Source organism: Musa acuminata, chromosome BXJ3-3 (genome assembly GCF_036884655.1).
Source record: "Musa acuminata AAA Group cultivar baxijiao chromosome BXJ3-3, Cavendish_Baxijiao_AAA, whole genome shotgun sequence".
Lineage (NCBI taxonomy): Eukaryota > Viridiplantae > Streptophyta > Magnoliopsida > Zingiberales > Musaceae > Musa > Musa acuminata.
This window is the reverse complement of record NC_088351.1, coordinates 24,817,056-24,878,869: the sequence shown is the minus strand read 5'-3', so window position 1 is coordinate 24,878,869 and position 61,814 is coordinate 24,817,056. Positions and strand designations below refer to the sequence as shown.

At 44.3% G+C, this 61,814-nt stretch overlaps 6 protein-coding genes across 10 annotated transcripts; 2 read left to right on the top strand and 4 right to left on the bottom strand.

Annotated features, from left to right (window-relative positions):
* Nucleotides 1-6,317: 6,317 nt before the first annotated feature.
* On the bottom strand, nucleotides 6,318-10,521 carry LOC135632925 (E3 ubiquitin-protein ligase DIS1-like). 4 transcript variants are annotated; one of them, XM_065141803.1, is made up of 6 exons: nucleotides 10,362-10,511; nucleotides 8,919-9,179; nucleotides 8,682-8,778; nucleotides 7,970-8,318; nucleotides 7,077-7,463; nucleotides 6,318-6,819 (listed from the first exon to the last, which is right to left on the bottom strand). In XM_065141803.1, exons 4-6 carry the CDS (start codon nucleotides 8,219-8,221, stop codon nucleotides 6,499-6,501), a joined length of 960 nt encoding a protein of 319 aa, XP_064997875.1. In that variant the 5' UTR covers nucleotides 8,222-8,318; nucleotides 8,682-8,778; nucleotides 8,919-9,179; nucleotides 10,362-10,511; the 3' UTR covers nucleotides 6,318-6,498. The 4 variants fall into 4 exon arrangements, with proteins under 4 accessions (XP_064997875.1, XP_064997873.1, XP_064997876.1 ...); XM_065141801.1 differs by lacking the exons at nucleotides 8,682-8,778; nucleotides 8,919-9,179 and having other exon boundaries at nucleotides 10,362-10,521; XM_065141804.1 differs by lacking the exons at nucleotides 8,682-8,778; nucleotides 8,919-9,179 and having other exon boundaries at nucleotides 7,970-8,312; nucleotides 10,362-10,514.
* Nucleotides 10,522-12,904: 2,383 nt separating this feature from the next.
* LOC135633808 (protein YABBY 2-like) lies at nucleotides 12,905-16,530 on the bottom strand. Its single transcript, XM_065143743.1, has 6 exons — nucleotides 16,338-16,530; nucleotides 15,387-15,506; nucleotides 14,580-14,697; nucleotides 14,390-14,438; nucleotides 14,239-14,314; nucleotides 12,905-13,078 (listed from the first exon to the last, which is right to left on the bottom strand). Exons 1-6 carry the CDS (start codon nucleotides 16,407-16,409, stop codon nucleotides 13,019-13,021), a joined length of 495 nt encoding a protein of 164 aa, XP_064999815.1. The 5' UTR covers nucleotides 16,410-16,530; the 3' UTR covers nucleotides 12,905-13,018.
* A 2,271-nt stretch (nucleotides 16,531-18,801) lies between these two features.
* LOC135633807 (ubiquitin carboxyl-terminal hydrolase 8-like) lies at nucleotides 18,802-30,205 on the bottom strand. 2 transcript variants are annotated; one of them, XM_065143742.1, is made up of 13 exons: nucleotides 29,983-30,205; nucleotides 29,663-29,899; nucleotides 29,252-29,393; nucleotides 28,154-28,213; nucleotides 27,973-28,068; nucleotides 26,515-26,856; nucleotides 25,544-25,684; nucleotides 25,253-25,423; nucleotides 22,038-22,295; nucleotides 21,775-21,923; nucleotides 20,587-21,123; nucleotides 19,873-20,143; nucleotides 18,802-19,489 (listed from the first exon to the last, which is right to left on the bottom strand). In XM_065143742.1, exons 1-13 carry the CDS (start codon nucleotides 30,012-30,014, stop codon nucleotides 19,427-19,429), a joined length of 2,499 nt encoding a protein of 832 aa, XP_064999814.1. In that variant the 5' UTR covers nucleotides 30,015-30,205; the 3' UTR covers nucleotides 18,802-19,426. The 2 variants fall into 2 exon arrangements, with proteins under 2 accessions (XP_064999814.1, XP_064999813.1); XM_065143741.1 differs by having other exon boundaries at nucleotides 18,802-19,496; nucleotides 29,983-30,203.
* A 2,462-nt stretch (nucleotides 30,206-32,667) lies between these two features.
* Nucleotides 32,668-33,237, top strand: LOC135632504 (uncharacterized). Its single transcript, XM_065141111.1, has one exon. The coding sequence runs from the start codon at nucleotides 32,668-32,670 to the stop codon at nucleotides 33,235-33,237; it is 570 nt and encodes a 189-aa protein (XP_064997183.1).
* Nucleotides 33,238-34,179: 942 nt separating this feature from the next.
* On the top strand, nucleotides 34,180-36,936 carry LOC135632503 (uncharacterized). Its single transcript, XM_065141110.1, has 3 exons — nucleotides 34,180-35,031; nucleotides 35,083-36,213; nucleotides 36,313-36,936. The coding sequence occupies exons 1-3, from the start codon at nucleotides 34,180-34,182 to the stop codon at nucleotides 36,934-36,936; spliced, it is 2,607 nt and encodes an 868-aa protein (XP_064997182.1).
* Nucleotides 36,937-43,625: 6,689 nt separating this feature from the next.
* LOC103978337 (ervatamin-B-like) lies at nucleotides 43,626-44,865 on the bottom strand. The gene is made up of 3 exons (XM_065141108.1): nucleotides 44,536-44,865; nucleotides 44,341-44,482; nucleotides 43,626-44,263 (listed from the first exon to the last, which is right to left on the bottom strand). Exons 1-3 carry the CDS (start codon nucleotides 44,863-44,865, stop codon nucleotides 43,674-43,676), a joined length of 1,062 nt encoding a protein of 353 aa, XP_064997180.1. The 3' UTR covers nucleotides 43,626-43,673.
* Nucleotides 44,866-61,814: the final 16,949 nt, after the last annotated feature.

Genomic DNA, 61,814 nt, shown 5'->3' with positions numbered 1-61,814 from the left:
ATTCCAAAAAGATGGCATTAAGATGATATCAATAGCCCTCTTGCCTTTTGCTTCTTTTGCTCATTTGCTTGTCACCCATTTCTCAGAGGTAAACATATTTCTCAGAGTATGTTTTTGACGATGCACGCTCTGTAATGTCAAGAATGAAGTAACAAATCGGGTAACACTATATCTCACTAATTCTTTATTCCCTGTAAATTCTCTCATCATATTCAAAGCCTCAATTTGATTATAAAGAAATCCAACAACAAAAATTGTCCTTTCTAAGGTTTTCTTGATTTCTAAGATCTTTCCAATATCCTCCAACATTAAATCAATACAATGTGCTGCACATGGAGTCCAATACAAGTGTTGTCTTTTTTATTCAAGCAATTTACTTGAGACAAAGGATAACAAAAATGATAAGACTTAAGAGTTTAACACACTTAATTGAAGATAAAATAATTAACAAAATCAAAAGATGAATATTACCAACTAAAACATAGTTGCTTCCATTGTCGATTATGATTTGAACGATATTTTGTTCTCCAATTTCTTCCACGAAGTTGTAAGTAAATCATATATCTTGTCTCCAGATTTTACAAAAGATGAAGAATCTATTGACTTCACAAACATAGTCCCTAAAGAATAATTAACCATAAAATTAATTATACTCCTACGCCTCCTGTCAGTCCAAACATCTGACATAATAGAGCAACCATGTGTTGCCCATGATTCTTTATGACCAAGTCATTTGTATAATTCAACTCTTTTTGCAGCAATGGAACTCACATCTCATAATAACTTGGAGGTTTTAATCCTGCGCCATATCTTCCAATAGCTTCAATCATATCCTTAAAACTATCTAAACGAGTTGTACTAAGGGGAAGACCAGCCTGATAGAAGAAGCGAGCAATGTGCTGAATTGTTCTTCCTCTTATTTCTTTATCACAAGCATCACTTATATTTGTTTGTCTAAATTTTGAGCCTCCTGCTTGCCCTTGTTATTTCTGGAATCCTAGAAGCATATATAGATCCATCGGTCCTTTTTTACCTTTCTTAGTACTCATAACTTCTTTTCCCTTTTTGTCGTATACTCTTTTTTCACTTGGGTTAATACTCATAGAATAATCTTCTTTTTCATCCCTGAGATGTTCAACATTGTCTTCTGGTAAATTCCCGTAAGATTCATTCTTTTGTGTCTTTTTTTCATTCATATAACTCAACAACTCTTCTTTTACCTCAGGTGGACATTTTTTGCAAGCTGCTGCATTCTTGAAATTTCCTACTAGATATTGTTTTGCATGAAAAATACCACATCTAGTAGTCTTATCACAAAATATGCAAGTCACTGCATTATGATCTTTCGGATCCTTCAAATAATTATACTTCCATGCAAGATCTTTTTTTTATACCATTGGAGACTCTATTGAGTTGCTCTCTACACTTCCATTTATATTGAAACCTAGCAATAATTTCAAATAAATAAAAATTAACAACATTAAAATTAAAATAATATATTATTAATCTATTAACAGTATTGAAAATTAATCATTTCAAAATTCAAATAAACTTAATATTAAGAGTATACTGTATACTGAGCCTGACGGAGAAACGAAGAAGCAGCGGCGAGCGGCGGTAGGAAAGGGAAAGGGAGCGGGAGGTGCGAGTAGCGGGAGGGCTCGCGGGAGTCGCGAGCAGAGGGAAGGCTCGCAAGAGGGCTCGCGGGAGGCGCGAGCAGCGAGAGGGCGGGCGGGAGTCGCGAGCAGCGGGAGGGCTCGCAGGAGGTGCGAGCAGCTTGAGGGCTCGTGGGAGGCGCGAGCAGCGGGAGTCGCGAGTAGAGGGAGGGCTCGCGGGAGTCGCGAGCAGCGGGAGGGCTCATGGGAGGCGCGAGCAGCTGGAGGGCTCGCGGGAGGCGTGAGCAGTGACAACGACGAGCAGCGGCAACGAGAGCAGGAGCGACGAGCAGTGAGATCGGGAGCAGCAACGGCAGCGGGTTAGGGTTGGGTAAGGGTTATATCGGTTTAGTTGGTTCGATTGAACCAACTAACAACCGAACCAGGACCGAGCCAAACCTAAAATCCTGGTTCGGTCACTTGGTTTACCCAGGCGCTCGCCCGAAGCACCCGGCGCCTGGGCTCGGGCGAGCGCCCAAGTGGCGCTTGTTTGAAGCGCGTCGCCTGGGACATTAGCGAGGCATAGACGATTGGGGCATATCTCTAAGGAAAGAATTGAAAGATTAGTGAAGGATAATATTTTGAAACATTTAGACTTCACTAATATTGATGTTTGTGTAGATTGTATTAAGGGAAAGCAAACTAAACATATAAAAAAAAATGCCACAAGAAGTAAAGAACTTCTTGAGATTATTCATACTGATATACCACTCCATATTCCTTATTTTAGTGGCGAAAAATATTTCATCACATTTATAGATGTCTTGTCCAGATATAGTTATGTTTATCTAATATATGAAAAGTCTCAAGTCATTGATACTCTTGAAGTGTACATAAATGGGGTTAAGAGACAATTAGATAGAAAAGTTAAAATTATCAGACAGGGGTGGTGAATTTTATGATAGATATGATGGATTTGGTCAAAATATTGGTCCTTTTGCTAAATTCCTAGAATAGCGGGGTATTTGTGATCAATATGCATTACCACGTGTGCCACAGCAAAATGGTGTTGCTGAAAGGTGAAATCGTACTCTTATGGATATAGTTAGGAGCATGATGAGTTATTCCTCTGTACTTGAGTCGATGTGGGGAGAAACTCTTAGGACAGCTATGTACATCTTAAACATGGTTTCTAGTAAGTTAGTTCCATCAACTCCATTTGAGTTATGGACTGGTAGGAAGCCTAGTTTGAGACATTTACATATTTGGGGATGTCCTGCAGAGACAAGAGTATTTAATCCACATGAAAAGAAATTGGATCTAAGAACTATTTTAGGATATTTTTTTGGTTATCCAAAAAATTTCAAGGGATACAGATTTTATTGTCCTAATCATAGTATGAGAATAATAGAATCTGGTAATGCAAAATTCCTAGAAAATGGCAAAATCGTGTGGGAGTGAAAAATCTCGGAGGATTAATTTTGATATTAAGGAGATTCGGATTAATTCTCCCATATCATTTCCTATTCAAGAAATTATTGTTCCTCAAATCAATGAGAGTATTGATGAAGGTGAACAACAAAATAATATCGAAGAACTCTCACATGATATTGATATCGTCACTAATGATCTTGTAGAACAATCACAATTGGCAGATTTGAAAAGATCTCAAAGGAAAAGAAAATATGCTATTTCTGATGATTATAGGAATAAAAAGATACCCCTTATCATTTTCACAAGCCATAGAAAGTAACGATTCTGAAAAATGGTATGATGCAATGAAAGAAGAGTTAAAATCAATGGTCTAGAATGGTGTCTAGGAACTCATTGAATTTTCCAATAATTGTAAAAGAGTCGGTTGTAAATGGGTCTTTAAGACAAAATACGACTCAACGGGCAATATCAAATGATATAAAACCAGACTTGTGGCCAAAGGTTTTTCTCAGAAAGAAGGCATTGACTATAACGAGACTTTTTCTCTAGTTTCTAGAAAGGACTCGTTGAGAATCGTCATGGCATTAGTAGCTCATTATGATCTTGAGTTACATCAGATGGATGTGAAAACTGTATTTCTGAATGGGGATCTGGATGAGAAAATCTATATGGAACAACCTGAAGGATTCATAGAAAAGGGAAAAGAATGTTGGGCTTGTAAACTTAAGAAATCCATTTATGACCTCAAACAAGCTTATAGACAATGGTATATAAAGTTTCATAATATCATTACTTCCTTCGGATTTAAGGAAAACATTGTTGATCAATGTATATATCTGAAGGTAAGTAGGACAAAGTTTATTATATTGGTCTTATATGTGGATGATATTTTACTTGTCAGTAGTGATCTTGGTTTATTGCAGGAAATTAAGATGTTTCTCAATAAGAACTTTAAGATAGTTGATATGAATGAGGCAGCATATGTTATTAGTATTGAGATATTCATGGATAGATTTCAAGGACTATTAGGATTATCTCAGAAAGGATATATTAATCGTATCTTAGAGAGACTTAATATGCAGCTTTGCTCAGTCAATGATATACCTATTACTAGAGGTGAAAAATTCAACCAAAACCAGTGCTCCTAAAATAACTTAGAAAAGAATCAAATGAAGAATATTTCTTATGGGTGCGCAGTTGGAAGTCTTTTATATGCTCAAACCTATACAAGACCATATATCAATTTTGCAATTGCAATATTGGGAAGATACCAAAGCAACTCAGGAATGGAACATTGGAAAGCTGCAATGAAAGTAATGAGATATCTGCAAGGGATAAAAGATTATATGCTCACATATAAGAGAACAAATCAGCTTGAAATGATAGGATATTCAGATGCTGATTTTGCAAATTACCTCGACAGTAGGAAGTCCACTTCAGGATTTATATTCATGTTAGCTAGTGAGGCAATTTCTTGGAAAAATGTAAAGCAATCGCTTATTGCATCATCAACAATGGAAGCTGAATTTATGGCATGCTTTGAGGCCACAAAGCAAGTTTTATGGCCGTGAAATTTCATTTCAAGACTTGGTGTGGTCGACTCAATTGCCAGGCTGTTGAAGATATTTTGTGATAACACCATAGCAGTTTTCTTCTCTAAGAATGACAAATACTCTAGTGGTTCCAAGCATATTAAGATAAAGTACTTTGTGGTTAGATAAAGAATCCAGAAACAACAAGTGTCAATTGAGAATCTGAGCACCACTACGAGATTGTTGATTCATTGACAAAAGTCTTACAATGTAAAATATTTAAAAAACATGTTCTTAGAATGGGGCTTATAAGCAAGTCATAAAAGATATAGTGATGCATATTTATGTGGATGCTATTATTGACATTCTTCTTGCTTAATTAAAGTTATTTGTTTCTGCTATCCTATTTATATTTATATTTATGCATATTATGGTTGAATGTAATTACAAAATAAGATTGACTTGACAAGACAAATTACTATGGTCATTATGGACTATATTAGGAAAGACTAACAATATTGTAGTACATAGAAGAGAGTATGACATTGATGAAATACAACCGCTATGACTCACATTGATAGTTAAACTTTATATAGTATTATTATATTTATTGGACTTATTGGCTTGTTTTAAAATTCATGGTCATGTATAAAATACTTTTCAAAATTCTTTGGAATCCAAATTAGGTAAAATTGTTTTCAAACAATTTTTGTTTTGTTTATTTTGATTTTGAATATCTCTTTTATATCTTATCAATTAATGGTGCAAGAGAGAATATTAGATTTTGTGGTCCTTATAATTGGATAAGATATATATAATATAGCTAATTGGATTTTGATGAAATATTTTAGCCAATAGAATAGAAGTCCATTTAAAGTAGATTTTTTAGGAGATAACCTTGATGGGAAGAAATTTCTTAATATCTTATCCTAGACTATATTATATATAGATAGACAGCACCTCACTTATATATATATAACTAATTGCTCTTACTTATAAATAGACAGGACCTCTAGGGAATGAACGTATGCATGTCTCACAATGATTTTCCCCTCATCTCTCTTCCTAAACCATCAATCTAAGTGGTCCTATGAAAGGATAGAAAGAGAGGAGAAAGGATTAGTTTCTCTTTGCAGATTGACAGCGATCTTGGATTAAAGATAGTGCCTTACAGATCAAACAAAGATCTCTGAACAGATAGCATCAAAGAGTATGCGTCGTTAAACCAGATCTAAGTATTTGATTTCAATCCTAGTATAAAAGATTATTTCTATATTTAATATAGCATATTTTAATTTTTTATGCTTATAGTACCAACATAGATGCAAAGCGATATCGACGGAGGAAAAGACGTAAAGCAGTGTGATGCCAACGCAAATGCCTTACCTACCTCCTCTTCCTCCTTCTGTGCGTCGATGTTTGGATCGATATTAGCAATGCCAACCATCGTGTCATTGTCATTGACCATCACCATAATAGTCACTCACGATACCATCATTCGTCATCACAATTAAAATTATTTTTTTGCTCATCATATTTTTTGTCATTCATGTAATGCAACCGACGATAATAGAATAATTGAAGTTAAATATTTCACTTTCATAATTATAAAATTTTTAATATAAATTTTTTAAATCTAACTATAAAATATAATGTAATTAGCCCCACGTGTTTCCGTTTTCGTTTGATGAATTTATCTTTTGGATGATGATCCATCCAAGATGGCCATGATACATTTTATTTGAAATCACATCCAAAACTGAACTAATAATATTTAATGTGATAAATGAGATTAACCAAATCAAATAGCAAAATGCCTGAAGCAGAGAATTGTGTTATATTTCTGCAAATTACATCAGTCGGCGGGAGACGAAGAAAAAGCTCACAGAAAAAGAAAAATCTTTACAAAATGACGAGATTTCCTAGGCCTTTCTTTCTCACATCTCCCTCCAAATCCTGCCAGAAACTCTAAGCTTCAACTCCTTCTGGTCGCCACCTGAGAAGTATAGGGCCAGGCTCCGGTGAACTATGAGGCCATCATGACTGTCGCGGACCATCCTGTGGTGAGTCCTGATGCTTCGCGGCACACCCTGCCATCTCAGCTTTCGCCCGTGGCCTCCAACTTCAAGGCAATAGTTGTACCTCCTTGCTTCCGACTCCTCGCCCATGAAACGGAGGAATGCCATGTACACCGGTTCACATCCAAGCAGGAAGGCTTCAAAATGGAGACAGAAGTACTGGCCGAAGCAATTGAAAAGCTACCAACCAAAAGCACCAAGGGTAGACATCACAATCAATCAGCACACCAAGACAATGATGACAACAAAGAGCCATAAATCCCAACTAAGAAGTTAGAAACAAATAAGCCAACTAAGAAGTTATAAACTAAGCAGCATGCCACGAAACCGATGCACACTTTCAACTGATATGCGTATCAGTGTATCAAGCAGTCACATCTCTGTAAATCTGAAGGATAGGTAAAATTGATTTGTACTGAACAAAAAGCTGAGCTTACCGTTAGTGTCCATGAACAACTGTCAACTGAACATGGATCCTGTTTCACGTAACGGTGGTTGAAAGTGCATCCTGCTTGAAGGTCCACTTTGTGGCGTTCCCTCAAATGTGATAGAAGAGCAAGACTATCGCTGGTAAAGGGACAATCAGAGCCTGGATGCGGGCATGTGTAAGGCCGGTAAATACACCGTGTTTCATGCTGCAACTTGCTGTAATAGGGAAACATTTCTTCACAGCCCAGATGATGGTATGCACAGGGGAGGTGGAGGGATACAGCAAGCTTTTCCAGTGCCAAGCACCGTATGTTGCCGATTTCCTTTCGGCAAATTGGGCATTTGTTGTTCACTTTGTTTTTGCAGGAGAAGCACAGTGTGTGCCCACTCGGACACTGAAAGAAATAAACAAAAAGAATAAGATTGATCCAAAAAAATGCATCTGCAAGCAGACTTGAATCCTGAAGAAGCACAGGAAAGAAAAGCATGAAATAATGGTTCACGACACAACAGAAGGCCAAATGAGTAACACAACTGAGCCTGATTCCCCCATACATAGCCCCCCTATAACCCTTTAACGTAATAAAATTTACACTTACCAGAGAAACCTAAGGTATGAATAACATATGAGATCCTGTAAAAAACCAACATTTTCTCAAGCTGCATAATGTATGCATGCTAGACAGAAAATGTGTACTCACATATGAAGAGCAAATATCTGATGGTTATACTTGTGGCAAAAATGTGCAAATAACGATATGCCATCTCTTCAATATAATAAGAAAGAATGCCCAAGTGATAGAATTTTGTTGGAGGGAAAACAAATAGATTAATGATGAGAAAATCAGACAAGGGAGCCTTTTATGCATTAGTATATATGCAAGCCAATACTCAAACAAACCTGCTGAATAGGTGGAAACATTGCATTGCTGCAGACAGGACACTCCAGTAGTTCATCTATGTCACTGTTTGGAAGTATAAGAGAAGATTTTCCATGTGGCAATTTTTCTTTAGACGGAGGTTGAACCTGTTTCTTTGGATTGAAAGACTTGGAATCCATAGGTAAAGAAGGTGATTCGTCCATCCTTTCCGACTGAAAACCAGAAGATGAACTTGCATGAATTTGTTTCTTTCCCAGCTTAAAGTTGGTCATCTTGTATGTCTCAGAAAAGAAAATCCTCCTTTATCAAAACTTGTACTTGTGAGAACAGAAAAAGGCACAGTAAATTTCATCATCCTAAGACCTGCAACTGAATGCAAAACAATGCCATGTAAATTTAAGATAACTCTTAACTAGTAAGTCTTCAATCTATAAAGAAAACATGGCACTTAATAGTTATATGCAATTGATGGCAACTTCAGTGAATTTGAGGAAAACATATAAAAAAGCAATAAATCAACCTTAAATATGGCACTTTTCCACTGTTAAAAAGGTCTACATTAATAGTTGATGGAAAACCTAATAGTAGCAAAAAAAGGCTAACAGAATGCCCTTCCAAAAGAAATTCATGTACCACTTTTACACCTTTGAATAAATTGAGCAGCGTAAACAACATGAATAACTCAAGTCATTCTTTTGAAACTTTAGTGTTGTAATGGTAAACCAGTTCAACCTGCTACCAGGAAAGCATCCGCAAGTAGGGCGAGATCTGACTCCAATAACCCCCATGTCCACATTAATATTCAGTAAAACACCATCATCCTAAGCAGCTGAATCATTGAAGAATCATGGAGAAAATGTTTCAAATGTTTACTGTCCACATGGCCAATAACACCTATCTGATTATTAAGCGAGGAGGAAAGAAAAAAGAATATTTCTAAATTTTGATAAAGTAAGAAATTAGGATTACATGATTCCCACAGAAGGCATTTGGTTATAACTTCTTCTTTTTTTCTCATAACAATCCACTTTCTCATCTTTGTTAAATGCGTTAATCCACAATTCGTTTGCAAAGCAGAGATATTTGCTTGTCTAGATTATAGATTGGCAGAGAAAAGATCAAGCCCTGCCACTGCTTCTAATACAGTCTCTCTTTACTAATTGTAGAAGCAATTCACTAAACATTGATGCCATAGACAATTTGGCTGGAACTACCTCATCAAAAGAGAATCTGAAAAGAGGACAAAGCACATTAAGTCCATTAAAAAAGAGAAGAATAAAGATATGCTACTAAATTTACTGTGAGGTCTTATCACTTGTAGAAAACACTTCTCAACATTACAAAAGCCTCCTGTGAAGCACTGATACAAAATAAGTAAGGTCCTTTGGAATCCCAAACAAGCAGCAGCAAAAATCTAGTTATTTACACCATCAATAGGGTGGCTATATAAATTCATACTCCATCGACAACATGTTGGAGTAGATGGACTAGCAATTCATTCCTGGAATCAAGTCTCTACCAACTTCCTATAAAGTCCTGCCTACCTATCATTTCTGGTTTGGCAAATGCCACGCTATAGTATTTTAATATGATATACCAATTCAGTGTCAACATGACCCAGAAAGAAAAAGGAGTGATATATCATGATCAACGTCTTTATTCCAATTACCTTCAAACATGATAAGATGAAGTAATTGACTATGGTTCAAGCATGAAACTCCAATGATTGAATACCATGGATATATTAATACATAGTCATGCTACACATCTTGGTAGAACTTGCACAAGAGTAGTCGTATTGGTATCGTTAACATGGGTAAAAGATGAATAAAATAACACCAAAAGGTCGAATCAGAATTTTAACCAAACAAAACCTTGTAATCAGTGTTACTGTTCAAATTGCATATTCGAAGAAGGGCACAAACAAAAAAAATAACATCAGAATCATAACAATCTTTTGCAAGGTATCTACATCAAGAATTTCCAAGGCTACAGCATAAAATGCTACCAATAAATCAAGTTTGGTTGCAGCGTCCACTTTCATCATAAGATTTGAATCTAACCATCTTTCTTTCATGGCATAATAAGGGGAAGAAAGAAGAGAGAAAGAAGCTCCACATGAATCAAAGAACAAGATTCCACAACAATGATATCGCAGGTATCACTCCAATCTACCATCCCCGCAAATTAGAAACCCTACGAACCCTCAAAACCAAGAAACGGATACCCCATTTCCAGAACAAGACAGACGAATGCGTCTCGACTCGAGTATCTAAACTACCGTATCCCAAGGTCAAGAAGATTTAGACGACAAGAAAGAAACCCTAAAGAATCGATTCTAGGGCTTCACGATGCGCAGAGAGGACCGAATAAAAACTGCATCAGAAAGGGCAGATATTTGAGAGGGCCAACCGAAGGGTTCAAAAGGAATCCGACGCGAAATGGCATCAATCATCCATCCCTTTTTCTCTTCTCCTCCTATCTTATCAATCTTCTTTCTCGTCTTCGATCTCCCTCTCTTAGCCAATCTTGTTCGCTTTTTTTGGGAGGAGAGAGAGAGAGAGAGAGAGAGAGAGAGAGATAAACGGCACGGTGCAATAAAGACGAGGAAACGGAACGGAGGAGGCGAACTTGAATCCGATTCTTAAGTGACGATAATGCCCCTAATGGTCCCCTGTTTTTGCCCCAAAAACGGAACAAATAACGAAACAAAATGGCCGTAAGGTTGGACGAAATCGGAAACGAGGAAAACGGTGGTTGTCGCTCCACATCGGTTCCGAGTATTACGGAAATGCCTCCAGAGATCGGGGAGATTAATAGTTAAGACTAATAATCTTCGATACAAATCCCTCTTATTTTTTTTCTTTTTTTCTTTTCTCATACCCCCTCCTCCTCTATCACCGCTAACATAGTTTACTGGACAAATTTACAAAGGTCTAAAATATAACATATTTTTATGTTAATATAATTAACCTAAAAAATAATTTTTAAATATAATTTTAAAAAATATTAGAAATTATTTCTCATTTTCTCTTCCTTAATTTGTATTCTTTTCGTTTCATCATCTATCATTTTGCATCATCATCTTCGAGAGGAGGTGGAGAAAATAAAATTAAAAATAAAAAAAGACAGATAATAAATAAAATAATTATTAAAATTAAATTATAAATTGGGGATATATATATATATATATATATATATATATATATCCCAAGATAACTTAAGAATATTTAAAATTCTTAATATTAGTTGGTAAATAATAAGAATGGAATTATAAATTGTAATCTCCATCCTCAATTAGTACTAACGTAAAGTTGTCGAATGACCAAAAAGATCCTTCGCCACACAGAAATTACTAGGGTGCCCAAATATTCCTACGTGGCATGAAATTTGACCATTCCAAGAAAATCACAAAATATGTTTGATCTCAAAATTACTACGTGGCATGAAAATTGACTAATTCCAAAGAAATCACACGATATGTTGGATCTCAAAAATTACTTATGGAATCTGGATTATGAGCTGGCAACTGTGTGATCTCATTCCTAACGCATCGTTGCCTCCATTCCCGAGACAGACAGACAGAGAGAGAGAGAGAGGGGTCTGCAGGTGAGAGATGACATGTGTATATATATATATATATATAGAGAGAGAGAGAGAGAGAGAGAGAGAGAGAAAAGAGAAGATGATTGATGGAATGTGTGTTTGGAATAGGCAGTATTTTATGTAGCCAAAGAGGTATACGATGCACGTGTCACGTAGGTATCCATGTGAGGCGGAAAGTAGGTCGCCTTCGACATTGGCATGCAGTGGCGGCCACCACGAATCAACTGGAGATCAAAGCTAACCTTGCAGCAACATGCGGATGGCAATGGCGGACGAACTGTCGTCCGCCACACGCACTCATTGCAGGGGTTGAAGTGGCTCTGCCTCCTCTCGTCCTCAGCCGTCCTCGACGAGAAGTGTGCATGGCAGATAGATGCGCACTAGACGTGGATCAGTTGTTGTTGTGCACCTGGTCAAACCATGCACTCATGCACGAGCAATGTGGCAGCTTGTGAGAGCTTCCTTTTGTTGGTAGTGCTGTTCTATTTCTGGGCAAGCTCAATACCGTCTCTTTTGATGCGAAACAAGAGACAGTTTGTCATCGAGTCGAAATGGTTGTGTGGTAGCAGTCGTTTCGACGATGATCATCAGTTTACTCATGATCAGCCACATGAGCCTTGAGACGATCATGAGTCCGTCCCCTTCATTGCTTGTTTACTTCGATCTGAGGGCTGATGAGAGGCAGACAAACTGTGATGCAGAGCACAGCCCCAACTCAGACTCGTTCTTGAGCCCAAGTAATTATTTGGGAAGGGATAGATTCTCTCGTGATTTTGGCTGCTGGAAGCTGTCTGAAGTGACAGTTCGTTGGACTAACAACAACAACAACGACGTCTCTCTCATTGGATTCTCCTTTTCGTGTTGTCAGCGTCCGACACGGATTGATATCTAAACACTTGTCTTCCTTGTTCTTCTTAGCGGTTTGTTTCTACTCAACTGTGCACTCCACAGGGCAAGGATGGCAGTTCTCGACCAGACCTGCAATATTCCTGCCTAATTATGTCTCTTTCCTCTCCCAACTCTTTCCACCATTGATTGCAATGTTAGCGCATCCTTCCTTTTGCTTCTTACCTGTGTTTAAGCAAGAAGGAAAAGCTTCTGTTCTGTTTGATCATGGAAATCTTTCCGAGGTAAATGTTCTCTCGGTCAGTGACCAGGGTCCAGGAGATGCCCACCTTCATCCCTGTATCTTGAACTTCCTCCTGACATCTAAGCGTATGATTAGTACAGTGAGACGTATCAGCAATGTTTTGCACATGGAAACATGAAGGCCGAGCATGCTAATTAAAGAGAAAGGGTGATTTAAATGACACAACATCTCTTAGTACTCTGATTCATGGTGGAACAAACAATCCATTTAGACCAAACCATACGAGAGACATACACCGTTCAAGAACAGACATGAGAACCATCGTGACTCGGTTGGGCAGGCAGGCAGGCAGGCAGCGTTATCGACCTTGAAGCTAAACTTGCTTGTTCCCCTTGATGGATAGCCCGAAATGGATCTCGGGGAAGTGTGCCCACTGCAAGTTGACAGAAAGCTGCATGAATCACAATCGTTGAAGATGTAGAACAGTTATGGCTAAGGAACTTGAAGACACCGATGCCTGGTCTCATGATGTGGAAGAGCTCGTTGCATCAAGAGATAAAAGGCTATCTATCACGAACTGGTCCTGTCTATCCAGTCATCCTCTATTTGACAATGTAGGTGAAATTTTGGAGACCAACCATCAAGATTAATCAAGACCTAAATAGCAAGCAAGTCGGTATGCTACGCACTCGAGGAATAGATCCTTCCTCAACTACAATCCTCTGATAAATATGCGTTAGCGATCCGGGCACCGTGTATTCATGTCCTATATTTGCAATAGTTCACCGAATGAATCATTGTAGATTGTGAGATTAGCTCTGCAGCTTCATTCATTCACATATCGCCTTGATGATTCAACCATGTCGTCTTCGGTCAATGCCTACCGGAAATATGGATTCTACTGATTTGTTCGAGGATGGATGAGTATTCGGCGTGCAAAAACAGGAGGAAGAGGAAGCATTGCGGTGATGGTGATGGCTTCCATCTGTTCCAACCTGTTCCATCTGTTCCAACCTACTCACGTGCAAAAAGAGGAGGAATAGGAAGCATTGCGGTGATGGTGATGGCTGAGTGGAGGCAGCGGATCGAGGAGGACTTTAATCCTGGAAACGTAAAGTGGGCAACTATGATGGAGGAGAAGGAAAGATGATGATGGAAGCGGAGGCGATGGTGGAGTAGATCGTGATGGAGGAGGTGGAGGATGAGATCGAACGGGGCGAGACACGAGGCAGATGGGATCAAAGTGATGGCAATGATGAAGATGAAGAGAGGTCGAATGGATGACGAAGTCGAAGTGACCCATCCAATTAAAGCCTTCTTGGTCGGAAAACATACTCTAATCGTTGATTCCTTCAAGCCCAAGTGCTCAGCTCGCAGCTTCCATTCTGCACTCTCTCTGATATAATCCTCTCATGTCTGATAAGCAACACTTTGCAGCAAATTTAAAGTGAAAAATGGCTGTAAATTTAAGCTAAGGGTTTATCTTATCATTTTCATTTAGAGGACCAATTCGTCTAGCATATATCTTTACTTTCTGCTAATTAAATCTTCACCATTTGTGGCTTAATTCTCAGCAACACTAGTAATGCTTACATTTTTTGCTGCCGTGCTGAAAGCTTCCTTGTGGCTAATGTTGGGATTTTTCGCCTTCAGCCGCCGAATCTCCTCCCTGCGTAAGAAAAGTTCTCGATATCACTGATGATAGCAATACGTAATCCAACATTATTTAGGTCGAGGAACTTACTTGATGAATCTGTTATAGGCAGAAGGAGCACGTCGCTTCTCGGTGGACGCTTCCAGGAAGATGAAAAGAATCAGACACGAATGGTTGTTTCAAGAATCAGACATGAAGAAGAAGAAGAAGAAGAAGAAGAATTGAATTTATGAACTTTTGCGTGTGTATGCATAGAATGTGGTGTCGCAGAAAGGCTTACGATGGATCAGCTGCATTTGTTGTTGAACGAAATCCATCGAGCTCATCACTGATAGCCTGGTGCGGGTGGAAGAAGATCCGGAATCCATGTGAAGGTGTTGAGATCCAAGGTTATGACTCTGCACTTTGTTTTCAGTGAATTAAGAGTAAAAAATAAAAAGTTCATCATCACCATATACATATGGGAGATGTTATCTTTGTGCTGACATTTGAGATGAAATAATTCTTGGGTGCTACTTGATGAGAAGAGAAAACATTGTTCATGTCCAAGGAGCATCACAGACGAATTGTCTAGACTGCAGGTTTTCTTGATGAGAAGAGAAAAACATTGTTCATGTCCATTGTTCATGTCCAAGGAGATCAATCCATTTTCTCCAAGTGTTTGCATATCTACCCCTATTTCAATTGATGTTGAGCTATAAACAGTTAAATCTTGCAACAAGTTATCATCTCAAGCTTTCGATGAACCGATTGCAGTCGAAACACAATATGTCATCAGTGAATCTTCATTGATCCAACATTTGCCGCACGTCATGAGTTTTTCTAGCACTCCTTCCTTTATCAGCCTTGAAGTGGCCAACTTAAGGTTTTTGGATGAATCGCAGCGTCGAAAAAAAGGCTAAATCACAAAGATCTATAAACATAATAAGCAAAAAAAAAGTTGCTTTTGCATACACTAAATAATTAACGTATGCAATTCTGCACAGATCTATAAACAAGTAAATAAGAACAAATTGTGGGTGCAAAAGAACACGAAGTACTGTGCAAATCATGAAGAAATCATAAGCCAAAGTAGGGGTGTGTTAACCTGAAGATTCTGAAGTGGGAGTTTTCCAAGCAAGGCTTCAAGATTCACATACAGGATATTAGCACAAAGGCCACATCTTACCGTGACAATGTTGAATGAGTTGTCGTGAGGGACATTAACCTGAAGTAAGAAGAGAAGGAATACATGAGATGAACAATAAGCACACTTTTCTCTTTGGCTTTGGGACAACAAAGGACTAATTATGTTACAATCATGCATTACTTTTCTCTGAACAAAATGCACAAGACACGAGATAGCAATCGGTACTCGGTGCTGGTTCTGAAGAACACTCGCTGTAAGAAATGAAGAGAGAAGCAGAAGCAAAGAGAGAACTAGGGTTTCGGATCCAGCTTCTCCTTGGAGTCGTGGCAAAGCCAGCCCAAGCAACCATGCTAGTTTTGGGAGCTTTGCAGCGAACTAGGGTTTCAGATGGCTTAGAGATTTAGGATCAAAGAATCTGATGAAGAAGAGTATCAAGTTTCATGGCTAAATGATGGGCTCAATTGGTTTCATGCTTACTGCAACATCTCCCAGGGTGAAGGACATGTAACATGCGCATGCATGGAGTCACCTGCACTATGAGATCTCGCAGAAGAGCTCTTCTCAGAGATTAGGGTGTAGAAAGGTTTGGCTGCACCGGAGACCCCACATGTTCATGTCGAATATATTCCTTCTGGCAGGGCTAAAAAAGGACAAGAACAAACTCTTGATCGTTTATACCCTAAAACTTGGGTCCTCCGATCATGATGACCATCCTGAAAGTTTACTGCATCTGGTTGTAATTTAGTCGATAAATCTCCCTTAAAGATGAAGCAAAGTTGATACATACATAGACATACACTGATATCTCTCATCTCAGTAGAGCTGCTTTGGGTAGGTAATAATGATGATGGGTGAGAAGGTAAAGAAAAGCGAAGAGAGCGAGAGGGAGGGAGGCTGTGCAGAATATACCACTAGAACAGTGTTGCAGAAGCTGCAACCGACGTAGCAAACTTGATCGGGCAAGACATGGCCGGACGACATCTCCGACGACAGAGGGAATTGAGAAGTCGGGGATATGTAGGCTAAGGGTGGAAGAGAGATGATGGAAAGAGCGGAAGAGAGAAGAGGATGAGAAGTAGAACAGATAAGAGCGATGGCATCATATTAATTGCAAGATGGAAAGTCACGGGTAAAGGAGGGGGGGATGAATAAAAGGGAGGAGGAGTTGTACGGGAACGTAAGCCCAGCCAAACATTTCTCAGGTTGAATGGGATGTGCCATGGGAATGTGGAAAACAAGGTAGAAGAAGTACAATCAATGTAATGATTGACTGAAATGAGTGAATGGGAGTGTGTTCTTTTCTCTCTCTCTCTCTCTCTCTTAGTTTTAACATTTCAGAAGATTAATCTTGACTTTACTATATTATTTTACCACATTTATTTTCTGAATTATTTTTTGAACGGTGGATGAAGAAGTTGTCACAAATCGTGAGTCCTACAAATCGTGAGTCCTACGAAAAGATTGGATACATATATTAATACAACAATATCTGAAAATTGAAAAACCCTTAATTATATGCAATAGTTTTTCCGAAGATAATTTTACATTTCTCATTTGATGCTCATATTTCTTTAATAACCTAAATGTTTCTCGTTTTCGTCGTATCACGAAAGCCTCCTTCTCTTTGCGATGCCTATTGTTTTCTTGCTTTTGTCTTGATGATAAAACAAAGATGATGACATTTAGGGTATTAGAGCGAAAAGAGGCACCAAACAAGAAAACGAAAGGATCACCCATAATTTTTTTTTATAAAAGATTATATATGACACCAACACCTTCAATAACAAAAATTAAAAGTTCTTTAAGGATTTGTAGAAACTCTTTCTAGGAGTATTATGCTCAAAAAAGAAACAGAACATGCTATAAGATGGAACATGGGATGGGATGAAAAGTAATCCATTTAGAGGAGGAGAATTGGATTCAATGTCTGAGACTTCATAAGCAGTACACCCTCAGCATGAGAATGCACCCAAGTCGAGGAAACGAAGAAGAAAGGAGATAGAAATCAACAATAACCTTGTATCGTTCACACGAATACGCTTCAACCCATGATATGTCGTATCAGATTGGAGGGTTTGGCTCCACAAGCTTGTCGCAATCATTGAGAAAAATAGGTGCAGCAGTTCACTGACCTTGTTCTTTACGCTTCAAATCAATAACCATTTTGCTTCCTTCTCCGGATCAATTAATTGTTGGGTTGACATTGTTCCTATGCATGAAGAACATAATAATTATTCACAGTCAGAAAAAAAAAAAATTTGAAAAAAAAGAAAAGTTCGCTTAATTAATTTGTTGTAATCTTTCACTGGTAAGTAAGTTGCACCTGAATCATCTTAAACCACTTTATGCTACTAAAAATCAGAATAGACAAAATTTATTTGGCGTACCTTGCAGTCTCTGGACGCACTTCAACATAACTCCAGTACGGTATAGTTAGCAGTGAGGAGTGCGAGATTCCAATGCTGGAAAGCTACTTTCTTGTTCTTTAATAAGAAGACTCTACAATGACATGACCTCAGAGATGGTACACGTTAGATTGCGGACACAGTTCTTGTCCCTTTCTCAAAGATAGGGCCGAGATGAAGCCAACCTTTTATCTCATCTCCTGGTTTCTTCTCTGCTGCTTCATGCCACTGGGAGATATTACTGCAATTAAAACCAAAATTAAAATTAATAATAATAATTCCTTCCATTCAAACACTCAATCACTACAATATCTGTCTCATTACCGAGAGAATCGGGTGAGCACAAACTCCAACATGTGTTGCTGTGGATGGGGCAGAGACAAACTGAGGGACAGCAGAATCATCATGCCACTTTGTATCTTCGTTTTTCTAGCCTTACTGGGACTTCAGGTGTTCCCACGAAAGAGAGCTCAATGCACCATCTGATTTCGAGGAATCAGATGCCTTGTTTGGCCTCAAGAAGAAAGGGCGATGTGTGTTGCAGCAACCGATGGATGGGTACATTGGGCGTGGAACCATCACTGTCGGAGCAGATATCTGAGTAAAAGGACATGCTACGAACACAGACACAGGAGGGTGACGAAGACAACTAGAGTCATACAATGCAATGTAAATATTATCCCTGAATTCAACCATCAAGATTAATTTTCCAGAGACCACTACGAATAACAAGTGTGCACCAGCTTCCTTTATTCGATGCTTTAACAGAGAAAAACCGATTACAAACATAATCTAAAAGCATGGCAAGAGCTCACTATTTCATGGCCGCGGAAGGATTCGGCGTTCCAGGCTTGGAGTTACTGTCCGAGACCCAGAGCACTGGAGCAGGAAATCAAGTGCCTACCAAAATACTCCCCCCGTTAGTACAATTGAACCAAAATTGCAGCAATTTAAATAAGCATGCCTCATCATTGGAATGATAGCTATTATTACTTCAGCAGGCCAAAGCCCTTAAAACATTACTAACATTAGATATCTTCCTTTTCTTTTTCATGAGCACAAGAATCTAGCTTTACAATGATACGATAAAATCCAAACAGAATTTGCCAAAAGCCTGAATACACTGGCATCTTTGAAACCATATTTAAGGGAATCAAATCAGGAATAACCAAAACTCCATTTGATATGCATCAGGAAAAGTACAAAATGAGCCTTCCCCTGAAATATGTGGGATGAAGGATATTTTTCTCAAACTGGCGGTGAATGATGGCAGCAATATGTGCACTTCGAATTACTTGCAAACCACATGACGCTTTACAGAATATTGCTGCCCTTCATATCATATATCTTGCTATTGAGGCTTTACCAGTCCCTTTCTCCAAGCATGTTCCTTCAGCTTCCCTGATGATGGACCTGAGTAGGCATGCCAACAAAAGACATGCTTCTTGTGTGGGATATGCCTCGTCTGGTTTCACAATGTCCATTCTCCAGAGCAGCCAACTCAAGGCCAGTAAAATTACGCAAATATAGCTTAGGCATCTGAGCTGCTGGTTTGGACCCTCTGGTAGAAGAGCACATATGCAGCAGATGACTTTATGATGTCCTCAGATATAGGAAGAACATGCTGATCATCAAAATCGTACCAACACCTCTCACCTTCATGCTACAGAAGAAACTCAGTATCAACAAAATTATTAAATTTGCATCTTTAATGTTTAAAACGAAAGTAGAGTTTTTTTTAGATGCAATGAGATCTGGGAAGTTCTCACACAAGACTGCAGAAAACCAAATATAATGAAATTGAAAAGTCATAGGTGCTTATCCACACAAGTGATGTGTTTCAACTTTTTTGTTATTTTGACAAAAACAGACAACATATTGTTCAATGTGAAATGCACATTTTCATCTTGTCTCATCTATTTTTCTACATAATATTTCTTGATCAATTGTCAAACAATGTTTCATTTCAGTAAATGTCATCACAGAATTAAATCAAACACAAGAACTTTAACTGCCAAGAGAATAAACATGTAACTTACATAAATATATGCAGTGTAGTGACCACCTCCCATGTTGCCATAGTGGTTGCTGACTGCATATAATCGATAAACGGATGACCCTCTGGACTTGCAGGCAATATAGCTTGATAAATCCAGGTCACAGATTGGGAAGTCTACAAACATCTCCAGCTTGTTATTAATGAACCTACTATATGAAAATCTCTTTAGATGAATAATGAGAACCTCTGGCAGCCTCCAAAGGTCCAACTTCTTACAAGCTTGCTGATGTTTTTTGCAACTTGGACAATACCTGCAATGAAGTGGTCAAATACCATGGATTTATCTACCAGAATAAAAAGATAAATTCTAGAACTATGATGATGTTCAAAATTTTCAGATATCATGTATCCTTAGCAAGTTCCACTCCAAACAACTTAAGATTGACATGCCATCAGTCTTTTTTTTTTCTTCATTAATTCGTGTAACATGTATTTATATCCAATGAGTTGCAAGACACTGATAACCATACCTAATTTTGAACATATAAAATATTCTCTCCCTGACTTTAGAAACTACAGCCTACTTCAACTTAGTTGTGACCGAACAAACTTCAAGGGTTTTTTAGCAGTCATATACTGATATATTAAGCATTTCTTAAGATCTTTGCTCGATGCAGAAGATCTACTGGTAAGTTCTACCTACTTGATATGGAGTGATTTGCAAAAAAAAAAAGATACTGAGAAATATACTGACCACATATCTTCTGGTCCGAGTGGTTCCTCCTTCAGAAATGCTTCAAGACACGAATAGAGGGAGACAGACTCCTGAGGCCGCTTAGCAAAAAGTCCAAACTTATAAACCTCAGTTAAGGTATTCAGAAGGTCTATATCATACTGTCCCATTGTTTTCTCATGCCAACAGACAAGCACATACAGCTTTCGCGGATAACCTGTGAGGGAAATTGAATCATCCATTTCTATCTTTGAAAGCATCGCCTGACAGTTCTCATCCGTGAGATAAAACTGAAATCCATCATGGAAGTGTTTTCCTTCTTCTGTCCTTTCAAAATCCAGGAGATGGGAGTCCTCGTCTATCTTAGCAATCTCATTAATAGAATTACTGCTATCTTGCTCAATGTCGAAAGAAGATTCTTTTGGAATGAGAAATGGATTAAGGAGCTTCAAGAACAGGTCAAGGATAGTGGATCCTGTGCTAGCATTTGGTAGCCTAGCGATAAGGGGGACGCCAAATGACTTCCAACGTTTATCTGTCGAGCTATTGAAATATTGCCTGGAAAAGAAGTTTATCACAAAACAGCAATAAAAATTATTATCCTAAAGTAAGTCTATAATAGTTAACTGGACACACATTTAACTGGACACAGCTTAAAGAACTACACAGAGAATAAAGCATGCCGAAGACCTAAAGTGCCATACAGTATCAGATACACCAAAACGTGTGTATTGACTGTGCAATTTGAAGGGATGCATGATTGTTGGCATATAAACCATTTCCCATGCTCCTTGCAGCATAAAATTGACATTAGTCAAATTGCCTGTGCTGTCTTAAGATTGTTGTTACAACAAAAGAACTGATGTAGTACAACCAGCACTACTTGCCTCATAACAGCCTTACTGGCCATTCTAGCTCAGTAATCCAGTGAAGTGATAACTTATGTGTCAATTAAATATCTCATAAGCTAAGCCCAATCAAAAAAAAAAAATCTCATAATCAGCAATGAATTTGAAGTTTAAGCAACAACTAGATCCAAACAATAAATCCAATGTTTTGGACATGTTCCATAGGCATCAGATTATTAAAAGACCTGGGACTTCACCAATATGAAGAATTTAGACTGATATTCAACTTCAGGGTTACGGAAATTGAAGTAATGAAAGTGGCTTTTCACCATCATTAAAAATTGTGATACGTCAATCTTACTCATCCATGCTTTGATGCATAAACACAATCAGTGGAAGATCTTCAGGATCTTTTGAAAGCCTGTATGCTGCAAGCTGATCTCCATCTCTAATCAAGGAAAGTGAATCAGAAGGGTCCTCAAGGAATCGAATAACTTGATTGCAGAAAACCTGCAAAATGTTTCTATTGGCAGATAAGTCAAACAGAAATATCAGATAACTCTTAGCCAAGGCATCATTTCTGTTGCCAAAGCAGTAGAGTCAGTAAAATGTTAAATAACATACCTCAGCAACTAACAAGCTCTCATCATGCTTCAGTGAACAAGCAATGCTTAAAGCTTGAACTAAATCCTTGCAGTTACCGGATTTTGGCACATTTACAGTATATGAAGATGGCCTGCTGAGACCATCAGTACTGAAGACAGTAACAGTCATTGTCCGCACTGTTGTAGACGGAAGGGGCAAAGATAAATACATGAATGGGTCAAATGTAACTGATGATTTATTGCAAACTGGACATACCAAAGTTGATCTGTACTGACCCTGTAAAACATCAACCATTCCAAATGTAATAAAAGTAACTGAAAGAAAGCATAATGATGATGCAAGACAGTCCAAATGCCTTACATGAACATATAGTGGTCTAAATCATGCAACCTAATTATGCTTAAGTTTCACAAAACATTTTCATAGTTCATACAGAAAAATAAACAGGCAGCAAAATTCAACTTATTTAAATGTTCTCCTCCTTAGTTTATAACATCAACCATTCTCCTACATTTCTTCCATGCAGCTTACATACCTCCTTCCTGGACACAAACCTTCCTCACATTTATTCCTAAATTAAAAACCCTCCCTATGTAAATAACTTCCACCCTATATCACTCCCAAATGTCAATTATAGAATCCTAGCCAAGGTCTTAACAAACAGATTGAAACCTCTCCTTCAGAAATTAATTAGTCCTGAGCAGTCTTTCCTCCATGGTAAAAATATTCATGATAATATTTTGATTGCTCAAGAAGCTGCTCACACTATGCATTCCTCTGAAGGCAAGAACCCTCTTATTCTTGTTAAATTAGATCTTGAAAAAACTTTCGACAGATTATCTTGGACTGCTATTATCAATGTCCTTTCTTCCATGAATTTCCCTTCTTTATTTATCAAATGGATAACAGCTTGTATATAAATGGTGAAATTTCTGAGACTTTTATCAGTCATTGTGGGGTCAGACAAGGTGATCCATTGTCACCTTATATATACATTTTAGTTGCTCAGATTCTAACTCAGCTGTTAAATCAAGCAACTAGAAACCGAAGTATTACTCCCCTTAGTTTCAATTATGATTGTAAAATAATTCATATTATGTTTGTTGGTGACATTTTACTCTGTTTTAGGGCTAATCCTAAGTCTTGCACTACTATTAAACGAGTCATCAAAATTTATGAGGAAATTACCAATAAAAAAATCAGTCATTCTAAATCTGCGATTTATTTTCCTAAATCTACTCCAAGATCCAGTTAAAACCAGATCTGTTCTAACCTTGGATTTAAAGAAGGTTCATTTCCTTTTAAGCATATAGGTGCAACTATTGCTCCTAGAAGAATTCCTCAATCGACTCATGTGGAAACTCTTAATAAAATCAAAGCTAAACTTGCAATTTGGAAATGTAATCATCTTTCACAAGCTGGCAGATTGGTCTTAGTTAAATCTGTTTCGACTTCTATTCCTTTACACACTCTCAGTGTTACTTGGCTGCAAGATAGTTTCCTCCATAAGATTCAAACACTAATAAATAATCTTCTTTGGCAAAATAATCCTCAAACCAAAGGCCTCCATCTTATTAATTGGAACACTGTCACCTCACATAAAGACCAAGGTGGTCTTAACATTCAGGACATCACTTTTTTCAGAATTACTTTACAAGCTACCAGAATCCACCGATATCTTAATGACGATGGTAGCTTATGGAGTACTATTCTTTACACTAAATATGGTAATGTACACCTTTGGAACATTCCTAAATATCATCAATCCAGTTGGAGTTTGAAACAGTTCACCCGAGCCATGAATGACCTTAAAGAATTTTTTTTATACAAATAGGTAATGAACATTCTACATGTTTTCTTACATGTCCTTGGCATTTTAATATACCTTTGAATTGTATTCCTACTTAACTCAATATTATACTAAGATTAATGTGCTACTCCAATCTAATAGCTGGAATACCCAGTTGCTATTGGATATGTGCACACCTAATTTAATTTCTGTCATTAAGGCTATAGAGATTGCTCAGTTCCCTTGTGAGGATAAATGAATTCGAAAGGATCATCAATTAGGGAAAGCAACAGCAACAAGTGCATATCATTTCTTGCACCCCAAACCTGAATCATACTGGTATGGTTGGCTCAGTCTTTGGCAGCTCCCAGTTATTACTAGAGTTCATACTTTTTGCTGGAAACTATTGCATCAACGTTTACGTATTACTTACTGTTTTCTTCATTTGCATTTTATTGTTCAATATTTGTTTGTTCCCTTTGCCTTTCTCACCCAAAAACCATTGATCATCTATTTTTTCAATGCCATTTTTCCACCAGAATTTGGAATTTTTGGGAAACAAACCTCAAACTCTCATTCCAATATAAACCTACCTGGAACATTGGTGAATGATTAAAGGAAGGCACTATTCTAGGAATGGGAAAGCTGCAATAGCAAACCAGCCTTGGTTCATTTGGAATTTGTGGAATGATGCACACTTTAACAGGAAAAAGACTTACATTATGTGAGCCAGGGCTCAAGCTTTGGCTCATTCTATCTATTATGCTAGAAGCACTTTATCTGAAGGGAAGAGACTGCCTAACTCTATAAGTCTCAAATGGCAAAAACCAAATGCAGGTTGGCAGAAGCTCAACACTAACGGTGTGTCCCTTTTGCAGGATGGGGGCATGGGGTTCATCATCAGAAATCATCTTGGAGACTGCCAGGCAGAAGGACAACAATATATTCAAGGCAAATCTGACGACCATGCAATTAAAATAGCTCTTAAGGTAGCAATTTCCAGAAAAATTACTCATCTAACACTTGAAAGTGACTCTTCTTCCATTGTCGATCTGCTGAACAAAGATAAAACTGTTCCTTAGGTTATTACTCACACCATCAATGATATTAAATAACTGCTGCATCAGCTAACACTCATACACCATTAGCCACTGTTTTTGGGAATGCAAACAAGCAGCAGAATGGGCCGCTAAATGTGCTAGAGTTAATAAAATCCGTTGTCTATGGACTGATTCATTGTCTCTTCCACTGGAGCTCTCCTCCATTCTGTATAAAGACCTTCATGGGTCTTATTGTAGAACTAATGACAAGTTCATAAATTTTCGTTTTATTGCCAAAGAAAAGCTATTGGTTGTATGGTAGAATTGAGGAGAAAAGATGTTCAGTTTTTCAGAATCATCAAATATGTAAAGAATTTTAAATCACCAAAATAATGGATACTAACATGACAAAGGTCCACTATAATGGAGTCATTACGAGCAAAATGATTACTCCAGTACTCATCTGCTACTTCTTCATCCGGACGTCCAGATGCATCCTTAATTTCAAAATAAGGTTTGTTTTTTATACGGTTCAGATCTTCGTGAAGCCCATCTAACAGAAAGGCTAGAAGTTCCTGCAGAGAAATCATGGATGTCAACAAATGAATTATCCCTTTCCAATCAGTTCCAATTTTTGGAATAAAAGTTAGAGACTAATTCTAGCACACACATAACAGATGAAAAACATTACTCACTTGACAATCATGTTGGCTAAATCCATAGAATTGTGGGGCAAAAGAAGCAAGCTTTGCTTTGAAAACATGTGGAGCAATCGGTGTGTTTTCTGGAGCCCACAGCTTCCTCAGCAGTTGTCCAAATGCTGAAGCAAGCTCACCCTGGAAAATGAGAGGCAATACTTGTGACTCTCAAACAAATGCTCTTTTAATGCTGAAAATGTGAAAGAAACTAGAAAAATATTTTAAAATAGAAATAGAAAAAAGTGAGGATTTTTCAGTTTCTTGTTCATACATAAAATACGAGTGAAAAACAATAGGTACATAATTTTTATTCAAAATCAACACCTTTTTGAGGAAATATAATTGGATGGTCAGAAGTTCCAGTACAGAATTAGTATTAGATTTTCTTATCTAATGCATCCTTGTATGTGTATAACCTCATATGGATGCCCTGAACAAGTGTATGAGGCCTCAAAATGAAGTATTATTATATATGTGAAATCTGTTGCACATATGTGATCTGCATAAGTATGATATGATCACATATGTAGTTAACTACTCTGTATTTTCTTCTTATAAGTATTACTTCAAGCAAAACAAGTTTCGTGATTCTATTATCTATGGTACATTACTATGATACATTTCATAGACCTTCCTTCATTTCTTATTAGCAATCATATATGCTATGTTGCCCTGCATATGCACCATGTGATATCTTCACCCACATATTATACAATCACTTCCAAGACATTTACCCTTCTCCCTTTTCTTGAAGAACCAAACAGGAGAAAAGAATATCCATCCCTATCATACTTTTATTTCTTTTCATTTACTTGTGAACCAAAACAGTCCTAACTGGTTTTTGGACTATATACATAATATCCTACTTGCACCAAGGCCAACAACTTCATAAGAAAGGATATTTTTTTCACAAGCTCATGAAGATACTAAAATATTAAAAGAAAATAGCCATCAGAGTGTCAACCTACATGCAGCCCTAGTGGGTTGTGATGATTTATTTCTTTACTGTAGTCTCCAAGGAAATAGTGAACAAGCTTTGGTGTGTGAGCTAAGCACTGGATAGCACTGTTCATAAAGCATGTATTCCCAAGATTGTCCAATCCTGTCAGACCTGTAGAATTTGATCTGATGGAGCTTCCACTTAACTGAACATCAAAGTCCATACTTTCTAGGCTTCCATTGCTCATAAATAAAACACCATGAGAAGATCCTATCATCTTTGAATTTTGAACAGTTGGCCTATCCTTTTTGCTTTCATGATTATGAGCCACAGATCCCGATGAGGCATATATTTGAATCTCTAGAAGAATCTGCAACAGAGCAAGAGGAAAGATATTAAGAAATATTTTCGTGTGCATAATTTTGACATTTTGTGCATATTATATAAGATTGCTTACCACATGCTATTAGATATTTATTTATACTGTGATATACAAAAAATACCATCTACTTGTTGTGGTAACCATTAATTATATATCATGTCAAATCATCAGGAGAAAAGCACCTTAGTTTAAGACTTAAAGGTAAACCCCATGTACGCATGACAAAAGTGTAATTGACTAAAAGCTAATAACTCCAGAGAACATGCATTTTTCATCTGTCATTATAACACATAATCGAAACATTTCATGAATAAATAAGCACATTTTTGTCCACCTTGAATCACGTTTATAATTTTGGCATAACTACTTTTCACAAATGATGACACCCTATTAGTCCACATATTTGTCAAGCACTGAAGTGATTTTTTTTTTGTTGTTGTATAAAGAGCAGATTGACCAGTATGGTAGTAATAGCTAAGAATAAGTAGATTTACCAGTTAAGACATTTTTCATTGAGTGACTTCACATATTACATTACAGTTCTACTAAGAAGTCTTAACTACTTTTGGCATAACTACTTTTCACAAATGATGACACCCTAATCCCTATTACTCCACATATTTGTATAACACTGAAGTGATTTTTTTTTGTTGCACAAAGAGCAGATTGACCAATATGGTAATAATAGATAAGAATAAGTAGATTCATTTTTAACTGAGTGACTTCACATATTACATTACAGTTCTACTAAGAAGTCAATTTGGGCATCAACAATTTATCATCCCCAAAAATTTGCTGTTATAGACACAAAAAAAGTTGTTTCCTTCTAATTTGCACTACACACAAATTTAGAGGTTGCCCAGAAATGAAGTTGTGTCTGGCCTTTGACATGTTTGAAGCAAATGGAAAACTACTTAGAGCAGTTTCTTGACTTCTTGTTTTAGGCAAAAAAGATGAGCATTAAATAGTAAGTTAAGAAGTTAACACAAACTAGTATATAACCAACAGGATTTCTATGTAAAAGTATGTTACAAGTGCATAAATACAGTTTGTCAAGAAACTCTCCATTTTTAAAACTGAAGCAGAAAAACATGTCCTACTTACCTCATTTTCTAATTGGTGTCGTCCATCCTGAAGCATCCCATTCCACCCATTCATTATGATAAAATTTATTTGTCCAGAAAAATCCCAAATATAGACCTAGTCCAGACAGAAGTTGAAGTGAACAAGGCAACTATACGCGATTACAAGATTTTCTACTGGCAGAGTACTATCAGTAACTTACCACTTCAGAATCAACAGGGAACAGCTTGCACGCCGTGTTGTAATTCTCATTATTGTTGTCCTGAATGACAAATATGTATTAGAGCTTGCACAAATTAGATCAGTTACCTATACAATAAAAAACCAGCAATAAGTATCTTTCCAACTATAGAGACCAAACTAGATGTAATCATCCTGGAATAAAGCTAAGACCTCAATTAGTACAAGGGCCATTATGCTTTAATTATTTTCACCAAGTACATTTCCTTTCTCTCTTTCGATATCTCTAGTTTTAAAGGTCTTCCTTGGAACATATAAAAAGCAACATATCTAAATCAATTGCTCAAAATCTTTTAGGTCTAACTAACCCACTTGAATAGTTTAGTCATAGCATCCCTTCTTCCAATTTGAGGACTAATAATCAACAGATTAGCTGATGAATCAACATTGGTAAAGTAATGTATTCAAGCAAACTAGAATTCTTTTATAACAAGAAAAGGATGGAAACAGTAATGCATAAAGAGGTCAATAGAGCATAAAAATGTCACTGAAAGGCATGGAAAAAAATACAGATTATCGATTAGCAACTTTTTTAAACTTCATTTTAGTGTTTAGCGCTAGTAACATTACTCCGGCCTTGGACAAGCAACGCATGTTGCTTTTAGGTCTAGCGATACAATGAAGGATATTGCTTGTTGATAATGACGATGATGAGTGTATAAGACATGTAGTAAAACGTTAAAAACAAATGTCTCTCGTTCGCATGTCTTGATACTTTCGTTTTTGACAAAATAAGACCTCACATTTCTGCCTCTCTAGTCTTTCACCTCAGTGATCTTATTTTGTGAAACAAATGGTGATAGGTGCAGAGAGCTGCAATATTTTATCTGATAAGCATCACACAGGACCAGACATTTTGCAGTTGTGTTACCAGAAATCTTGAAATTCTTAGATATATTGGGCAACATTTCTTGCCAAATTTGGAAATCTAACAAAGACCATTTTTATCAGAAACAGAGTTCTCTCGGCGTAAAACTAGTTTCATCTACAAACAATTGAAATGTTGCCATACACAAACATGCCAGGATGGTCAAGAAAAAATGGGGATATCAAGACAGACCTTCGTGCAGATCTTTACAGTCAAAACATTTGTTCCCTGGACAGCAGAAATCCTGAGCATCACAGGATAGACATCATCTGCAGCATCTTCTGACAAGGACGAGGTTCCACTGTTCTCCATTTTCGAGCTGGGTTCATTGTGCCTAGAGAGGAAACACGGGGGATGGAGAGTAAGAGGCAAAGCCCGAAACAACATAATACGCCTAGATCAACTTTATCTAATCTACCCCAACAACTCGTAGCCCTTTTTGTTCCGCCTTTAACAGCGTAAAGAAACGATAACGACACATCAACAATCGTTGAGGAGGAAGGAAATTAGGGAAATCAAATGAAGCAGCACCGCATTCGATCGAGCATCAAGAAAAGACACAGGATACCCTGCTTCCGTTCAAACCGAGCCTTGCAATCTCACCATCGGATGGCCAACGACCACATATCGCCCCGGATCAAAGCGTAGCAGCGGCCGGAACCCCCCTCGCCCTCCGCAACACCCCGGTTCAACTCGACGTCGTCGCGACGCTGAAGGTCGAAGACGAGATCGGATCCAACGGAGGCGGCCGAGGAAGACGCGGCGGGCGCCGCTGCGTACGGGGTCCCCTCCGCCCCGTCCGCCGATTCCCGATCGGACGCTCGCGCCGCCCTCCACCATCTGACGAGAAGCAAATCGAGAGTGAGCGATCGAAGCGACGGAAGGGGAAGGGAGGAAGGTACCCACGGAAGGGGGGGACTCACCGGTAAGGGACGAGGTAGACCGTGCCGTCCATTCGCTACCAGGGGCAGAAGGAAGAGGTTTAGGGCGACGAAGAAGAGGCGAAGGGGGATCGAAGTTGAAAGATGAGGATGAGATATGGAGTCAAAGAGATGACACGAGGAGTGGATTGCGAGCTTTGGAAGGGTACGGCGCCGGCGGTGCCGACCGAGCGATGTAGTGGAGAGAATGAAACAAAGAAACGGAAATAATTGCGATAAAAGTTGGCTGCCACCATTTGATTAGTCGATTTCACTGAACATGTGATAATAATTTTTAGTTGTGAAAAATATATTTATTTATTTATTTATTTGTTTATTTCTTGCGCGATTTTCATGTAAAAAATCTTTTTTTTTTTATTTTTAATCCGCCAATCGAGCGTAAAGGGAAAAGAAAGAAGAGGGGACGGGGACGAAAGCAATATAAAGCAACGAAGGATATTAAAAGAAAACGATACTAAATGAAAAAAATAAAAATAAAAACTGAAGTTAGTTATTTTTTAAAGAAAAAAAAAAGAGTTTCTTTAAAGAAAAATCATTTTTTTTCTTTTTTTTTTATAAAGGGATGGGAGAGTAAAAGAGGCAATAAATGAGGAGTGAATGGTTGGTTTCCGTTAACTGCTTGCTGCCAACCTTGAGCTGCTGCTGCATTGTGTGTGTGGGAAAGCTTCGCTTTTCGTAGCTTGGAAATGATTTGATATCATAAACAAGGATGGATATTGATCTTCGTCCTGATGTAATTTTCTTTCTCTTACTTAAATTTGTTTAGAATAAAAAATGAACCCCCAAAACCAGGCATTCAAATGCATGCAAATACCAAAGATGAATGTGTAAGATTACTTAGATTGAAAATAAATTGGAAAAATATATCGCTATATACGCCATTCAATAATGGGAAATGACAAATATGAATTCGGATTGTTATATCATGTCGGATATCTAATGCACATATATTCCGATTAGTAGTGATAGGGGTAAAAATAGATTTAACGTAACACACCAGATTTGACGTAATACACCCCCACGTCAGACACCCTTGGGCGGCACACTGCCCGGGAGCGAGCATTAACACCAACAGTGTGTGCACCCACACCCACCATACCCGAACGACATCATCGTTTGATCCCTCATGACCGGCCGAGGCAGGGGAAGACGTCGACTAACGCCCCCCATACCCTGCAGCAGCTCAGCCTTCCACGCAACGCCCACGATGACGACAGACGCCACCAGAGGTACAGCCCTACTTCGGCAGGATGGCACATCAGGTAACATCAAACTCACTTATAAATACCCCCGGGCTCCCAACGGGCAGGGGGGGACAATCTCACCCTAAAAACTCCACTCCGAATCACTGACTTGATCGTCGGAGGGGTCGGGCCGAACTACCGACCCGACCTGTGCGTAGGTACTCGACAAAAGCTGACCCTACTCGGCGTCGCGGAACTTTCCAGCCAGACCGCCTGCAGCGATCGCCACGAGATCCCAAGGGGAGCCACGTCTGATCCCAGCCATTCGGAGCCCTGAACCAGCTGCGTCGACCCCGAGGTCACGGCTAAAAAAGTTACTTACCATAACAGATTGGCGCTAGAGGAAGGGTCGATCCGAATGTCAAGCGATCAGCGAACCCACATCGACGGGCCCACAACCGCTGGGCTCCCCACCCTGGGGGAACACCACGACGAACGCCCCGCGGCGGTGTCAGAACGCTACTGGCAATTGTTCAACGACCCAGGCTTGTCGCCTCCCGACAGCGCACCCGCCGGCCTGTTGCCAGTGTCACCCGAGGCCTTTCATGACCTCGCTCATCAGGTCCGAGCCCTGACAAGCATGGTGCAGACTATCATTCCGATCGTCCCCCAGCGGACCCCTCTGCATGCAACTCGGCCTTCGCAGCGACGGGAAACCCCCGTCCGGACTCACGTACCACTTCCCGAACTTCTTGGCTCACCTCGGAACCCGATAACTCGGCCCGGGAGCCGAGAAGCAGAAGACACGGTGAGCCACCCCGAGCCTGAGGCTCCGACCGCCGACTCAACAAATGCCCTACGAGCTCAGTTGTGCCTCGTCAGTCAAAGACTCGATGAAGTACAACAGGAAGTTCGTAAGTCAAGAGGAGAGCTCGGGGCGGACGGACAGCAAGGATCCCCGTTCACCCCCGAGATACAAGACCAGGCGATCCCCCCACACTTCCACCTTCCCTCGCTGGACGCGTATGATGGCGCCGCTGACCCAGCCGACCATGTGGCCGCTTTTCGTGCCCAGATGGCGCTATACGGGACTTCTGACGCCTTGATGTGCAGGGCATTCCCAACAACTCTGCGGGGGCCGGCCCGCGCGTGGTATAGCAGCCTGAAGGCCGGGACCGTCGCCTCCTTCGATCAACTCGCCAAAGATTTCGAGCTTAACTTCCTGGCTTATGCCCGACCAAAGCCGTCCGTGGCATTGCTCCTTGGGCTCAACCAGAGGGAGGACGAGCCCCTCTCCCATTTTGTGAACTGCTTTACGACACAAATCCGCGGATTGTCGGATGCTCACCCCTCTCTCTTGATGCAGGCGTTTATGACAGGCCTGCGGCCCTCCAGGTTCTTATAGTCTCTCGTGGAGCGGCCCCCCACCGCGGTCCCCGAGATGCTTCAGCGTGCTGGTTAGTTCATCGCCGCGGAGACTTGGATGGCTGGGAAGCGGGAGGAGCACAAAAAGGTCAAGCCGAAGCCACCCCGACAGCAACAACCCGCCTCCTCCCGGCGAAAGTTGGACAGATCCGACCCAAGGCCTCCTCTCCCCGCCTTGAATTCGTCCCGAACCGAAATATTCCTTCACGAGAAGGGGAAGGGGCTACTCAAGGACCCTCACCCGATGAGAAACCCGCGAGAGCTCGCAGACCGTTCAAAGTATTGCCGATTCCATCGGCAGCATGGGCACAACACTGAGCAGTGCCGCGAGTTGAAGAGGCAAATTGAGGAGCTCATCCTCAGAGGTCACCTCGGCCAATATCTCCGGCCGAACAAGGAGCTGTCACCTCGCCCGGAGGGCCCCATTGAACGACACATCGATGTGATAGCCGGTGGTCCCGCATCAGGGGGACGCTCCATGTCGGGCAGAAAGGCGTATGCCCGAGCCGCTCTAGACGAAGCCTTGGGACACGAGCCCGAGCCCGAGATAACCTTCCCGACCGGAGCGTCCGAGCGACCCGACCACGACGACGCCCTTGTGATATCGGCCAGGGTAGCCAACGCGTAGGTGAGAAGGATCATGCTCGACACGGGGAGCTCGGCCGATATACTTTACTTCGACGCCTTCCATAAGCTTGGCTTGGCTAGGGAGACTCTGAGCCCGATGTGCTCGATGCTCACCGGTTTCATAGGAGATTCGATATCGCCCCTGGGGGCTATTACTCTACCCCTGACCCTGGGGGCCCCACCGAGGTCGAAGACGGTGATGACCACCTTCCTGGTGGTCGACCTTTCCATTGCCTACAATGCCATACTCGGTCGGCCGACCCTCAACAAGGTCAGAGCCGTCGTCTCGACCTACTACCAAACCATCAAGTTCCCGACTCACGCTGGAGTCGGAGAAGTTACGGGAAGCCCCCGAGAGTCCAGGCAGTGCTACCTGACCGTCGTTTCTTTACGCAAGAGGACCAGGACTGAGCCACCACTGGAAGATCTGCGGGAAACAAAGAAGCTGGCCCCTCATCCCGAGCCAAGGGGATCCACCATTGACATACCTCTGCGAGAAGTTCGGCCGGACCAGACGGTGAAGATCGGTTCAGAACTGCCCGAGCAGGAACGAGAGCAGCTCGTTGGACTCCTACGAGAAAATGCCGACGTCTTTGCCTGGTCCCCATCGGACATGACGGGTGTCGACCCAGGGATCGCACAGCATCATCTCAACATCCCGCCGGACGCTCGCCCGGTGAAGCAAAAACCCAGGCAGCAGGCCCCTGACCGATAACGCGCCATACAAGAAGAGGTGGGCCGACTCTTAGCAGCAGGCTTCATAGAAGAAGCCAAATACCCACAATGGCTGTCCAATGTAGTCCTTGTGAAAAAACACAATAGAAGCTGGAGGATGTGCGTTGACTACACTAGTCTCAACAATGCATGCCCTAAAGACTGCTACCCCCTCCAGAAGATCGACCAGCTGGTCGACGCAACGGTCGGACACGCATGCCTCACTTTTATGGACGCCTATTCGGGGTACAACCAGATCAGGATGGCACCCGAAGACAGAGAGCATACGACTTTCCTCACCGATCAAGGGGTATACTTCTATAAGGTCATGCCATTCGGGCTAAAAAATGCTAGGGCCACATACCAGAGGACGGTGAACAAGATGTTCGCCCATCAGATCGGGAGGAACATGGAAGTTTACGTGGACGATATGATAGTGAAAAGCCAAGAGGCCAGAACGCACCTTGCCGACCTAGCCGAGGCATTCGCCACACTGCGCAAGTTCGGCATGCGACTCAACCCCACAAAATGCGCTTTCGACGTCACCTCCGGGAAATTCCTTGGGTTCATCGTGCACGAAAGAGGAATTGACGCCAACCCGGAGAAGGTTCAGGCGATAATCAATATGCAGTCCCCCCGGACGATTAAAGACTTACAACAACTTAACGGAAGGCTTGTCGCCCTGTCTCGCTTCCTCACCCGATCGGGCGATCGCTGCCTCCCATTCTTCAAGGCGCTAAAGAACCTGAAGAACTTCCAGTGGACGTCGGAATCCGAGGAAGCTTTCAAACAAATGAAGCAGCACCTGGCCGGCCTCCCCCGCCTTGCCTCTATCTCTCCCGGGGAAAAGCTGGGCCTCTATTTAGCGGCCTCCCCGCACGCAGTCAGTTCCGTCCTAACCAGGGAAAGCTCCGGACAGCAACTCCCGATCTACTACGTCAGCCACGTCTTGAGCAGACCCGAGGAGCGTTACCCGCCGATAGAAAAACTCACACTCGCCCTGGTGCTCTCGGCTCGGAAGTTGCGCCCCTACTTCCAAGCACACCCGATGGAGGTCATCACCGACCAACCTCTTTGGCAGGTCTTAACAAAATTTGATGTTGCAGGGCGGCTCCTCAAATGGGCGGTGGAGCTCGGCGAACATGATATAAGATACGTGCCCAGGACCGCCATCAAGGCCCAAGCAGTAGCCGACTTCATCGCGAAGCTAACTCAGATAGAGGACAAAGATCTCGAGCAAACCCCCGAGGCTTGGACCCTATACGTGGATGGCTCGGCCAGCTCAAGAGGCACCGGCGTGGGTTTGGTTCTTCTCGCCCCCGACGGGCGCTCGTTTGAGCGCTCCCTCCGTTTCGGGTTTAAGGCCACTAACAACGAAGCGGAGTACGAGGCACTCCTAGCAGGACTAAGGCTGACCCTCGAGATGCAGGTGGCCGCTATACACGTCCTCACCGACTCGCAGCTCGTGGCCGAGCAGCTCCGCGGGAGATACGAAGCTAGGGACCCAACCATGGCGAAATACCTGGCACGGGTAAAGGACCTAAGTACCAAGTTCCCTTATTTTACATTATCTAATGTTCCGAGGGGGGAAAACGAGCGAGCCGACGCGCTAGCTAAGCTGGCGTCAAAACCAACCCCCAAAGCATGGCCGGAGATCGAGGAGCTCCCCGCCCGCGCCGTCGAAGTAGCAACTACGGCTCCAGGCAGCGCGCCAATCACATGGGTACAAGAGCTGCTACGCTTCAAGCGAGATGGGACCCTTCCCCACGACGAAGTTGCGGCCCGGCGCCTACATCGTACACACGCATGGTACACCGAGGAGAGTGGGCGGCTTTATAAGCGGTCCTTCACCTACCCCCTTCTACGATACTTGGAGCCTGACGAAGCCCAGACGGTCTTGGCCGAGATCCACGAAGGAGTTTGCGGAGAACACATCGGCGGGCGAACCTTGGCACACAAAATACTCCGCCAAGGTTACTACTGGCCGACCATGCGTCGGGACGCGAAAGCTTACGTGCAGTGGTGCGGCTCGTGCCAGGAACACGCCCGTGCACCCCGACAGTCGACGGTACCGCTCAGCCCCATCGATTGCACATGGCCGTTCGCGCAGTGGGGTTTGGACCTGCTTGGACCTTTCCCACCGGCTTTGGGGCAGCAGAGGTACATCATCGCAGGAGTGGACTATTTCACAAAGTGGGTTGAGGCCGAGCTATTGGCGGCAATCACGGAACAACAAATGGAGAAGTTCGTGTGGAGAAACCTAGTAACTCGGTTCGGGTTGCCCAAAGCCATTATCACGGATAACGGACCTCAGTTCGCTGGCAGAAGGTTCCGGGAGTTCTGTGCCGGTCATGGCATCTAGCTAAGGTTCAGCTCGGTGGCCCACCCTCAGACAAACGGGCTAGCGGAGGTGACCAATCGGTCCATCTTGGACGGACTCAAAAGAAGAGTGTCCGTGGCCCGATCGTCCTGGACGAATGAGCTCCCTAGCGTCCTATGGGCACTACGCACTACTCCCAAGACCGCGATTGGTGAGTCCCCGTACAACTTGACGTTCGGAATTGAAGCTGTCCTGCCACCCGAGGTAGCCATCGCCACCCTTCGGACAGAAGGCTACGACGAGAGAGCCTCGGACGAGGGACTTCGAGCCAACCTCGACATGCTCAAAGAGCGACGCGCCGAGGCCCACTTGAAAGCCCTCTCTTACAAGAAGACCATCGCAAGGGTCTACAACAGGAAGATACGACCCCGGCCGATCAAGTTGAGCGACCTGATCTTATGCAAGACCGAGGTGAGTGACCCGACCCGAGCAAAGGGAAAGTTGGCTCCCAAATGGGAAGGACCTTATCGGGTCGTCGAGGTAGTCCGACCGAGTACTTACAAGCTCGTGACAATGGACGGTTCCTCCCCGAGAACATGGAACGTCCAGAACCTTAAAAGACTTTGCCTATGGGGAATTGTTCAGCTAAAAAAGAGTCTCTTCTGAGTAGGGAGCTTTGCACTCTTTGAAGCTGAACGACATACTGGAGAAAAAAGCCTTCTTTATTTCAAAAACATGGAATTACAAGACTCAGCTGCGACAGGACTCGAGGATTACAAAAGAGATTACAGGACTCAACCCAGCTCAGCCGAGCAGGCCCCAAAAAACTCTATCCTAACCGTCGAAACCCCCGACGCTATCGTCGAAAGGAACTTCATCCGGCATATCTACATCTAAATCCTCAGGATGCGTGGCAAACGGATCCACTTCGACTTCCAACCCGGGATGGCACGTCTGGAACCGGCCCAGGGCAATCCGGTACCCGTACTTGTAGGTGACCTGCCCTGACCGAACCAGCCTGAGCTGGAAGCCCGAAGATTGCTTATAGGCCTCAATTATTTCTTTGTCTTTTTCTGGTCGTCGCTCTTACTCGGCCACCAGAGCTTCCGAGGCCCCCTTCGCCTCGGCCAGGGCCCCCTCCAATCTCTGGGTCAGGGTGGCCACCTCGCCTCGGATCAGGCGAGCCTCGGTTTGCGCCCCCCTCAGGAGCCCTTGGAGACCGTCTTTCTCCTCCTCAGCTGCCTTCGCCTCGGACTCCAAGCGAAGGACCTCAGCCTCCAGCGCCGACATGCGTTGGTCGGTCGCCCCTGCCTCAGTCCGGAGGCGCATCACCTCTGCCTCCAGCTCCGAAGAGTGCTGCTCGACCGCCGCAACCGCCTCCGGAGCCGCCCCCGCGCGAACCTCCTCGAGTTGCCTGCGCAGCTCAGCATTTCGGTCGCACAAGATGCCCAGGGCCCGACCTGCGTCACGTACGCGATCCGCCAATGCCATCGCGTAGTGCTGGCCCTGCAGAAGGAAGGTCAGGACCACCCTCGGACAAACCGTAGGTCGGGAACCAACAGCGAGACGCTTACCCATAGCAACGACTTAATGGATTTACCGAGCAGGACATCCGAGGGCATGGTGTAGAGCTCGCGAGCCATATCTGGATGAAGCCCTTCTCGGATGAACGCGGCTGTAGTCTCCCCATCAGCCCACACCCGAGTCTCGCGGGTCAGCGCCCCCCAGCGGGCTACCAACCGGTCGGAGGGTTGGCCCTCCGAAAGCTCGCCCATCAGGCGCGCCTGGTAGGAGTCGTTCGGTGGCCCCGCGGGCAGATGACACAAATCCCTGATCGAGGGCTCCCTGGGCGCCTTCCCCGCCCTCTCATTGCTCAGGCCGGCCTTGCCCCGACCTCGCCCTCCACGCCGGCCGCGCGAGCCCGACTCCGCCACCCCTTCGCATTCCTGAGCCTTCGGAGGAGCCGGTTTCTTCGGAGCGACAACCTTAGCCTTCTTTCGAGGACGGTCGCCCTCAAGCAACACTAGCGCCTCCCTCGTGCCAACGCCCTGGCCGATTGGGCGTTGCGGAGATATAGCCGACGGAGCACACCCTCCGCACACCGCAGTAAGGTTCACCATTTCTACACGAACATATAGAGCTTGGTTAGTATTCCAAAAGAGAAAAATAAGACAGGAAGGCCTACCGCCACCTCCTTTTTAAGGCATACCTCGAGGTACCGGGCTTAAACCCGCCTCGACCAACCACGCCTCGGTCATCGTCCGGATGACTCTGGAGGACGGGAGGATCTCCTTCAATCTACGAAGGGCCTGGAGCTCTCCTTCATCCAAGACCGGGGCGGTATTATCGACCGCGCGCGCCGCCCACCGGAGCCCAAAATCCCAACTCTCCGGGTGGCATACGTAGAAGAAACGCTCCTTCCACCCCTTGTTGCTGGAAGGAGCCCCGCTGACCCGGAAACCCGGTCGGGCGGACAAGTAATAACCCCCCGACCCCCTGGATAGGCGAAAGCAAGAAAGGAAAAGAGACCGGCTCAGAGGAATTTCGGCATAGTAGCATTCCCCTATGAATGCCACCAGATAGCGCCAGGAATTTGGCGCCATCTGAGAAGGAGAGATGCACCACTATGAGACGCAGGAGGTTATGACTGGATGGAACGGGAGGCGTAGCCCGGCCTCGAAGGCATCCGCGGTTAAGGCAAAGCCCCTAGGTATGGGATCATACGCCCGCTGCCCCGGTTTGGGGGCAATAAGCGTGAATTCCGTTGGGATACCGTAACGATCCCGAAGGGAGCCGAGCGACGACTCGCTCACGGTGGAGTCGAGGTCGTATGACCACATCAGCGATTCAAGGGCCTTGGTGGCCCTTTCCTCGGATGACGAGCGGGAACTCGCCAACACTGCCCCCTCGTCGACATCACCAGAAATAGGAGGCGAAGAAGGAGAGGACAGAGAAGGAGAAGCCATCCTTACCGAGCTTTGGAAAAGAAGGTGGGGCGGCTGATGGGTGCGAGGTTAGGTCGCTCAAAGAAGGGGTCGAGAGAATGCAGGTAACAGAGCATAAGGGAAGCCAACGGTGCGCTATTTATAGCCTACTGCCCGCCAAAACAGCGACCTTTCCTCTCCTGAGGTGCGCTGCGAAAACGCAAACGTCACACCGCCATAACTATGGCATGACGTGGCATTTGGTCGCAGCACGGCGCAAAGTATGAAGCCGCTAATAATGTCAGCCTCGAAAATCGGCCTCTCCCGAAAGGGGCGGCCCTTTGATCTTCCCCAGGAAAAAAGCAACCTGGCTGCCCGCGACCACGCACGGTCGAACGACCAACCGCTGGCCAAGAACCGAGTATCTCCTCGGTCGCGCAACGCCCGAGGCCACCACCTCGGTCGCATAACGCCCGAGGCCGCCACCTCAGTCGTGCGGCAACCGAGACCACGCCTGCACGACCAGCCCACCTGCGTCACGCTCCTCGGCTCTTCGGCTTTACGCCACCCAGGACACGCTTGCGCGGCCAGCCCGCCTGCATCGTGCTCCTCGGCTCTTCGGCTTTACGCCACCCAGGACACGCCTGCGCGGCCAGCCCGCCTGCATCGTGCTCCTCGGCTCTTCGGCTTTACGCCACCCAAGACACGCCTGCGCAGCCAGCTCGCCTGCATCGTGCTCCTTGGCTCTTCGGCTTTACGCCACCCAGGTCACGCCTGTGCGGCCAGCCCGCCTGCGTCATGCTCCTCGGCTCTTCGGCTTTACGCCACCCAGGACACGCCTGCGCGGCCAGCCCGCCTGCGTCGTGCTCCTCGGCTCTTCGGCTTTACGCCACCCAGGACACGCCTGCGCTGCTAGCCCGCCTGCGTCGTGCTCCTCGGCTCTTCGGCTTTACGCCACCCAGGTCACGCCTACACGGCCAGCCCGCCTGCGTCGTGCTCCTCGGCTCTTCAGCTTTACGCCACCCAGGACACGCCTGCGCGGCCAGCCCGCTTGCGTGCCCGCCTGCGTCGTGCTCCTCGGCTCTTCAGCTTTACGCCACCCAGGTCACGCCTGCGCGGCCAGCCCGCCTCCATCGTGCTCCTCGGCTCTTCGGCTTTACGCCACCTAGGACACGCCTGCGCGGCCAGCCCGCCTACGTCGTGCTCCTCGGCTCTTCGGCTTTACGCCACCCAGGTCACGACTGCACGGCCAGCCCGCCTGCGTCGTGCTCCTCGGTCTTCAACTTTACGCCACCCAGGACACGCTTGCGCGGCCAGCCCACCTACGTCGTGCTCCTCGGCTCTTCGGCTTTACGCCACCCGGGTCACGCCTGTGCGGCCAGCCCGCCTGCGTCGTGCTCCTCGGCTCTTCGACTTTACGCCACCCAGGTCACGCTTGCGCGGTCAGCCCGCCTGCGTCGTGCTCCTCGGCTCTTCAGCTTTACGCCACCTAGGACACACCTGCGCGGCCAGCCCGCCTGCGTGCCCGCCTGCGTCGTGCTCCTCGGCTCTTCGACTTTACGCCACCCAGGTCACGCCTGCGCGGCCAGCCCGCCTGCATCGTGCTCCTCGGCTCTTCGGCTTTACGCCACCTAGGACACGCCTGCGCGGCCAACCCGCCTGCGTCGTGCTCCTCGGCTCTTCGGCTTTACGCCACCCAGGTCACGACTGCACGGCCAGCCCGCCTGCGTCATGCTCCTCGGCTCTTCAACTTTACGCCACCCAGGACACGCTTGCGCGGCCAGCCCGCTTGCGTCGTGCTCCTCGGCTCTTCAGCTTTACGCCACCCGGGTCACGCCTGCGCGGTCAGCCCGCCTGCGTCGTGCTTGTCGGCTCTTCGGCTTTACGCCACCCGGGACACGCCTGCGCGGCTAGCCCGCCTGCGTCGTGCTCCTCGGCTCTTCGACTTTACGCCACCCAGGTCACGCTTGCGCGGCCAGCCCGCTTGCGTCGTGCTTCTCAGCTCTTCGACTTTACGCCACCCAAGTCACGCCTGCGCGGCCAGCTCGCTTTCGTCGTGCTTCTCAGCTCTTCGGCTTTACGCCACCCAGGACACGCCTGCGCGGCCAGCCCGCCTGCGTTGTGCTCCTCGGCTCTTCGGCTTTACGCCATCCGAGACCACGCCTGCGCGCCTTGCCCGCCTGCGCCGTGCTCCTCGGTCCCGCGCTATCCGAGATCCCAATCTCTGCTCGGTTTTCTGACCAAGTGGCGCGCCTCGGCCCCATACTGCACGAGACGCGTCCGCGCGGCTATCCCGCCTGAGTTGTACACCTTGATCTACGTGACCAGCCCACCGGAAGTAAGAAGCCATGCGTCGGACCTCCTGCATGCGAGAACCGACGCATAGCTCCTTTCGGGGGGGGGAGTATGATAGGGGTAAAAACGGATTTGACGTAACACACCAGATTTGACGTAATACACCCCCACGTCAGACACCCCTGGGCAGCACACTGCCCCAGGGAGCGAGCATTAACACCAATAGTGTGTGCACCCACACCCACCATACACGAACGACATCATCGTCTGATCCCTCATGACCGGCCGAGGCAGGGGAAGACGTCGACTGACGCCCCCCATACCCTGCAACAGCTCAACCTTCCACGTAACGCTCACGACGACGACAGACGCCACCAGAGGTACAGCCCTGCTCCGGCAGATGGCACATCAGGTAACATCAAACTCACTTATAAATACCCCCGGGCTCCCAACGGGTAGGGGGGGACAATCTCACCCTAAAAACTCCACTCCGAATCACTGACTTGATCATCGGAGGGGTCGGGCCGAACTACCGACCCGACCTGTGCGCAGGTACTCGACCAAAGCTGACCCTACTCGGCGTCGCGGAACTTTCCAGCCAGACCGCCTGCAGCGGCCGCCACGAGATCCCAAGGGGAGCCACGTCTGATCCCAATCAATCGGAGTCTTGAACCAACCACGTCGACCCCGAGGTCACGACTAAAAAAGTTACTTACCATAACAAGTAGTATAACCAAAAAAAAAAAAATAAGGGGGTTTGGGGGGGGGGGGGGGACAAATGATCCCAAACATGAAATGTAATGTATGAATCAACAAACTTGCATCTAGATCCATAACCATGAGATTCGAACCCATGATGTCTAACCAGGTCAAATCTTAGACCAACCCAAGCACACCAATGTTTTTGTATTCAATATACGAGAATCCAATCTGGTTCGGTGAACCCAATGCTGAAATCAAAGTTGAAGCATGTCAACTGCTTGTCCTCCTCTCCAAGGATCTTCATGATCAGTGTGTATGAACCCTGTGATGTGGAAGAAGATAAAAAGAAGGAAACATGTTGTCTTGGTTGATCCTTCTGAATCCATTTGTCACAAAACAAGTAACAGCGACAAAGATTGAAGATCAGAAATAGGTAGGTAGGTAGGTACGTAGGTTGACTTACTGGTGGAGTGAATGATGGGAGCGTCTGTTGATGGGATAGCCGGAAGTCACCGGTGGAAACTGGGCAAGACGTCTCTTTGCAGAGGTCAAGCGTCTCCTGGTGGATGTGCATGCCAAAATACTTGACATCGATCACCAGTTTCCCTTTGTTTATGTCACCCCCTGCATCACAATCTCAAAGCCTCGATCATGCCACTGCTGCATTAGAGAGGAGCCTTTATCTCATAGATCATGTCTTTTTGTATCTCATCACCACGAGAACAACACAGGAGAACGAGTAAAAACCAGTGTCGAGCTTACCAGTGATTGCTGATATCTTGAAGGTAGCAGGTTGGCCTCGCTCAATCGGGTTGGGATTTATCTCGACCCCCTTGACCGTCACCTGGTAGCTGGCTTTCTTGTCTGTAAAATTATTTGAGAGATCACAATCTATCTCAATTTAAGAGGAATTCCTGAAATATGTCATCCGATCACACGGAACCAAACAGATTCGTGAGCGTAGATGAGGAAATCTTTCTTCTTCTTCTCCCAAAAGAAAGAAAGGAGTAATCGATTTGGAAACAGTTTAAATGGTGTAAGAAAGAAAGTGAGGCGAAGGCGATCACCGCAATACTCGATCTGGTTGGTGTGGACGGGACAGGCAAGGAGAAGGCACGTAGCCGCTGTTACGACGCAGAAGAGAAGGAAGAACGACATGATGTTCGCGGTGCAGTTGTGTTCGAGAACGTAAGAGATATGAAGGTGACGACGAGAAGAGTAGTGTTCTTGTGGGGAACGAGGTCGTGATGGAATGGAATCCTTCTTTAGCTTTGCTTGTAATAGGCAAAAAGGTTTGCTACTGCCAACGTAGCCTCACAACAAAAGAAATCCCAGCCAAAGATTTGCTGTCCCTTCTCCACCTCCTCAGATCTCTGTCGTGGTAGATTTAGCTTTGCGTTTATGAATGGGAGTACACAAAGAAAGATATTAGTACGATGGTGGGTCTTCTTCCAGATTTTATTGCCATGGGAAGAGGGCATACTACTTTGTGGGATAAGAGGCTCTCGTGGCGATCCCACATAAGCCTTCGGAGTCCAAGACATCACGGCTCATCCTGATGTAGCCGTCTTCTCCCCAACCTGCACCCCATGAATTCTTCACGATCCAGAACATGTCCTTATCCGTGGTTCCATATCCGACCGCCAACACGCCATGGTTGAGACTCGACCCACAGGGGCCGTCGAAGATGCCATGCGAGTAGAACTGGAAGCCGAATCCGCCGGCGTCTATTGCCACCGACACCGGCTGCTTCGCCACGGCCTCCAACAGGCTGTGCTCGCTCCTGGCGGTCACGGCTTTGTAGCCGGAAATGGTGGAGACATGGTCGTGGAGTTGGTTGCCTCTGCACTCTTCCTGGAAGCCTTTGTAAGGGTACTTGGACTCGGAAGTCAACCCATGGTTGCTTCGGACGAACTCGAAGGCATTTTGCATGAACCCTCCACTGCAACCATGGTTTTTCCCGTTGATGTCACAGTCCACCAGCTCTTGCTCCGACAGCGGAATCAGTTTGCCGGTCTTGATGTAGGTGATTCCCTCGATCGCTGCCACCGCGGAGAAGGCCCAACAAGACCCTGCTCGCATCAAGAACACCATAAACACGAACATCGACGAGTTCTACAGACGAGTTATTGCATATCCTGATGCTTACCGCATTGACCTTGGTTCCTAACACCGGTGACGGCTCCCTTTTTCCTCCAATCCAGGTGCTCGGGGACGTGACTTTTCATGCTATGAGAACTGTTCGACGATATGTCCACCGTTTCCACCTGAGACGACAGGTAGCCGGAGTTGATTGCGGCAAAATCCACAGCATGACTTGTATGCCGGTGATGCAGTCGATCACCTTTACAGGAGGAGGAGTAGTAGTCTGTGGGTCGTCGGTCAAGCACATATGCTTGGCTCTGAATTCCTCGTTCGTCATGTCCGCGAACCTGTTGTCAGTGAGCTTGTAGCCATGGTCCTCGGCGTTGAACTTGCTGATCTTTAGGAAGTTGGATTGGTAGATCTTGAAGCGCTGCTCCTTCTCCTTCTTGTCCTTGTAGGTGAGGCCATGTCGAGCGATCCAACCCTCGTACCGATCTCTCACCGCGTCCCGGGAGACGGTGGAAGGTGGGCAGAGCGCGAAGAAGAGCGACAAGGCCAAGAAGCTGTTGAGGAGCTTGCCGTCGCCCATGGCTGGCTCTGCGTTCACGTAATGCCCTTGCGTCGATCTGATGATAAAGCAAGCATTCCTGGGGAAGCACAAAGTTCTCGTGGTCTGGGAGGTGATTCCGCTCGCAGTTCATGCATCCGCATAGCGATGGAGCGTCGTGCGTCTCTCCCTCACCCAACCGCAACGGATTGGCACATTGCACCACAAAGAGGTGATCTCTCCTCAGCACTCATAAAAGTAATTGCTGCTGCAATTACTGCAGCAATGTGATGGTGGTATATTTTCTACCCCCCTTTTTTGTTTTGGGGTACCGTGGCATCTCTCCACATTGGAAGGCGATCCTTATATTATCTCTTTGTTCTTACGGTAACACATCAAATTAGACTTTTTATCTCGGAAGAAGTAAGTCAAGACTTTGATTGATGATTGGTATAATAACAAAATTCATGAGTCATATCTAGTCCGAGATGTATTGATTTAATCTCACAACTTAAACAAGTCATATATCCCTAATTAGATACAATGATAGAAGTCGTCAATGCAATGACTTGGGTTACGCTGATGATAAGGTTAGATGTAATCACCTCTAATTTTATGGTTTTCACTAAAAATATTATTATTATTATTATGTACCTCTTACTTAATCAGTATACATTTATTAAAAATTTTATTTCAACTGTTAATACATATTTTCTACATTTGACATCTAAAACACAACTTCATTAATCAAAAAATAAAAACTTACATTATTAGAAATCCTCTCACATCTCTTTTCATTTCAATCTATTTGCAGGTAGATTCTCCTTTTTTTTTCCTTAAAATAAATGAAATATATTATCAGTGTTTAAAAAATAATAATATCTCATAAAAATTTGATTTTCGACGTAAAAGAAAATTGAAAAAAAAAGAAATTGCGATGCATGCTTTAGATTCAATTAGTTGTTTGAATTTCATATCATGATATGAAAAATTATATAATGGTTTGCATGAATTTAGATTAATAATTAACACTAAATTAATTGTTTGAATCATATGACATAAAATTTGTAAACCCTATTTAGTAATTTTTCAGAATGATCATAATGTTTCTCTATTTGGATCATTGATTAGGGTCGATAATTATTTTGAATCATGACATTAAAAAAAAAAAAAAAAGCCCCACCTTCAATTGCCTAATTGACATGAGTGATTTGGAGGGTGAGGTGACGTCCAGAGAAGTTTACCATTTCCCTACAGAGAGGGTGAAGCTATGGGAGCCTCCAAATCAAATCTTAAATCCCATGCACGTTATCCCACTTCGCAAAGTCCATCAACAGACCTTATAAATAGATTTGAGTCCGATAAAGATATAATTAAGATGATAAGAAGAGATGGGATGGGCAGCTATATATATATATATATATATATATATATATATATAGTTCATGCTTCAGCCCGTTGTTTCTTGGTCCTAAAGCGAGTCAGTCCTATTCTGTGTGCAGTGCACCCCCTGGATCACCGATACCGTCCAACTCCTACGTGATATCATCCTTGCATCTTCACCTGTGCGTCCGTGGCTCGCTGCGATATATAGTCTGCTTGCGCCACCGGCCACAAAGTATTGGAGAAGCGAGTGAGAGAGAGAGAGAGAGAGAGAGAGAGAGAGAGAGAGAGACATGTCGAGCCTTGTCGACATCTGGACGTTCGAGTTTGCGAAGATGAGGGAGAAGAAGGCTGGAGGTGGTGCTACGACAGCAGACCCTCGTCGTCCGTGGCTAAGACGAGAGGCGCAGGAGGATGTTTCCGGGGACAAGGGAGCGATCAAGAGCGTGGCCTTCTCGGAAGCCACCATTTGGATGCTCATGAACCGGTTCGCACCCTGCTGAGCATGCGCAGGCTCTTCAACCGTGTGTAATAGCAGCGTGGATTTAGGATCGTAGTTAGGGGTATATGTCATTGCATACGGAAAGATGTGGATTTGGAATGCTAATAAATTAGAGAGCTAATTGGAATCTGGAGTTTGTGCAGTATAAGATCGTTAGATGGGCATATTGCTGTGTCGATTCTTTGAGGTTGCACAGAAGAGGAGCTGCAACACAAACTCCTTCCAAGTCTAACACGACGATTAAGCCACTTGAAGAACCAGAAACATACACCTCACCTGACATAAACATGGTTGTCGGAAGTTCTGCTGCCGATATAAGCGTTTGGTTGGCTCTATATATCACAATAATAAAAGAGAGAAGGATAATTCTGTGGGTGCCTGCAATGATCTTGTCAGTGGAAAATGACCCCACCGTACCAGAGAGACATCAGCACCTGCAGCATCTCAAACTGATCTTGTCATCACACACAGGTCAACATAGAAGACACTTCCGTGACGTGATTACAGTTTTGGCCATGACTTTGCGCATGCCAATCTTGGCGCTCGTCGAGGTCTGCTTTCCCACCGAACTTGTCTACTCTTCCTCGTCTTCTTGTTCTCGGAGAGAGTAATCATGCTGCAATGCAACGACTATTGGTTCTCTGAAACTGGCATTTACCAACCATACTATATCTTACCAAATGAATGAAAACTCCTGCAGCAGTCATATCCATCTGTGTCCTCTGTTTGTGATTGAAATCACCTTTTGGAAATATATCAAAATATGACATATTTTGACCCAATCATTAGCAAACACAATAATCAGATATAATACGAAATTATCTTGGTATATGAACATAATACCAATCATTAGCAAACATAATCAAATAGAACACCAAGTATTACATAGAAAAACTTCAATAGAACACCAAGATATACGTAGAAAAACTCCGTAAAAAATACGGGATAAATTAGAAATAATCTACTATAATAATAATCAATATATAAATCTCAATCTCTTGTCCAAAACTCTAGCAACAATCACAAGAGAATAACTGGGATATAAGAATCACGTTACTGTGCTCAATATGTAAATCCTCCCTAATTCTTCCCAAGTAATCAAAGTAAGAATCTACTGTAGATTTGATCTAACCTGAGATGAGAACACTGTTGGATGATTGAGAACAATCTCTCTGTGTTGTCCTTGTTTTCTTCCATTTCTTTCTCCTTGGATTTCTTCTGTCTTTTTCTCCTCCTTTTTAGTGTTGCAAGGATCACCACGTTCCTACAGTTTTTATCCCAAAAAATGCAACCTCCTGCCTCTCAAAACACAGCCACCACACCCCCCTTATATTGATCTAGGGTTAGATCAAAGGGGTGTGTGCTATGAGCTGATAAAGCCCACCATGGGCTGAACACACTATAGGCTGTCGCCACACACCGCCAGAACCACGGGGTGCACGTCATGTCAAGTTCGTACTGATACACTATGCAACTTGACCAACCCAAGAGCTCGGGGCAGTATCGTCTGCTTTTGGGACAGTGTCGTTTGACGCCACAAGCACCCTTGAGGATGCCATCTCGTCATAAGTTGTCCCGCCCCCACAAGGTCAGCAGCCACGCCGAACCGAGGGGCAACCAACTCTCGCACGTAGGTATAAATACCCCCATCCGATCCCAAGGAAGGGGAAGGGTAAAAAGGAAAAAACGGGGGAATCCAAACTAAACTGACTTGCTCGTCGGAGGGGCCAAAGTTGGAAGATACCCGACGAAGGCCGTTTTGCAGGAAGGCGATCGCCACTGAGCAGCGGGCGTCTTCACCTCGAAATCATCATCCAGTGCGTAGAGGAGGGTGGACCAGCGGATCGTGTCCCAACCAGCACCAGCTTGCACCTCCCATCTCAAGGGCGTGCCCACGAAGAAAGATTGCCAATACCCCAGGGACGAAAGGACACATCTCGTCATAAATGACACTCAAGTCAACTGGCCTTGGAGTGCTAACCCCTAGCCGCTCGCGAGGACTCAATCGACCCTTTCGGCTCAATCCTCGCCCAAAGCGCTCGAGAAGCGTAGCCACCTCGTCATCCCACTCATTCCACTAGAAGTTCCCAACATCGGCCTGCGGACCAAATCTTGCTGACTCATCAGCCACGGTATCTTTGTTCACTAACATATTAGCGCTAGAATGAGGGCCCATGTCATAGGAACACCTCGCAGGAACTCACCCCGGGAGGGAACCCCCGACCGAATTCCCTTCCGCTGAGTCAAAAAGTCAAGCCCTCCCCGCCCCTGCGGACGGAAGGATACCGGCTTCGACACCTAATCGCTATTGGAGTTTGTTCAATGACCTGGGACTGTTGCCCCCTGGGCTCGCCCCAGGGCCCTTGGCCGTGACACCCGAGCCATTCCTCAGCCTAACCAAGCAAGTGCAGACTATGGCGGGCATGCTGTAGATGCTCGCCCCGATTATTCCTCAAATCGTCCAACTGGCGACGCCCCCGACCGATCCGACTCGGCAACCCCCGAATGGGGAGCAGCTTGGGATCAGAGAGGCCTCGGGGTGAGCGACGGACCCGAGGGGTCCTCCCAAGCAAAATGCACTTGTGTCCGACCGAGCCACGTTGTCTTATCTGGAGCCTGACACCATATCGTCCGACTCAACGGATGACTCGCTTAGAGCCTAGTTGTCCCGGGTTAATCAACGCTTGGACGTGTTCTAGCGCGAGCTTCGGAGGTCGCAGAGTGAGTCCAGCGAGGGCGCTATGGGCGGGTCCCCCTTCACCCAGGAAGTATAGGACAAACCTATGCCCCTCAACTTCAGGCTCCCGACATTGGAAACATATGACGGAGGCTCCGATCCCATGGAGCACGTCTCTATATTCTGGGCCCAGATAGCCCTCTATGGTGCCCCCGATGCGCTGATGTGCCAAGCATTTCCGACCACTCTGCAGGGGCCAGCACGAATGTGGTTCAGCCGGTTATCCCAAGCTTCAGTTTTGTCCTTCGACTAGCTTGCCGAGGAATTTGAGCAAAACTTCCTCGCCAGCACGCAGCCCAGGCCTTCCATGGCCACCTTGCTTGCACTATCTCAGCATGAGGACGAGTCGTTCTCTCAGTTTGTGGCACTATTCGCCATCGAGATCCGGGGTTTTCCGGATGCTCACCCTTCTCTAATCTTGCAAGCCTTTCTGATGGGTCTAAAGCCTTCGAGGTTCTTTTGGTCATTGATCGAGAAACCGCCAGCGACCATCTCTGAAATGCTCCAATGTGCCAACCAGTACATCGTCGCTGAGGCTCTAGTGGTGGGGAGGCACATGGAGGGCAAGAAGCCATGGATGGAGCTGTCTCGAGGAACGACCTTGGCGGTGCCGACACCTCCCCACTGAGGGCTCAACCTGCTAGTCATAGGTGCCCAGCAAGCCAATCACGTGAGTGATGGCACGTGTGACTTGATACAAAATCTTTTTGCTTATTATATTTTGGCGTATATCACTTTATAACTATTGCATAAGTGCATATATATATTGTGATGTCCTTGGATTTGTGCAATGGGAATCAGATCGTGATGAGATCACGATAATGAGATTGATTCACCTTTAAACACATATCCTAAATAATCCAGGTCATAGGTTACTCGAGAGGGACATCGTGATAACCGGACAGATTGGTGTGCTGTATGCCCGTCCATATGATGCATGCAGTTGGTCTCATAGCTGTGCTAGTCATAGGTGCTCAGCAAGCCAATCACGTGAGTGATGGCACGTGTGACTTGATACAGAATCTTTTTGCTTATTATATTTTGGCGTATATCACTTTATAACTATTGCATAAATGCATACATATATTGTGATGTCCTTGGATTTGTGCAATGGGAATCGGATCGTGATGAGATCATGATAATGAGATCGATTCACCTTTAAACACATATCCTAAATGATCCCGGTCATAGGTTACTCGAGAGGGACATCGTGATAACCGGATAGACTGGTGTGCTGTATACCCGTCCATATGATGGATGCAGCTGGTCTCATAGCTGCTCGTGTAGGGACACTAGGGATACAGTACAGGTGCTCATTGGAGAATGAGTTCACTGATTGATCCGCTTACGGAATGCTGGATGGTTAATGATTCCTTATTGTCAGACAGCGATTCCGTAGTCCTAGTGGTGTATCTGGTCCTTAGACTTGAGACACCAAGGATGTCCTATATGAGTGCTCCACTCTTTGATACCAAACTTATAGGTTTGGCTGTCCCAGATCTAGTACAGCTGGTCATTGGGAGTGGTAGTCGACCTTACGAGGGCTATTGAGTGTCGATAGAGGATCATCCACTCTCGGCGTCATGAGAGGAATATCCCATGTGTTCTTGCTCAGACAAATCCTTGGCCAGGGTCATTCGGGTTGAGAGAGAAAGAGTTCTCCGGGAGAATCCGATTAGAGCGAGACTCGAGTAGAAACCGTATGGGTCTGACAGCACCATGCTCAATATACGGTCTCTAGGATATTAGATGGATGAGGGACTATAGATACACGGTAACTGAGGACAGACAGATCCAATGGATTGGATTCCCCTGTATCGTCTGGGGACTATGGCGTAGTGGCCTAGTACTTTCGTAGTTGATGAGTCAAGTGAATGATTACAGAGATAATAATTCACTGAGTTAGAAGGAGTTCTGACAGGTATGACTCACGACCAGCTCGATATTGGGCCTAGAGGGTCACACACATATGGTAGGCATTGCGATGAGTAGAGGTTCAGATATGAGATATCCGACGGAGCCCTTGTCTTATTGGATGTAGATCCAATACCCACTAGGGGAGGACCCATTAGGGTTTGACAGGGGACCTCTATAAATAGGAGGGATTCAGAGCCTCATAGGCTAGACCCTTTGCTTGCCTTTCATATTCTCCTCTTCCTCTCCACCTCAAAGCAGGCCTGGAGTCTTGAGGAGCGTCGTCGCAACCCTGCTGTGTGGATCACCACTAGAGAGGAGGACGCTTGACCTCCTTCACCCTCTCCTAAGGATCTGCAAGGAAACAGGGATATTCGATCTCCCTAGGTAACACAACCTACTCTATACGCAATTTCATGTTTCACGGATTTTTGCGCACCAATCTTCGTACGACGACGAACATCTTTTTGGGAATCGGGGATTTTGTTTTCTTGTTCTTCCGCTGCGCATGTGATGTCGCCCCCATGATTTCCCAATAGTAGTATCAGAGCCAGGTTGTTCGTGCGAATGATTGGTTTTGAACTGTGTGTGTTGTGTTTAGGAAGAATTTTTGACGTCAAAATCATTGACGCAAAAACAAGGAAGGGCAGCAACAGTTGCTGCCCTCGATCTGCGTGCGTGCAGCGCAGCCGAAGGCAGGCAGCACAGCGCCGGCGCATGCGCAATCGCTGTGCCTGCAGCAGCCGGCCGGCGGCCTGCTTGCAGCGGGCTTGCGTCCGGCGGGGCTGGCAGCCCGTGGGTAGAGGCACCTGCGGCCACTTCTCCCGCGGGGTGAGGCGTCGCAGGGCAGTGGCGCTTGCAGCTGCCTGCTCCCGCGGGCGAAACCCCCCCACAGGGGCGGCCGCCCGGCGGGACAACACCCCCTGCGGAGGCAACGGCGCCCACCCGCAGCGGCAGCGCCGCCAGCGGGCGTGCCGCCTGCAGGCGAGGGCAGTGCCCTCATTCGCCGCACAGGCCACCGCCGGCAGGGTGGCAGCGGCGGCACCAGCGAAGGGGGCAAAGGGCATTAGGGTTTTCTGGGCAAAAGACAGTTTTGCCCCTCGAAATTTGAGAAATTCTATTTTCTATCTTTTGTCCAAATTACGAAAATACCCCTATAGATTCAGAAATTCCCTACATGTCCCTGATTTCAGAAAATATTAATTAAATAAAAGGTTTAGTTGATTATTATTTTATTATTATCTAGTAGTCCTACATGATGATGATTATTTATACATATGATGTATGATGTGTGGACGCATGATTATGGACCGTGTGATGTGTGTACTTGTGATTATTATTATTGAGGTCTGCGAGCCTCCATTATATTTCTCGTTTATTGTCGGGCCTGCGTGCCTATGATTAAGTTGTAATCACATGAGGAGGCACAGCGGGAGCGTGGATGCAATAGCGGGATCCACGAGACGGACGATCGCGATGCATGAAGATGCATTAAGATGTCGACGGAATCGACGAGGACGAGATAGACGATCACAGGACATGGAGATGCACCGTTGCACACATAGATCTTGATGTGAGTGATTAGGCCTACTAGCTCGGGCCTAATCACATTAGGTTGTGGTCCATGATCATCTGGTGTGATTGCTTATACACATACTAGATAAGTATATATATTTGCATGCGATGTAGATATATATTAAATATGTATATGTGTGACATGTCATATTAGGAGACGAAATCTTAGAAACATCTCTCGATAATATTAAGTCGGTAAACGTGAGACAATTAGATTGATCCACGTGGCCTTCCATCGTTATAAGTAGGAACCGATTCCCGGTGTAGGTTGAGTTGGTCGAGTCCCTCGAGACTCACCTATATCGCGATTCGCTATCTTGCTTATGACATAGAGATGTCACCAGTGACCTGAGGGTATGGTATACTTGGTCGAGTCCCTCGAGGGTATTTCATCAAATCAGACTCATCTTGTAACGAAGGTGTTGACTTAACCGAGCATCATGGTTGGTCGAGTCCCTCGAGGCCATGGTGATTCAGAGGCCGAATAGGACGGGAATCACAAGGAATTGTGATCGGCAAGAGTTGCCTACCTTTTAGGCTTAGTGTGATTGGTCGAGTCCCTAGAGGTTACACTAAGACGCTGATTGGATCCTGATCCCCACTAGAAGTCTACCGGAGACTTCCGTTTCACGTGCTGAGGGTGTCGCGTGACTCGTTAGTAAAATAGTGGGAGCATATTAAGATAGAAGTCCATATCTTGATAGTTTATTTCTTGCAAAATCTGCATGTTATTCATTTCTGCTGCATCTTTATTTTCAGAAAATGTCGCTTTCAAATCCCTTACGTGGCATACTTGATGTCAACCGCCTCACTGGTCCAAATTATACGGATTGGCTCCGTAACTTGAGAATTGTTCTCACAGCGGAGAAAATCGTGTACGTCCTTGATTCAGTGATGCCTACGCCCGAAGAAGGGGCAAACGAGGATGAGATCGCTCGCTACGTGAAGTACATTGATGACTCCACTCTTGCTCAGTGCTATATGTTGGGCTCTATGACTCCTGAGTTATAGAGACAACATGAAAAGATGGATGCCAAATCCATTCTCCTACATGTTCGCAAATTGTTTGAGGAACAAGGAAGGACTCAATGATATGAGATATTCAAGAGCCTTTTCCGCGCTAGGATGACTGAGGGGACACTGGTTCAGAACCATGTCCTAAAAATGATTAAGTAGATAGAGAAACTCACAGGTTTAGGAATGATCCTAGAGGATAACTTGTGTGTGGACATTGTGCTTCAGTCCCTACCAGATTCCTTTTCATAGTTCATAATGAATTTTAATATGAACAAGCTTGAGGTGACTCTCCTAGAGCTCCTCAATATGTTGAGGGAGGCAGAGAGTACTATTAAGAAAGAGAAGCCAGTTCTCTACACTGGTGAGACCAGAAAGAAAAGGAAAGCAGAAAGGTCCCTTAAGAAGGGAAAGGGCATGGGTAGACCAGGTAAAGCAAAAGTTGCTAAGAAAGTCCCAGTAAAGGACAAAGGCCAATGCTTCCACTGTGGTAAAGATGGGCACTGGAAGAGGAACTGCAAAGAGTACCTTGCAGAAAGGGTGAAACAAAAGCTTAATGAAGCTTCAGGTACATTCATGATCAGTCTTTATTTGTCAGACTCTTATGATAACACATGGGTATTGGATACCGGTACTGCTTATCATATATGCAATTCGTTGCAGGTGCTGGCAAGGCCTAGGAGACTAGAGAGAGGCAAGATGGACCTCAAGATGGGTAATGGAGCAAAAGTTGCTGTATTAGCTGTTGGCGATGTCTCCCTACATCTGCCTAGTGGAGCTTTTATTGCATTAGATGCATGTTATTTTGTTCCTTCTATTATCAAAAACATTATCTCCATTTCATGTTTAACAGTTAGTGGATATAAATTTATTTTTTAGAACAATGGTTGTTCGATATTATTAGATGATAAGATCATCACAAAAGGAACATTGCATAATGGTTTATTTATGTTAGACACTACTCCACATATCATGAATGTAAATGTGTCTAAGAGAAAACAAGATGAAGTGAACAGTGCATACCTGTGGCATTGTAGGCTAGGTCACATCCATGAAAGAAGGATTCAATAGTTACTAAATGATGGATATCTAGATCCATTCGACTACGTGTCATATGCAACTTGTGAACCTTGCATTCGTGAAAAATTGACAAACTCTCCATTTAGTGGAATTGGAGAGAGAGCCACTGAGTTGTTGGAACTCATACATAGTGATGTATGTGGACCCATGTCAACTCATGCCATTGGAGGTTACTCCTACTTCATTACATTTACTGATGATTTCTCAAGGTATGGATATGTGTACTTAATGAAGTACAAGTCCAAGGCCTTTGAGAAATTCAGAGAGTATAAGAATGAGGTGGAGAACCAGACTGGAAAGAGTATCAAAACTCTTCGATCAGATTGAGGAGGTGAGTACTTAAGTACAAAGTTTACTCAGTTCCTCAAGGACCATGGGATATTATCCCAATGGACACCTCCTTATACACCTCAGCTCAATGGTGTCTCTGAAAGGAGAAATCGTACATTATTAGATATGGTACGGTCCATGATGAGTTTCGCTGACCTACCAATCTCATTCTGGAGATGTGCCCTAGAAACCGCAGCTTACCTTCTGAACAGAGTTTCAACTAAGTCGGTAGTGTCTACACCATATGAGATATGGAAAGGGAAGAAGCCTGATCTTAAGGTTGTTAAGATTTGGGGCTACCCTGCCCATGTTAAAAGACACAACCCCGATAAGTTAGAATCAAGGACAGAGCGATGCAAATTTGTGGGATACCCCAAGGAAACTTGTGGGTATTATTTCTATCATCTCGAGGACCAAAAGGTCTTTGTAGCTAAGAGAGTAGTGTTCTTTGAGAAGGAACACATTCTTGGCGGAGACAATGGGAGAATGATAGAGTTGAGCGAGGTTGGAGAACCAAGCTCAAGCACCACTCTACAGCCCGAGTCTGTTCAGGTACCTAATACACAAGTTTCAACTTTACGCATGTCTGATAGAGTATCCCATCCTCCTGAGAGATATGTGGGACATATTAGAGAAGAGGATGTTGAGGATATTGATTCTTAGACCTACGAGGAGGCTATTATGAGTATAGACTCCGGGAAGTGGCAAGAAGCCATGAATTCTGAGATGGATTTTATGTACTCCAATAAGGTTTGGAACCTAGTTGATGTGCCCGAAGGTATTGTACCAATCGGTTGCAAGTGGATCTTTAAGAAAAAGATCGGAGTAGATGGAAAGGTAGAGACCTATAAAGCAAGGCTAGTGGCTAAGGGGTATCGTCAAAGGCAAGGTGTTGACTACGACGAAACCTTCTCACCCGTAGCAATGCTAAAATCCATCAGAATTCTATTGGCTATTGCAGCACACTATGATTATGAGATCTGGCAGATGGATGTGAAAACCACATTCCTCAATGGGAACCTCGTGGAGGAGGTGTATATGATGCAACCTGAGGGATTCGTGTCCAAGAACTGCCCAGATAAGGTGTGTAGGTTGCTTAGATCCATTTATGGACTAAAGCAAGCTTCCCGAAGTTGGAACATAAGATTTGATGAGGCAATCAGATCTTATGACTTCGTTAAGAACGAAGATGAGCCTTGTGTGTACAGGAAGGTAAGTGGGAGCGCTATCACCTTTTTGGTGTTATATGTGGATGACATCCTCATCATTGGGAATGACGTAGGAATGCTATCCACAATAAAAGGCTTGGTTATCTAGACATTTCTCCATGAAGGACTTAGGGGAAGCATCCTATATCTTGGGGATTAGAATCTATAGAGATAGATCCAAGAAGATGCTTGGCTTGTCCCAGTCCAAGTACATAGAAACCTTTGTCAAAATGTTTGGCATTGAAAATTCCAAGAAAGGGCGAACATGGATATGATACCTTATGCCTCAGCAAAAAGGTCTATCATGTATGCCTTGCTATGTACTAGGCTTAATATAGCGCAAGCTCTGAGTGTCACGAGCAGGTATCAGGCGGATCCAGGCTTGGAGCATTGGAAATCAATAAAGTGTATCCTTAAGTACTTGAGAAAGACTAAGGATCTTTTACTAGTATATGGAGTTAATAGCCTTAAGATTGAAGGCTACACTGACTCAAGTTTTCAGTCTGATGTCGATGATAGCAAGTCGAATTCAGGGTATGTGTACACCTTGAATGGAGGAGCAGTGTGCTGGAAGAGTTCCAAGAAAGATAACACTGCTGACTCGACCACAGAGGCGGAGTACATTGCTGCATTAGATGTAGCAAAGGAGGGAGTCTGGGTGAAGAAGTTCATCACAGATTTGGGAGTCGTGCCGAGTAGCGAGGAGCCGATCTCCTTATATTGCGATAATAACGGGGCAATTACTCAAATAAGGGAACCCGGGTCTCATCATAAGTGTTCTGAGGAGGTTCCAACTTATCAGAGAGATCGTAACCCGAGGATATGTAGCAGTGGAAAGAGTTCCATCCGAAGATAACATTGCAGATCCACTGACAAAGCCGTTGTCTCATTTTGTCTTTGAGCATCACAGGGGTCTGATGGGGATCAGACACAAAGGTGATTGGCGTTAGGTCAAGTGGGAGATTGCTGGTCATAGGTGCCCAGCAAGCCAATCACGTGAGTGATGGCACGTGTGACTTGATACAAAATCTTTTTGCTTATTATATTTTGACGTATATTACTTTATAACTATTGCATAAATGCATACATATATTGTGATGTCCTTGGATTTGTGCAATGGGAATCAGATCGTGATGAGATCACGATAATGAGATCGATTCACCTTTAAACACATATCCTAAATGATCCCGGTCATAGGTTACTCGAGAGGGACATCGTGATAACCGGATAGACTAGTGTGCTGTATACCCGTCCATATGATGGATGCAGCTGGTTTCATAGCTGCTCGTGTAGGGACACTAGGGATATAGTACAGGTGCTCATTGGAGAATGAGTTCACTGATTGATCCGCTTACGGAATGTTGGATGGTTAATGATGCCTTATTGTCAGACAGCGATTCCGTAGTCCTAGTGGTGTATCTGGTCCTTAGACTTGAGACACCAAGGATGTCCTATATGAGTGCTCCACTCTTTGATACCAAACTTATAGGTTTGGCTGTCCCAAATCTAGTACAGCTGGTCATTGGGAGTGGTAGTCGACCTTACGAGGGCTATTGAGTGTCGATAGAGGATCATCCACTCTCGGCATCATGAGAGGAATATCCCATGTGTTCTTGCTCAAACAAATCCCTGGCTAGGGTCATTCGGGTTGAGAGAGAAAGAGTTCTCCGGGAGAATCTGATTAGAGCGAGACTCGAGTAGAAACCGTATGGGTCTGACAGCACCATGCTCAATATACGGTCTCTAGGATATTAGATGGATGAGGGACTATAGGTACACGGTAACTGAGGACAGACAGGTCCAATGGATTGGATTCCCCTGTATCGTCTGGGGACTACGGCGTAGTGGCCTAGTACTTCCGTAGTCGATGAGTCAAGTGAATTATTACAGAGATAATAATTCACTGAGTTAGAAGGAGTTCTGATAGGTATGACTCACGGCCAGCTCGATATTGGGCCTAGAGGGTCACACATATATGGTAGGCATTGCGATGAGTAGAGGTTCAGATATGGGATATCCGACGGAGCCCTTGTCTTATTGGATGCAGATCCAATACCCACTAGGGGAGGACCCATTAGGGTTTGACAGGGGACCTCTATAAATAGGAGGGATTCAGAGCCTCTTAGGATAGAGCCTTTGCTTGCCTTTCCTATTCTCCTCTTCCTCTCCACCTCAGAGCAGGCCTGGAGTCTTGAGGAGCGTCGTCGCAACCCTACTGTGTGGATCACCGCTAGAGAGGAGGACGCTTGACCTCCGTCACCCTCTCCTAAGGATCTGCAAGGAAACAGGGATATACGATCTCCCTAGGTAACACAACCTACTCTATACGCAGTTTCATGTTTCGCGGATTTTTGTGCACCAATCTTCGCACGACGACGAACATCTTTTTGGGAATCAGGGATTTTGTTTTCTTGTTCTTCCGCTGCGCATGTGATGTCGCCCCCATGATTTCCCAACAAGCTGCTCGTGTAGGTACACTAGGGATACAATATAGGTGCTCATTGGAGAATGAGTTCACTGATTGATCCGCTTACGGAATGTTGGATGTTTGATGATGCCTTATTGTCAGATAGCGATTCCGTAGTCCTAGTGGTATATCTGGTCCTTAGACTTGAGACACCAAGGATTTCCTGTATGAGTGCACCACTCTTTGATACCAGACTTATAGGTTTGGCTGTCCCAGATCTAGTACAGCTGGCCATTGGGAGTGGTAGTCAATCTTACAAGGGCTATTGAGTGTCGATAGAGGATCATCCACTCTCGACGTCATGAGAGGAATATCCCATGTGTTCTTGCTCAGACAAATCCCTAGCCAGGGTCATTCGGGTTGAGAGAGAAAGAGTTCTCCGGGAGAATCCGATTAGAGCGAGACTCGAGTAGAAACCGTTTGGGTTTGACAACACCATGCTCGATATACGGTCTCTGGGATATTAGATGGATGAGGGACTATAGGTACACGGTAACTGAGGACAGACATGTCCAATGGATTGGATTCCCCTGTATCGTCTGGGGACTACGGCGTAGTGGCCTAGTACGTCCGTAGTCGATGAGTCGAGTGAATTATTACAAATATAATAATTCACTGAGTTAGGAGTTCTGACAGGTATGACTCACGGCCAGCTCGATATTGGGCCTAGAGGGTCACACACATATAGTAGGCATTGCGATGAGTAGAGGTTCGGATATGAGATATCCGACGGAGCCCTTGTCTTATTGGATGCAGATCCAATACCCACTAGGGGAGGACCCATTAGTGTTTGACAGGGGACCTCTATAAATAGGAGGGATTCAGAGCCTCATAGGCTAGAGTCTTTGCTTGCCTTTCCTATTCTCCTCTCCCTCTCCACCTCAGAGCAGGCCTGGAGTTTTGAGGAGCATTGTCGCAACCCTGCTGTGTGGATCACCGCTAGAGAGGAGGACGCTTGACCTCCTTCACCCTCTCCTAAGGATCTGTAAGGAAACAGGGATATACGATCTCCCTAGGTAACACAATCTACTCTATACGCAATTTTAATTTTCGCGGATTTTGCACACCAATCTTCGCACGACGACGAACATCTCTTTGGGAATCTGGGATTTTGTTTTCTTGTTCTTCCGCTGCGCTTATGATGTCGCCCCCATGATTTCCCAACAGTGGTATCAGAGCCAGGTTGTTCGTGCGAATGATTGGTTTTGAACTGCGTGTGTTGTGTTTAGGAAGAATTTTGACGTCAAAATTGTTGACGCAAAAACAAGGAAGGGCAGCAACAGTTGCTGCCCTGTGAATTTGAGAAATTTCAATTTCTATCTTTTATCAAAATTATGAAAATACCCTTAAGAATTGAGAAATTCCCTACATGTCCCTGATTTCATAATATATTAATTAATTAAAAGGTTTAGTTGATTATTATTTTTATTATTATCTAGTAGTCCTACATGATGATGATTATTTATACATGTGATGTATGATGTGTGAACGGATGATCATGGACCGTGTGATGTGTGTACTTGTGATTATTATTATTAAGGTCTGCGAGCCTCCATTATATTTCTCGTTTATCGTCGGGCCTGCGTGCCTATGATTAAGTTGTAATCACATGAGGAAGCGCAGCGGGAGCGTGGATGCGATAGCGGGACCCACGAGACGGACGATCGCGATGCATCAAGATGCATCAAAATGTCGACGGAACCGACGTGGACGAGATGGACGATCACAGAGCATGGAGATGCACCGTTGCACACATAGATCTTGATGTGAGTGATTAGGCCTATTGGCTCGGGCCTAATCATATTAGGTTGTGGTCCATGATCATCTGGTGTGATTGCTTATACACATACTAGATATGTATATATATTTGCATGCGATGTAGATATATATTAAATATATATATGTGTGACATGTCATATTAGGAGACCAAATCATAGAAACATCTCTCGATAATATTAAGTCGGTAAACGTGAGGTAATTAGATTGACCCACATGGCCTTCTATCGTTATAAGTAGGAACCGATTCCCGTTGTAGGTTGAGTTGGTCGAGTCCCTCGAGACTCACCTATATCGCGATTCGCTATCTTGCTTACGACATAGAGATGTCACCGGTGACCTGAGGGCATGGTATGCTTGGTCGAGTCCCTTGAGGGTATATCATCAAATCAGATTCATCTTGTAACGAAGGTGTTGACTTAACCGAGCATCATGGTTGGTCGAGTCCCTCGAGGCCATGGTGATTCGGAGGCCGAACAGGACGGGAATCACAAGGAGTTGTGATCGGCAAGAGTTGCATACCTTTTAGGCTTAGTGTGATTGGTCGAGTCCCTCGAGGTTATACTAAGACGCTGATTGGATCCTGATCCCCACTAGAAGTCTGCCGGAGACTTCCGTTTCACGTGCTGAGGGTGTCGGGTGACTCGTTAGTAAAATAGTGGGAGCATATTAAGATAGAAGTCCATATCTTGATAGTTTATTTCTTGCAAAATCTGCATGTTATTCATTTCTGCTGCATCTTTATTTTCGGAAAATGTCGCTTTCAAATCCCTTACGTGGCATACTTGATGTCAACCGCCTCACTAGTCCAAATTATACGGATTGGCTCCGTAACTTGAGAATTGTTCTCACAGCGGAGAAAATCGTGTACGTCCTTGATACAGTGATGCCTACGCCCGAAGAAGGGGCAAACGAGGATGAGATCGCTCGCTACGTGAAGTACATTGATGACTCCACTCTTGCTCAGTGCTATATGTTGGGCTCTATGACTCCTGAGTTACAAAG

Coding starts and splice junctions, on each gene's coding strand:
- LOC135632925 (XM_065141801.1), bottom strand. CDS start 8,221: ATGACCAACTTTAAGCTGGGAAAGAAACAAATTCATGCAAGTTCATCT. Junction 7,464..7,969: donor TGTTTCCACCTATTCAGCAG/GTTTGTTTGAGT, acceptor TATTTCTTTCAG/TGTCCGAGTGGGCACACACT. Junction 6,820..7,076: donor GTTGTTCATGGACACTAACG/GTAAGCTCAGCT, acceptor TTTGGTTGGTAG/CTTTTCAATTGCTTCGGCCA.
- LOC135633808 (XM_065143743.1), bottom strand. CDS start 16,409: ATGTCGTCCGGCCATGTCTTGCCCGATCAAGTTTGCTACGTCGGTTGC. Junction 14,698..15,386: donor TCCCACTTCAGAATCTTCAG/GTTAACACACCC, acceptor AACAAAGTGCAG/AGTCATAACCTTGGATCTCA. Junction 13,079..14,238: donor TCAGCACGGCAGCAAAAAAT/GTAAGCATTACT, acceptor GTCAACTTGCAG/TGGGCACACTTCCCCGAGAT.
- LOC135633807 (XM_065143741.1), bottom strand. CDS start 30,014: ATGGACGGCACGGTCTACCTCGTCCCTTACCG. Junction 29,394..29,662: donor TGGTCGTTGGCCATCCGATG/GTGAGATTGCAA, acceptor TTTCCTCTCTAG/GCACAATGAACCCAGCTCGA. Junction 25,685..26,514: donor ACAACCCACTAGGGCTGCAT/GTAGGTTGACAC, acceptor CTCATTTTCCAG/GGTGAGCTTGCTTCAGCATT.
- LOC135632504 (XM_065141111.1), top strand. CDS start 32,668: ATGGCTGGGAAGCGGGAGGAGCACAAAAAGGTCAAGCCGAAGCCACCC.
- LOC135632503 (XM_065141110.1), top strand. CDS start 34,180: ATGGACGCCTATTCGGGGTACAACCAGATCAGGATGGCACCCGAAGAC. Junction 35,032..35,082: donor CCGACCAACCTCTTTGGCAG/GTCTTAACAAAA, acceptor TGGGCGGTGGAG/CTCGGCGAACATGATATAAG. Junction 36,214..36,312: donor AGTTCGTGTGGAGAAACCTA/GTAACTCGGTTC, acceptor CATGGCATCTAG/CTAAGGTTCAGCTCGGTGGC.
- LOC103978337 (XM_065141108.1), bottom strand. CDS start 44,865: ATGGGCGACGGCAAGCTCCTCAACAGCTTCTTGGCCTTGTCGCTCTTC. Junction 44,483..44,535: donor CTACTCCTCCTCCTGTAAAG/GTGATCGACTGC, acceptor TTTGCCGCAATC/AACTCCGGCTACCTGTCGTC. Junction 44,264..44,340: donor TAGGAACCAAGGTCAATGCG/GTAAGCATCAGG, acceptor TGATGCGAGCAG/GGTCTTGTTGGGCCTTCTCC.